At 40.2% G+C, this 72,089-nt stretch overlaps 1 protein-coding gene and 1 pseudogene across 1 annotated transcript; both read right to left on the bottom strand.

The window, feature by feature from the left end:
* Positions 1–18,542: 18,542 nt before the first annotated feature.
* On the bottom strand, positions 18,543–19,586 carry LOC102807966 (protein LEG1 homolog pseudogene; annotated as a pseudogene).
* Positions 19,587–27,861: 8,275 nt separating this feature from the next.
* On the bottom strand, positions 27,862–71,703 carry LOC100366752 (uncharacterized). Its single transcript, XM_002734017.4, has 6 exons — positions 71,598–71,703; positions 34,632–34,934; positions 33,913–34,242; positions 32,064–32,366; positions 30,912–31,010; positions 27,862–28,400 (listed from the first exon to the last, which is right to left on the bottom strand). Exons 1-6 carry the CDS (start codon positions 71,692–71,694, stop codon positions 28,312–28,314), a joined length of 1,221 nt encoding a protein of 406 aa, XP_002734063.2. The 5' UTR covers positions 71,695–71,703; the 3' UTR covers positions 27,862–28,311.
* Positions 71,704–72,089: the final 386 nt, after the last annotated feature.

Here is a 72,089-nt window from a genome sequence, read left to right as displayed (position 1 = left end):
AAACGGGAACATTGCAATTCCGCGACTGATGAATATCGAAGTACAACTTTCATAAAAAAGGTAAAATAATTCTCCATCTAAAACTTCGATAGTTAAGCAATCGGAGGATTTAAGGTTGGAACCACATCCAACTGACACGGATATTGTCAAATAATTGTCGAACTATTAGAATGATACAATGGGCAACATTGTTTGATAATTCTCTGATAATTATCCGATAACATTATGCAAGATCCCGCCTTCACGGACTTTCGAGCATCATGGCCGGACTACATTACAGTTGGATTTCCAGTATTAACCCACAGGACATCCTGGTTATATCAAGGTAGTAAAAGGTCACGCACGGCTAGTCAGATTAAGTTTGACACAAGTATACTGTGTGTCGGAACATAGGGGTGTCGGAACATTGAGATGTCGGAACATAGGACAGTCCCCCCTTCTCAGACACGCGCGGACATTGGCCGCTTACGCGGACACAAAAGTGTCCCCCTCACTTTTCAGAATGAATCGACGCCCCTGCAGGCATACACTAACAGTACTACAAAAATGATCCATAAAACTGCATAGATAATACCTGGTTAGTTTAGGGTTGAATTTCATGCATATTAATTACATTTGAAGGTTTGTATTAGATGTCTTGCAACCTGGTACAGATAGGTGTCTGAGATAATCTACATAACTGCTTATTTTAGGGTTAAAATCGATGCTTAATAATTAACATAATTATCAGAAAGTATAGTGACACTACAATGTACATATCTATTCAATGAAAACGCACGTGGAGATGACCTTCTCTATAAGTCTCAGCAGCATGATGGGGATCCGCATCTTGTCATTAAAAATAGTAGTCAACAGTAACAGTAACAAATAAACGCAACCAAAGGTGCCGACCACGCGCGTTGGAAATACATAGAACACGTTGTGACACACTCTCACCAGCTTCTTTCGCTCACGCAAACGCACACACACGTGCTATTTCCGTATATTGAATAATACGTGGGCAAGGAAAAAGAAACACCGGAAGGGACAAGTTTAAATGTTTGTATTGACATGAAAGGAAGGCAACAGTCTACTAGTGAATGTATGTTTATCAATCATCAAACTAAACATGATTCATTTATGTGGCTAAGACGAAGGACATGCGACAGTACCATTATGTTCGTCTACTACACGTTCAAGTATCTTTCAGATAAAGAAAACGTGATTAGTATCAGCAATAATTTCTAGTACTGCATGGAGAATTGTATATTATTATGTGTCATGAGATATATCCCTGTGCAGGATTTTGTGCAACAATGTCTCAAATTTCCGAAAAAATATTCGGATAAGTTGGGGTGAATATATGAATTGAATATCCATATGATCTTTTAAAAAATCAGCTAAACAGTTCACCAACACGATTATGGTGAATTGGCGAGTTATCAACGACGACGACGACGACAATGACGTATCTGGCCATGAGCAGAGTTTGTTGCGTTTATATTAAAAAAAATCCGTGTCGGGTAGCTGAATCCCGATTAATCCATAAATATGATTCAGTAAGGGTCAATTTCCTGCAGTTCATCAAGGTAGCATTGTGTGGAGATTAAATTAGCCTCCGAAAATCTTTCTAACGCTGGTCTCATCGTCCGTTTCCATGTGCATTTTTCAGGAGTCGATATTTTACATTATTACACCTCATGACCATGATACAGCCAATCAGATTCGCGCATTACAGGTAGACATATTCGTGTGTCGACCTGCTGCCATATTCGTATGTCTACCTCTATCTGGGTACCTTCCTCCTGAATTTACCTGATATACGCAAATAACTTGTCAGGGGAACACAATACGCGGCAATATTTGTGAACTGATTAGTCTGCCAGGTTTGCGTTCACTATTTGACTATCGTGTTGGAAAGAAAACTGGGATTTTGTAGCGATTTCGCGTGCTTTTTAGTCGCGCTTGCCGTGCGTTTCGCTAGCGCGACCACGCAGTTCGTCTACTCACAGTCCGGTGTTGAGGGACTGTGGTCTACCTAAATAAAATAGAGAGTCGTGGCCTTTGCCTTGTGACGGCACCGTTTTGTTTGATTTTGATACGTATTTTGTGTGTTTTGAAAGTATATCGACATATTATGTTCAGTATATTTATTGAAAGAGAATGGTGTTGACATAAACCTATACTCAAGCAGTGTAAAGCTGGAAAATCAATTTACATCATGAACAAAGTACTTTTAGGAAATCTAGACATAAAACTAAAAATGAAACTATTTAACATTTACATAAAACCAATTTTGCTTTATGGCTCAGAATTATGGGCCCTAGACTTGCAGGACATTCAGGACAATGCTAAATGGGACAAAACATTAATTGAAAAAATCATTATTAAATTCTGCAAACAAATCTTACAAGTAAATAAAAAATCCTGTAACTTAGCACCAAGGGCAAAGGTGGGTCATTATCCACTACTGCTCAGTGCAAAAGTTCAAGCTATTAATTACTGGTTGCATATAAAAGATCTCCCAGATGATAATCTTAACAAAACAGACAAACCTAGAACAAACACAACACAATACTATACAATACAAATGGCTAAATGCAATACATACAATATTGAAAGACAATTCACTAAACTTCATAAAAGAAAAAACATTCACTATCAAAGAAAAAAATCAAATTAATCAAATTTTAAAAACTTCCCTTGAAAATAAATATACCAGTTTCTGGAAAGAAATGATTTCCAAAGAAAATAGAAAACTGAGAACATATGCTAAATTTAAAACAGAATACATCTTTGAGCCATATTTGAATGAACTTGACGCTTATAAAAGGAAAATGTTGACAACATTTAGAATTAGTAACCATAACTTGGCAATAGAGGAAGGCAGATATTCATTTCCTAATAAACCTATAAATAAAAGAATATGCAATAACTGTGACACAAATTCAATTGAAGGTGAAGAACATTTTCTATTGAATTGCCCAAAATATAACACACACAGGGAAAATTTCATCCAAAAAATTATGACACTACTTTCATCCAACAATAAAAATATACAGTTCACATATATACTCTCAAGCAAAGATCCTGACATAATTATAGAACTTGCCAATTATATTTACACAACAAAAAGATTTATTTAACATTTAAATACTAGTTAAGTCCTTTTGTATTGTTTTTTGTACAATTCTTACATATATCTTGTTATTATTTTAAAACTCTTTTTTGCTGTACTTATCCTATGTAAATCTTTTTACACGAAGGCAATAAAGTTATTATTATTATTATTATCTCGTTTCAGTGTTCTAATGCGAACTGGAACGCGGTGTAGCCTATATCTGCACCCCGGGGGTGGAGGGTCACTCTATATGCCGTTACTTCCGGGGGCTACTTCATTAAGTGGGTGAGGGTGTGAAGCCCACCTCTCGTAAACCATACTCACTTCTAAACCATTTTTTTTCTATTTATATACCCACTTCTAAACACAAGGGTTTTCAGCAAAAAAAACCCCACCCAGCTCACAACTTTCGCAACCAGTGAACGCATCCGGGCGATGCATTTTATTCAGCCTTTTCCAGTATCTGGCTTTGAATATAAGGAACTGTGAAAAAGTAAATAAATGCTACACACTTCTAAACCAAAACATTGATAAATGACCACCCACTTCTAAACAAAATAACATGAAATTACACCCCAGTCAGGCGGCACATACCCGGTATTGCACTTCTATGCAAGAGCCCCCCCCCCCCGGCCGTTACTACCCCATGTGCGTTCCAAATTTAGCGGGAAAAGGAGGTGTTTTTCACCTGCAAGAGGGGGCCCGCGCGGGAGGCAAATAGGTCCCCTTTAAAAAGCTAATATCTGCAATAGGCCTTCAGGAATAAACTCACAGGGCTGCTGTGCCCGCTGTAGACCCCCCTGCAACAACTACTCCCATACACCGCCCTAGACCCCAAATTTGCGGACCCATAGCCCCGACCAGGTCCCAAACGCCCACCCGCCCCAAACTTACCCACCGGGACATGACTGCAATAGGGGGTGTTTTTTTTTCTTCAATATGCTTTATGGGGTACTAAATTTACATTCATTTGCGTCCGCAATAGAGGGTATAGCTTGCCAATGTGCTACCAGCCCTAGTGGCCTATTATTTTTTTTTAGCAAGAATGCACATTTCAATGTAGGTTTTAATATAGAGTGACCCCCCCCCCCCAGTAGCTGCACACATGATGGCGCTGAATGTGTTTGAAAAACAAAATTCTTCGCCAGGCTGAAGCTGTTGAAATTAGGTTTATCAAAACAACCATGAAAGTAAAAAGGCGTTCATGATAAAATTCAATCAAATTCAATCACTACTCTTTCAACTTGTATATTTGTGTTCATACATGCATTCAGCTCTACGAGCGTGACCTGGAAAATTGCCATGATTGAGTTCAATTTCTGTTTTAAGATTTATTCGGTATAATAATACAAATCTACACCCCAACAGCGGTGGACATACAGTCCACCTTTGTCGGGGTGAACATTTGTATAATGTTGAACACTACGTTTTCGAATTTGTGAAATTCTTTCGTTTTTTTGGAGAAAAAAAAAACTGAAAAAAAAACTGATTTTGACAAGATAATTCATATTTTGTTCTTGCTCTGAAAGTATGTCTATAAATAGACGCGTTACTGATATGAATTCTAGCTAGACAAATTATAGTGCACACGTAGAAAAAAACACAACTTTATTACGTTGCGTATCTACACTTTCAAATTTCAACCAGTCAGAGTCTTTCCCTCCCAGAATGCAGAATGTAGGTAATAAATAAGACTTGAAACTGTTTTTGAGAGCCAGTGTTGTACATTGCGTTGCTACAATATCGACTGTAAATTACACAGTCATTCGCCGTGGAGTAACGCCGTGCACTTACGTCGAAGTCACCGCACGCGACGAGGAGCTCCCATTTGAACCAACTTGAACATTCTGGCCGGGATTGGTTTCAACCGGCAGCCGCGATCGTGACACTGTTTCAGCATCGGTCGCTGAAACAGCTTGCTGTAACAAACTTGCATCGCACAAAGCTTGACATGCTTCCCCAAATTGGCCACTTTTGCCGACGGAGACAACACAATACCTGGTGCAGACGACACCCCCCGTCAGGTGTGTGTATAATACCACCTAACCTATCTATTATAATTAGCTTCGACTTGTTTTAGTAAATTAGCTATAAATAATTGTCAGCAGATAAAATAAAGCTTATTTTTATGCTAACATAATGAAACAATAATGACAAAATAATATATGAATGTGAACAAAATGATGAAATTATGTAAAAATGCTAACAAAATTAAAAAATAATGTGAACATAATGATAACATAATATAAAAATGTGAACATGATGACATAATGTAAAAATGCTAACAAAATTAAAAAATAATGTGAACATCATGATAAAATAATATAAAAATGTGAACACAATGATGAAATAATGTAAAAATGCTAACAAATTTAAAAAAAAAAGTGAACATAATGATAAAATAATATAAAAATGTGAACCCAATGATAGAATAGTGTAAAAATGCTAACAAAATGAAAAAATAATGATAAAATAAAATTAAAAATATGAACATAATTATAAGTGTTAGCCAGTGTTTCAGTGTCATTAAGGGACATTTATGTTTTATATTGATGTCAAAAATGCGTATAAAGAAGCCATTTGTTTCGGCCTCACCGATCACCAAAATCATACAATTGAGGCAATACTTGCTGAAAAGACGAGTTTGTTGCAACGAGGACAGGGAGTGTCAAATCACGAAAATTGTGCAACAGTTCAATTCTTGAATGATCAGTCGAGTTTCTGAGATTTTCTTTCAGATTTGACAGTTTCAACATGGTTGAAATAAATATTTGTCAATTTGCTGACGAAGTATGCCACACACAGCCTGCGACGTTGACATAAACAATTGTTCAAACCTGGGTGGTTTTTGGCTTTGGAAAACAACCTAAACACACTCTACACGCACGGTTACTAGAAGAATTTCGTAGTAACCGTGCTACACGTCGCCATTTCCGACATTGTGTTCTTTAGCTTACCGCGCAATGTTACACATCGTCTGATTGGGTGCCTTTCCAACAGGCGCATCCAATCAAATTTGGCCATTTGTTTTAAAAAAAATACGCGTTTAACCAGTCTGATACCGCACGGGTTGGAGGAGTCGGCAATGAGTCGGCACTCACAAACCGTGCGATTCGGACGATGAATACAATGTATCCGTGCTGTGTTTTCTCTACCGAATACGACCAGAGATCGCACCGCAACCCCACACCACATCACTTGTGAAAATAAATTACTTACTCCAGATACGTCAGTGCGAGGCCATGGCGTTTTGTTATAGTACTCACAGTTCATGTAACCTTTACGGTATATCAGCAGATTATTGTAATAATGTATGCGTTTATTACGTGTACATTTCCCAGTGTTTGATTTGTTCTCTTAGCCTAATATTTCTTACTCATTTTAGATATACCCTTGTCACGAATCAAATTCCCAGAAAAATGAACCTTTTTCCGCGTCGTGGTGACCCCACAATTACCTGTATACGAATCGACAAACAATAATACATTGATTATTGCCAGGGATTGGTTCTCGTAAACTGTAAGATCCCGAATGAAAGGCGGGTGGTCTCCATCTCTGAGGAGTCGTTTCGGAAGAGACAGCTCTTCGAAAAAGTATGTGTATGTACAGTTAGTGATCAATCGGAGAAAAGCGATATACTCGACAAAATGTGCCCATCCACGTCCAACCTTCTGTTCTGCAAGTGGATATCCCGAAAGGAGATCTTCAAATATCTCATAAGCAGATTCCAAGGAAGCTTTATGAGCGTCCCACATATAGTACAGTAAATAGTCTAGTTGCGCTGCGTCTATGGGAGTACAATGGCCCTTGTAAAATTCAATCCATTTTTGAAACGTTTCCGGAATTAATTCACGGCAAGAAGCAATACTATTGCAGTATTGATCAGCGCGCCCACTTGGTTTTAACAATTTAAGTTGCAGTCCCTCGAGGTCAATGACACCTGCTTCAACAGCGCAAATGAATGGAATAACTGACAGGTAGTAGTTCATACTGGCCCAATAGCTGTTTTGTGATACGTAGAACTTGTCTTCTTGATCACTTTGTAGATTAAATGGATCGTTCAGACGATGTGTTGAGAACTACCATCCAAATTGGAGTGGAAGACCCCAAAGAATGTTGCCTAAATTACGAGGCCCGAAGTCGCGCATGTATTTTTCGGTGGATTTCAACAATATTTTATACAGACCCATACGTTGTAAGTAGTTCCAGGGATCGACAGTTACAGTCCCGTTAAATACGTCGTAGTCTGTAATACGTGCAGGTACTTGGTCCCAGAATGGAGACGAACTTTCACAAGCGTGGGTAGTTTCACTAACCTTTAAATCGCAACTTTCCCGCCCAGAATCACATGCTTGAATTCTGGCGTAACTTTCAACGCTTTTTACAATGTACAACACACAGAAGAAGCTTACAAATTTCAACGTTGAGTGATCCATGATTTAGACGTTTATCATATATTTTGTATGATATCAGTGTCCCGTCTGTTCACCTTGGGTCCGGTCACATGTCAGCACGTAAGCACATGCAATTGGTAAGATAAAACCCGGGTTACAAAGGAATGAAGATTTTTTATCACATGCTGTTATTTTGACTAAACACGTGGTTCCCGATATCCGATTAACAATCAAAGCCACAAGCGTTGGTAGTGGAACCCAGTTTCATGCATCCAATCACGAGACCAGTTACAGTTACACATAAAAATGAGCCACTGTGTAGGCGCTAAGTCATGTAATATTTGAAAGAAAGAATGCATCTACTGAGTGGATGCAAATGCAAAATATCAGACCAATTAGTCTAATACAACAAACATAATACTACATTTACCATTTCCACTTAATCAAAGATGGCAGACAAACCATGTGACTGATCAACATTATTTTATTTTTCTCATAAGAACATTCGGCCATACATGTTATGTAGCAAATATTAAGTCGTTCGTTTGGTTAAATCATTGATGGAAAACAAATACCTACAATTGTGATTATTTTCGACAAAAATCCAAAATAACGGCCAAATCACATGACTGATCAATATTATTTGGGACCGTTGATTATAAAAACTTGTATTCAGGACACGTAACTAGTGATCACCCCTCATACCGCTGCCAATAAGGTCAAAGTTGTATACAGGTATATTTTTTCTCTTTGAGGATTATGCTTCCGTAGATCACCAATTAGAACAATCATTAAATTGACATTTTGTCATGATGACATTCATTAAAAACCAGTCCAAAAGCCAATCAGCGACGGCCTTACAGTCAGATGAAAATTTCGGTTTCAAATACCCCAGGAAAGTGTTCTATGTTCTTCGTGTAATTAGGTGTTCGTATTTAAGGGATTTTTCCACACAAAAACGCCGAATTCGGCCAAATTAATGTTATCCCAAACTGATCGTATTTCTGTGAAAGATTGGTATTCTTGTCCAGATTTGTAGAATCTGAAAAACGCGTTTCACAACTTGTCTCTTATTTAGTTTTCTGCTGCATTCAAGATGGCGGCCCCCATATAGTAAATATCGTATTTATTTTATTATCACGTGTGCGCGCCACTGCTGATGTTGACAACGTTGAAGTAGAATAGCTTCCGATCTTGATCAAAGTTTGGCACCCGATTCATAGGAGTGCTTATATTGATTTCTGACATCTTGTTTTCTGTGCCTTGTCTTTTTACATTGCATATACCATCAAAGATGCATGGAAAGGAAAGATATATTATTAAAGGGAAAAAATTGTGTCTGGCGTAGTCGTCGACGTCGTTGTCGTTAATAATTGTTATTGTGTGCACAATAACTAAATTATTCCAAACTTTATCAAACTTGGTCACCTTATTCATCAGTATAAAGTCTTCTCTGAGTATGAACAACAAATGTTCTGTATGACAATATCATGCAAAAATTGAGAAATTCTGATAAAATATTTTGACTATTTGTACTTGACTGATCACTGGTGATACACATTCAGTCTCAGTGTAAATATGCATTGTTGTATGTGTTTAATGAAGCAAATGATTTATTTTGCAATAATGTCGTTGGTAATGTATCTCCCAATCCTCATGGGAATACTAGACTGGGTTTCAAAACCAACTCATGGAGAGAGTTATTGCACAGTATGATACACTTTTGCGATCCTACCAATAAAATCTTTACAGAAAACAAGATGTCAGAAAATCAATATAAACACTCCTATGAATTGGGTGCCAAACTTTGATCAAGATCTGAAGCTAATAGAAAATCTGTTTAGTCAAAAGTTAGCAATACATAAAAAGCAAAACGTTGCATCCACATTTTGAAAAGAAAATTGTACTAAAAAATATGTATACTGTATTTGACAAACAGTTCATTCGACAAATTAAAATTTGTTTCAGCTATTAGAACAGAATGATAGAGCTTTTATAATACTAATTTATAAATGCACTTCAAAAACAAATATTGCAGTGTTTGAAGATGTAGATTCTCAAGAGGCAACAGTACTGTTGACTTATCTCTCCACTGGACACCAACTAACTATTTAAGTTGATTTGCATACAAAGCAAAACTTGCAACATGATAGCTATTCATATAGGGCGTTTTTTTCCTTTTCAAATAATACAGCAGTCACACAATGAATATAATCAGGCAGTTCATATTTGTCTAAGTGAATCATTAATTTTTGACAGACACCTGTACAAAATACAAAAGCCAGCTAAGATTTTCTCTTAAATTTCTCTTATGTTTTATGAATCTATTCACGTCTATCTGAATTACTTTGAATAAAGTTGGAAATTATGTCTCTTAAAATAATTAAACAAATTAGCCACCAATGATTGGTAAGATATTTACATCCGTCAAGAATATTCGGTAGACTGCTTTCCCACTGTAATTTCAACCCCAAAACTTGTTTGTTTTCAAAATTAATTATGACATTGCATATTAATGTTGAAACAAACTATGATAAAGGGAATAATATTTTATAACAAAGAGCAAGGTCACCAGAGTTCAACTATTATCAGGCCTGATCCTTCTATTTCTTCATGCATATTTCTCACAATGTAGTCTACAAATTGCCTTATTTGCCTTTCCTTCCTCTTGCCTGGACAACTATGCATCACATGCCCATAGCCATCACAATGGTAGCACTGGATGTCTCTCTTTTTGTGCGACAGTTCTTTGATATGTGGCCAAGCTCCCACAGACCTTGCTATTGGCTTTTGCTGATCTCTCATTCTCCTTCACCTTCATGTCAGCCAATAATGATTAAATTGTTGCTTGAATGGTAATATTACCTTTTGCTTTAGTTGTTTTTGTCATGGTTGGCTACGAATTACTGCTGCAAATGGACTGGATATATCTTATATTGGGTATATAAGTTGATACCTTGACATACTTATATATAGGTATAAGAATATAGGTATCTTGGTGGTAAAAGATCCTATAGACCCATTGAATTTGGGGTATAAGAAGAGAGTTCCTGGTATTATTGGTAGCAATATTTTGAGACACATCAAAACCAAATTGGGTCTAAATTTGTCTAATGGTGATGACCGTCCTGAGGTGAGAAATTTGGCACATGTTGTCAACCTGTGTGAAATTGCTTGTCAACACAAACGTGAAAAAATTGGTCATGTGGGATTTGTGAAGTTGGCTAGGAGACGACGAGTTCTGTTAATTTTGGTCATGTTCCTGTCTTACTAGCCAATTTGGGAAATGAAGATGTTATCTTGCAACCACGTACTCGTTTGGCATCAATGTTTTGTATTGTTGAGCTCGATAAGGATGTGCACAGTTCAACAAGTAAGTGCTTTTGAATTAATAATGGGAACTAAGATAACAACTGGTTGTGACAATCTGATAGAAATGGTTATGGAGATGACTTTTATTGGATAAAAGATAAATATTCTCCATGATGAACTAAACATAAACATGTGTTCAGTAAAACTGATGATGATCGTGGATACTCAGAAACAGTTAAACGCCAAATACATACAATAGATGATATTCCAACACTAGGTTATTTGCAATGCGCAATGGATGAAAATGACATTCACAAAAAAGCAGTTAGAGTTGGTGGTGGTGGCCATTATGAATTTACCTGCCTCCCGTTTAGGTTGTGCAATGCCGTTATCAGTTTTCAGAGGCTTATGGAGGCCTATCAAGGTGACCAGAGTTATAAAATAGTTTCAATTAAAGGTAAAGGAAATGCCAATGAGCAACAGAAAGAAAATCAAAGAGCAGCAAATTGTCCTTTTGTAGAACGGTAGAATGAATCATGTGATATAGCATTTCAAGAGGTGAAGAATAGATTAGTGTCGGCTCCGATTTTGGGATATTTTGACTTTACTAAACCTTTTATTTTGGAGACAAGATCTAGAAGCAGGTAGAGTAGCTATTGATTATGGTAGTCAAAGCCTGAAACCATCTGAACGTATTGTGCAAAATTATAGTGCCATGAAGCTTTAATTGTTGGCTCTTAAATGGACCATTATTGATAAATTTAGGAACTATCTCCTTGGAGCCAATTTTACAGTGTTTACAGACAACAATCCACTTTGTTATTTGGAAACTTCCAAATTGGGTGCTACTGAAATGCGATGGTTTTCACATACAGTTATCATAATTTTATTTCAGTATCAAATATAGTTCAGGTCGACACAACAAAAATGCAGATGCTCTCAATCGTAAAGGTGTACAGAACCAGTCTACTGTGCAATCTATATAAGTTCAAACCATGTTGAGTGATAATACAGCAAGTTCCTTTATACCACTTGAATTGCACATCAAAATAAAATTGGAGGGAATACAGGCAACAGATCAAACCTCACTATCATCAATTACATTCCCATCTATTCCTTGGCGTTTGTGAGAGTGAGGTGTAATTGGCCTGATTATGTGGAAGATGTTAAAGCGTGGTGTAAGAAATGCGATTGCTGCATGTTGGCGAAGGCATCTATGCCAAGAGTGAGACCACTGATGGGTAGTATGTTGGGATTTAAACCCTTAGATATTTTAGCCATTGCTTTCACTGTACTAGAACCTGCATCTGATGGTAAGGAGAATGTTCTACTCATGACAGATGTTTTCACTAAATACACCCAAGCAATTGCCACCCGTGACCAACGAGCTCGGACGGTTGCCAAGGTGTTGATCAATGATTGGTTTGTTCACTTTGGTGTTCCGAGGCGGTTCCTTAATGAGCAGGATCGAAATTTTGAAGGACATGTCATAAGAGAGGTGTGCAAGATGTATGGTATACAGAAGTTACGAACACGGTAATTCACAACGTCAGAATTTCAATAGAACTATGCAAGACCGTTTACGCACCTTAACCTCAGAAAAGAGGCGGAGGTAAACTGAATATTTATTATAGTTAGTTTATGCTTATAACGAGACTCCCCACTCTTCTACTGGGTATTCACCATTCTTTTTAATGTTTGGAAGGGATGTTCACCTGCCAGTTGATCACTTGAAAATGAACCAGCAACCATTGACGATTGGATTTCTAGTCACCATGTAATGTTGCTAAGTTCATTTGACAAAACCGGAACAAACATGAATAAAGAAGCTTTAAGTAGACAGAAGCGCTGTAATAAGTATTATTCTGCAGAGTTTGCTGTACCTGTAGATAGAAAAGTGTTTCTCTGAAATCTTGTTCTTGGTAGGAATAAGATACAAGATCGGTTTCCTATACACTATTCAACCAGTGGATAGATCTGGAAAATTTCGTAATATAAATCGTAGCGAGTTATTAGATAGAAAAACAGTTACCTGGTAATGTTGATTTTCCCAATGTTAGTAATCTATTTAGTAGCAGTGATGGCGAGAGGGACAGTATTAGTGATGACGACTCGTATGTTATTTATTTTCCTGAAGAACAACTCCTCCTGCACAACCTATAGTAAGGGATAGTGTCCCATATCTGTTTCACCTACTGTATCAGAATCCCCAAACCAGAGGCTACTAGGTCACCTTGTGATGAACTGCCAAGACGTCAGAGTCCATGTAGTACGGCTGGTAAACACTGTAATCGTTTTCCTTCACCTCGTTCTGCGCTAAGCCACCCTGACACTTGCACGACTTTTGTCACAAACTGGGAGGCTCCCGCACTGTTCACGCATAGTTTGTGCATAGTTTACGCACTTCCCGCATTGCCACGACGAGTTTGCGCAATTTGGACGTGAGCTGTGACCACAATTTTGAACATTTCAGAATTCTCGTCCCGTCATGGCATGCAGTCACTACAGGTTTACGTACACTTCACGCCAGTTTACGACTAGTTTGCGCACTGGCACGACTCGAGTCGTGCGAATGCGTGCCACAGAATCGTGCAAGTGTCAGGGTGGCTTTACAGTCACCACAGGTCGACCAGCAACAGGTCACAGCTTCTCAAACAGTTCATAGTCCGATTGCAGATTGCAGTTATGCTATTTCTAGTCTTGGCTCTGCATTAGAACAGGTGAATATTGATGGTTGGCTCAAAACTAATTCTAGCAAATAGTTTATAACTGTTCTTAAATATTGAAATGGGTATGTCTGTTGGGGCAGCATACATAAAACTAGGGGGAGAATGTGAGCTGAGTATAGTTGGCCATTGAGGGCGCTATTTAATCTGTTATATTTTTGATGATTTCTACTGATAATGTAGATATTTCTACTGATAATGATTGATAATGTAGATTTGTATTTAAACTATTTATTCAGGATATGTGATTTGTGTATTTTCAGTATTTTAATTTATTAGTTATTATGGAATTGACCAAAAAGGGTGCACAATGAGTAACAATAGAAGTTATTTTCATATTGAATGAAACCATGAAACTTAGCACTGAGAAGTCAGTTTGGGTCAGTAACATCATTGGACTCGTCTGAGAAGCATCTCCTTCTTTCACCTCTCTGACCACTGAACCATTCAGTCCGGAGTTGGGTTTGTGGATGTTTTTAGTCCAGCTCATTGCAACTGTGTTTAACACTAGTGCAGTTTGTGACTCCTACAAGTCAGACTGAGTTGTATTTGTTAGATTTGACCAACTGACGGGGTTTTCAGTTCCTGTAATTTGTGGTGAACTTTACAGCGTCACTCTCCCTTGTAAGCACGGTTCCATGCGAAATCCTCCGAAATGAACAAACCAGTTACCTCTGTCGTCCATACTTTATTATCCCTTGGTCACATTATTTTACTAAACTGGTCATTAGCAATTACCATCCTCAGAGTGTGATCCATATCTTTATAAGCTAGCTTGCATACCATTTCTAGATCTAACTCCAGTCTACTGCCAAAGTCTGCTATTGAATTGCCTTTCCTTTGGTTGCTGTTTCTGTAGAAACATTACCACGTGTTTCCACACTTTAAATTCAATGTCACCTGTTGGGTCACCTAAAAAGGTAAAAAAACCTAGACCTCTGTGTCAAGTAGATTCGTGCATTTGTTGCACATGCACACAGACAGAAAACAAAAAAATAAATGTTACCCACACAATAAGCACTACAATACCTCATCAATACATGTACCATATACGCCCCGCAGTTTGGGCGCCACTGTTAGCCTTTCCTCATCTGCACCACACACACGATCTGGTTAGCCACCTGAAAGGGACTTGCAAGAGGAGGAGGTTAACAGAAATTTGTTAAACCCGTTTTAATCGCAGGGGTGTCCGTATATGTAGCTTTGTTGGTTCCTAGGCATATCCAGACAGACCAGCCGCTTTACCCGGGTGATATCTGCAGGCATACAGTACTACAAAAATAGTCCATAATAGATAATACCTAGTTAGTTTAGGGCTGAATTTCATGCATATTATTTAAATTTGAAGGTTTTTATTAGATGTCTTGCAACCTGGTACAGATTATGTCTGAGATAATCTACATAACTGCTTAGTTTGGGGTTGAAATCGAGGCTTAATAATTACCATAATTATCAGAAAGTTTAGTGACACTATAATGTACATATCTATTCAATGAAAACGCACGTGGAGATGATCCTCTCTATAAGTCGCAGCAGCATGACGGGGATCCGCATCTTGTCATTTAAAATAGTAGTCAACAGTAACATCGCCTGTTTCCGTACTTCGTAAGAGCACATGGTCCTCTCCCACAGCGACAGAAATGCGTCACCTGTAAAGAACATGATTAAACATAAAGTTATTTAATTAAATCAACTCTTGGGCAGATTGGATTAGTTCACATCAGACTGAATACAAATGTATATTGTATGTTTAATGTTGGGTTATTACAACCAAAACAAAGTCAGCTCGGACTTTCAGTTGTGAGACATGACAAAACAAACGTTTTTTGGAAGAAAAAAAAATATTTTGACAAGATAATTCAGAAATCTATATTAATAATAATTTATTTCCATAATTACTGCTTACACAACAATATTGCAGACAAAAATATAAATTGCTATATTCTCTATATTTGTGCCTTGTATTTGTCTTGAATTATAACTGAGACAAGCTGAATGAAATTACAAATTATGTAGTGTGTTCAACAACTCATGTATGAACAATAACTTTAATGGACCAAGAGATATGTTCCTTGTTTGCACGTCATCATTTTCACAAAATTGCAGACAATTATTTGTAAGAATGCCCTTTAAAATGGCAATTTTTCACGATCTTTAGCCAGTACTCCGCGGGGTATATTATATATTACTTTCCGAATATGGGCGTTTGTGTCCGAGCGCAGGTGATCATTTGCCCGACGTTAGTAGGTCAAATGATGATCTCCTTGCGCGAGGGCACTCGCGAGGATTACCGCCACACAACATAATTTCGTTAACAATCATATTTTCAACCTCTTCTGATGTTTTGACTCTCTCTTCAATATTTTACCGGCGACAGTAACGGTATTAGCCATATTTCTGGCATTTGACGGTCAGATAACGCAGATAAACTTATTTATTCTGTGGGCGTGGTTTAGAGTGGAGTCGGTTGGCGGGTTGACTTTTATTTTTCGCGCGTCAACCTTTTCACTTAGGCGCGTAGATGTTTTGAATTGTTTGACAGCTAGCAAAAAGATTGTGCGACGCGCACCGTCGGCGGCGCCTTTTTATGGCGTTTTGAACACTTAGTCAATTTTAGCAGTAACGCCTAAATTTTGCACGGAAAGTATGTCTATAAATAGACGTGTTACTGATATGAATTCGATTCTAACGTGATAAATTATAGTGCACACGTGGCACAAAACACAACTTTAGTACGTTGTATCTACACTTTCAAATTTCAACCACTCAGATACTTTCCCGCCTAGAATGTAGAATGCATTATCCGACCGAGGTAATAAATAGGACTTGAAACTGTTTTTGAGAGCCAGTGTTGTACATTGCGTTACATTATGTATTGCAAATTACACAGTCATTCGCCGTGGAGTAACATTGGTATTGTCTGAACTGGTATGCAAATGAATAAAATAGACTCTTCCAAAGTTTGGTTTTCTCCGCATTTGTTTCATAACTTGAACTGCCAAGTTGGATTTGGCACCTAAGAGTTCTCGACCATACAATACAAAATAAAACAAAGTCAATCTCGGTGTGATGTGCCACTAACTAACTCCTTTTGTTTTGTTTTTTTCAGAAGTTGAACAACAAATCGAAGTGTAGTGTTTATATAGATCGACGCATGCAGATTTGAAAGCACCGAAACCCCGACTGAAAAGCGAATGAAAATGTCCCAGTTGCGGCAATGACACTCACCAGATGCCGAGTGTCAGCCAGCGTTTCAGTGTCATTAAGAGTCATTTATTTTTTATATTGATGTCAAAAATGCGTATAAAGAAGCCATTTGTCACAATTAATATCCATTGGATATGTTGAATTGTTTATCAGAAAAACGCTTGAATTTTGTCGTGTTAGTTGTACTTTCATCGCTGACGCAACAGCAAACACTGCAACGAGGAACGCCGGATCAACCAATCAATGGTCAGAATTTGAAATAGGTAAATGCTCTTGTGCGGTTTGCATCTTCGCCACTCAAGAAACATTTATTTCGGTCACCCCTCCAAACTAACCTTTGGCAGATTGAATCACGACAGTGTGTATTTAATAGGCGCCCTTAACGACAAGGAAGGAAAACGGGGCAAAAATAAACAGCCAATCAGCTATCTTGTATCAAAATATAGGAGAGCGTTTTTTTTAAATGGTGACCCAAATTTTTCAAAATAAAAGCCTCACCTATCACCAAAACCATGCAATTGAGGCATTACTAGCTGAAAAGGACGAGTTTGTTGCAACGATGACAGGGAGTGTCAAATCACGAAAAGTGTGCAACAGTTCAATTCTTGAATGATCGACAGACTCGGAGTTTATGAGATTTTCTTTCAGGTTGCAATTGACAGTTTCATTACTTTGTTAAAACATAGTTGACATAAATATTTGTCACTTTGCTGACGAAGTATGCCACACACAGTCTGCAACGTTGGCATAAACAATTGTTGAAAACTGTGTGAAAAAATGCAGCGCCGGTTTTGGGGGTTTGGCAAACAACCTAAACACACTCTGCACGCACGATTACTAGACGAATTTCGCAGTAACCGTCGTGCTACACGTTGCCATTTCGTTTGCCACATTTTGTTCTTTAGCTTACCGCGCAATGTTACACATCGCCTGATTGGGCGCTTTTTCAACAGGCGCGTCCAATCAAACTTGGCCATTTGTTTAATATAAAATACGCGTTTACCCAGGCTGATCCCGCACGGGTTGGTAAAGTCGGCAATGAGTCGGCACTCACCAACCGTGCGATTTGGACGATGGATACGATGTATCCGTGCTGTGTTTTCTCGACCAAATACGACAACAGATCGCACCGCAACCCCACACCACATCATTTAGAGAAGCAGTCATGTAACGTTACGTCTCGGATTCTGGGATAAATCTCTCAGCCAATCAGATTGTTTTAATTTTAGCCTATCACAGGCGAGATGTTATTGACCTATCGTACACATTGCCGCCAATTTATATTTATGTTACGATTGCTACTTTATAGAGTTGTGTTTTCTATCACGTTCGTTCAGAGAGTATATATACTCAGAATTTGTGTATTTCACCAGTGTTCATCTGTTGTTACTACTTACTATATCAGTCTATCTGGCAATAAACCACCACTGTGTTTTTTGCATACAACTGATCTGTTTGGTTCTGTTCCGGTATAGTCTTCCCGAATCCTACCCCGGGGAGTTAACACACTACATTTACTCCCCAACACATCACTCGTGAAAATAAATTACTTACTCCACATACGTCAGTGCGAGGCTATGGCGTTTTGTTATAGTACTCACAGTTCATGTAACGTTTACTACAGTCATCGGTATGTCAGCAGATGTACTGCATTATAGTAATAATAATGTATGTGTATATTACGTATACATTATCTAGTGATTGATTTGTTTTCTTAACCTGACATATCTTACTCACTTTAGATATACCCTTGTCACGAATCACATTCCCTCAAAGATGAACCTTTTTCCGCCTCGTGTTCACTTAAAGTGACGTCACAATGTGTGAAATAGTGCGATTACCTGTATACGAATCGACAAACAATAATACATTGATTATTGCCAGGGATTGGTTCTCGTAAACTGTAAGATCCCGAATGAAAGGCGGGTGGTCTCCATCTCTGAGGAGTCGTTTCGGAAGAGACAGCTCTTCGAAAAAGTATGTGTATGTACAGTTAGTGACAAATCGGAGAGAAGCGGTATACTCGACAAAATGTGTCCATCCACGTCCAAACTTCTGTTCTGCAAGTGGATATCCCGAAAGGAGATCTTCAAATATCTCATAAGCAGATTCCAAGGAAGCTTTATGAGCGTCCCACATATAGTACAGTAAATAGTCTTGTTGCGCTGCGCCTATGGGAGTACAATGGCCCTTGCGGCAAGTAATGTGTTTCATATGTTGGTAAAATTCAATCCATTTTTGAAACGCTTGTGGAATTAATTCACGGCAAGAAGCAATACTATTGCAGTATTGATCAGCGCGCCCACTTGGTTTTAACAATTTAAGTTGCAGTCCCTCGAGGTCAATGACACCTGCTTCAACGGCGCAAAGGAATGGAATAACTGACAGGTAGTAGTTCATACTGGCCCAAAAGCTGTTATGCGATACGTAGAACTTGTCTTCTTGATCACTTTGTAAATTGAATGGATCGTTCAGACGATGTGTTGAGAACTGCCATCCAAATTGGAGTGGAAGGCCCCAAAGAATGTTGCCTAAATTACGAGGCCCGAAGTCGCGCATGTATTTTTCGGTGGATTTCAACAATATTTTATACAGACCCATACGTTGCACATAGTTCCAGGGATCGACAGTTACAGTCCCGTTAAATACGTCGTAGTCTGTAATACGTGCCGGTACTTGGTCCCAGAATGGAGACGAACATTCACAGGCGTGGGTAGTTTCACTAACCTTTAAATCGCAACTTTCCCGCCCAGAATCACATGCTTGAATTCTGGCGTAACTTTCAACGCTTTTTACCATGTACAACACACAGAAGAAGCTTACAAATTTCAACGTTGAGTGATCCATGATTTAGACGTTTATCATATATTTTGTATGATATCAGTGTCCCGTCTGTTCACCTTGGGTCCGGTCACATGTCAGCACGTAAGCACATGCAATTGGTAAGATAAAACCCGGGTTACAAAGGAATGAAGATTTTTTATCACATGCTGTTATTTTGACTAAACACGTGGTTCCCGATATCCGATTAACAATCAAAGCCACAAGCGTTGGTAGTAGAACCCAGTTTCATGCATCCAATCACGAGACCAGTTACAGTTACACATAAAAATGAGCCACTGTGTAGGCGCTAAGTCATGTAATATTTGAAAGAAAGAATGCATCTACTGAGTGGATGCAAATGCAAAATATCAGACCAATTAGTCTAATACAACAAACATAATACTACATTTACTATTTCCACTTAATCAAAGATGGCAGACAAACCATGTGACTGATCAACATTATTTTATTTTTCTCATAAGAACATTCGGCCATACATGTTATATAGCAAATATTAAGTCGTTCGTTTGGTTAAACCCGTCAATTACGTCGTAGTCTGTAATACGTGCCGGTACTTGGTCCCAGAATGGAGACGAACTTTCACAGGCGTGGGTAGTTTTCACTAACCTTTAAATCGCAACTTTCCCGCCCAGAATCACATGCTTGAATTCTGGCGTAACTTTCAACACTTTTTACAATGTACAACACACAGAAGAAGCTTACAAATTTCAACGCCGAGTGATTCATGATTTAGACGTGTATCATATCTATCGTATCAGTATAATATCAGTGACCCGTTTGGTCACATTGGGTCCGGTCACATGTCAGTACGTAAGCACATACAATTGGTAAGACAAGTAACCTGTAGAATGCTGTGTGGGTAATATTTTTATATTAATGTTTGTTGCACTTGCAGCAAATAGTTACCAAACAATGAGAAATCTATAGGATTGGATATATCTCTCAGTTGGTTCCACATGCATAGTTCAAGCCTGCCTAACTTATACCAGGATTTAGCTACAGCCCCTAGACGATCTGTGGTTACAGCTTCCGAGTAATCGCAGGACATTGACATAACAATAGAAAATAAAAGACTGGCACTCCCATGCAATTAATAACAAGTGAAATTTTGAAGTCACTGATGTTGCATAAAGACGAGGTAGTTTATTTCATCAGTGCTGACCTAAAGGCTGAAATTATAATTCCCTGACGTTCATTCATTCAATTTCTCCTGAAGTCAAATAGAATACACTGGTGAACGGATGTTTGGGTGCAGTGTATATGGAGGGGTGGGTGTCATACAATTTTTTCATTTCCAACTCTCATGAAGTCCCATATAATTTCACTTAATTTATTTTCGCTGAAAGATTTTCGTGTGGATCTAATTCTCACTGTGCTGTGTCAAGTCTCAATAGAGTATGAGAGAAATGGCATTTTCACTTGAATTTATTTTAGCGAAAAAATGTTCTCAGTAAAAATGAAGTATTCCACATTATTACATATGTACTGCAGTTTATTTTGATTCGTCCCGGAAATCAAAATAGGTATTTACAGTTGCCATAGCTACAGCCAAAAACTGTTTTTTGGATAGCTTCGCGCCAAATGTATCTCATCCTACAAATTTAGGATAAAACACCTCAGACATATGTAAGCCCTCTCTCAGTGACCCTCCAATGACCTTTGTAACCAGTGACAACGGGTCTCCCTAACGTCACAGTAGAGGCACTCGAAGCAGACAAATTTATCTCACAGGTTCGGGTTATGGCATGGACAGCTTTACCGATATTTACCAGTGCAAGGAAGGTGTATGGCCAAACACACATGGAATAGTTTCCCACAAAAAATGATTTAATAAATAACAACAACAAAATTGCACACTGGCTAACTATACACAACATCAATATAAGTTAGCCTAAAACAGCAAAAGGTGTACAACAGACTACTTAGTAAATTCAAAATAGAAAATACTAAATGCCCAATTCAATTTCTCCTATCAGTAACAGGAATCCACTCAAAATTTACAACTTACCACAATGTCAGTAAGTATAAAAAATTAGTACTCGCCCTTTAACAAATAGGCCAAACATAAGAATAGTTAAAGGGGTCTACGTAAGATATACCACAGAACAATCTATGTTTAGTTCTCAATACAGGAATATGTAACAAACGCAATAGTAATACGGTTTATGCTCTCTAACGCTTAAACGCACAAATCCGTATAACAACAATTTTAGCCGGAATGACCGAAAATGTAAAACAGAAAACTGAGCGCGCGGTACGCTGAATAGTGCGACGGAAAGGCCAAATATACTTCAGTCGCACAGACAATGAAAACGTCAAAACACACGATAAACGCTAAGTAGCCAGATTCATTGAACAATCAAGGGAAAATGACTATAAATGCAACAAGTTATTCATTTAATCCGGTACTCCCGAAACTCTTCACTGATAGTGTACTCTATAGGGCGGTAAATTCAAAGGACGATAAAATACACTATGTCGTAACAAAAATTAAAATTATACGCTTCAATAAAAACAACTCATACGGGGAAATTACTAAGGAACCTTAGATTATAATACATATGGCATGCACTATCGAAATGGGTCCAACTGAAGTTTTTATGGACACAGTATACGGGACTCACGTATCTTCAACGGCGGTTCTGTCGGTCCACAAACTTGATTTCTTCGTGCACAACAAACGATGCTTGAAAAACTTCAAATGATCCGGAATTTCTGTCACATCCACGCTGAGTTTCTCTGCAGCTTGATTATTAACTTTCCGAGCAAAAATGTAGAAATATTCAAAATGTTCCGGAGACTTCTTGTCGCACGTCAACTCACAACATCCGCCATAACAACCGCTTGCCTCCGTCTCGCTCCTAGGTAGGCTCGTACCAATTGCAAGAAGGCCGGGGGACCAATCTAAACTCCCTGCAACTCTAAATATTTAAACCCTAACTACGAAATTTATATCATCTAAAATTATAATAACTCTATAAAATAATACAACCTATGGGTCAAAAAAAAAAAAAAAAAAAAAAAAAAAAACGCGCTGACACAATACAAAGTCATTAGCGGTGCGCAGCGAAACCCTCTAAAAAAGAAAATCTGGTCATGCCCTACGTGTGTTGAAATCATGACGTCACTCACATAGCAACTTTCCAAGACCAACTTGTCAACAAAAGTTCAGCCCATACTGCGTCAAAGTAGAACGCACTCATAAATTTTAAAACACAAGAAAATTCCCTATCAAAATAGCATGATAACGAACAAAAGAAATACTGTTTACTCCTAGGAATATACATACAAGACAAATATAATAACTCAAAAACTAGGTCACCAACATAAATTATGCAAATTATCCTTGACACCAGAAAAACTTTCACAACAAAAACGCGCTGGTTAATACAACTCAATGCTGACTAAATAATAAAAATAAGGGGCTCGGGCTCGTTCACAATACAAAATGAACTACTCTGGGTGATTTTAACCCAATCATGTGTGGCCTACCTACACTAATATCCTCCTTTGATGACAACAAATTAACCCCATGGGTCTAATACCCATTGGCGCAACTCAACAGAAATCGTGGTTACACATAGCTCATTCTACTCAGCTTGAGTGTGGGCACAAAGTTTCTATTTAAATTTTTGATATCTTTTTTCATTACCGAGAAATGTGACTCCAAAGTTGGGGTGACTGTTCACCAGGAATGGCTTCTTAGCTCTTCTGTGATTTTTTTGGCTGGGCCTTTCGGTTCAAACTTGGCAGGCAAGTCACACCTTCACTCTAGTTAGGTTGTAAAATCTGAAAACAAATTCTGACCCACCGTTTCCATGGCAACAGGAAAAATGATTTTTGAATACCTTCGCGCCAAATGTATTACACCCTACATTTCTACGGTTAAAAAGCATGGACGAAGCTCATTCTACTCAGCTTGAGTGTGGACAAATATTTACTGTTTGTTTGTGTCTATTTTCATTATTGAAAAAATTTACCCTAAAGTTGGGTTAACTTTTCACCAGTAACGGTTTTTAACTCCTTTGCTTTGGCTGATTTTGTTCGTATTTGACAGGCAGACCAGTCCTTACCATCACTAATTGGAAAAACAGTCCTGGCCTACCACTACCATGGCAACAGCCAAAAACTTCTTTTTTTTTAATTCTTTCGCCCCAAATTTATTACCTCCTGCCAGTCTTTTAATAGCAGTGTTTAAATGATCATGCTTTTTATTTTGGCTACGTTGCGTACTGGTAATAGATCACCGGCGCCGACATTGTTACACTGTATCAATGTAATCAGAACACAACTTTGAACTTTGAATGAACTGTAAATGCTGCCTTCAATCTAGGAAATACTATCGCAAAACGGTTGGTTAGTTTTGCGAACTTCGTATACAGTGTCCGGTGTTAGTTATAAACCGACGTTGGCTTCAAGTTCACGTTCATGTCCTACCATAGCAACAGCCGAAAACATGTTGCTTGTATTTTTAGCAGAGCGGATCGCCAACCAGCCTACCGGCTTGTTTCCATTGGCAACCGAACTATTTTTATTTTGTAAACAAATTTTCGCGTGTTTATATCCGGTTCAAATCGTTCAGCAACATTTTTGGTATATTAGGTGTACATCACATCGATTCATCGTATCACTACGATTGAGAGAACTTGATGTATGTTGAGTTTTATAACCTTGAAGGGCTCTCGGAAGATCCACCGGTAATAAAATTGCCGTGGAGCAGCAATCATCAACAATGAAGTACCAAGAGGTTTCTGCTGGTGACGTTGCGGCGTTACCCAGTTCCAAATAAAGATTACCACTGCCAAATGAGTAACATTTCAACCAGCAATCAAGATTTATTCAATCCACACCCACAAGCGAAGTTGTAGCATGCAGCTCAGCGACGACTGCAGTCGATGAAAGTCATCCCGTCAGTGGAGTACCGCAGTTGCACGGCATTGCACAATTCTAAATTTAAACTACGTATGACGGACTTCGAAAATTTCGCCCTATCGCGACAATCCTTCACCATTGTACTAGTATTCAAACGTGGTGCACTGTTACAGTCTCCTTCAAACCCGGGACTCAACCATTAGGGGCGTTTCAGTAAAATAAAACAAAAAAAACATTGCAAATTATGCAACATTTTCAAACCAGCATACTAAAATAGAAATGCTCAGCGATGCAAAAGAATGATAGATATTACTTTTCAGTATACACATCTTTGTTGATACAGTCCCTCACATGTTGTACTCCCAATTATTCCTGCGTAAAATGAAATAACCTATTTCCATGTTGACATTCAGAGTAAAGTCACGTGATAGGCTGTTAAAATTGGCTGTTACAGACTTTTTCGCCGGTCTGGAAAATGTGTTTAATTAGCTTTCATTCAAGCAGCAATGCAGATTTACCAGTGCGAGTGAAACTAGTTCGACACTGCCATTAAAAAATAGGGATGGTTTCAGCAAAAAAACAATTAACCCTGAAGTGCACACAATAAACTGAATTTCGGAACAAATCTCGCATTAGTTACAGCAGCAGAATACCACAGAAATATCAGACGAAACATGAAAATACTCAATCTGATTACAATCTGATTCATTTAAATTTATTTTATTGCTTTTGTTATTAATGCCTTTTTATTTTATTATTTTACCTTGATTTTGATGTTGTGCCCTACATACATCTGACCCGATGTTATTATATATGTATATGTAACGAGATTTCAACGAGACCCACTATCGACAATTTTAGTCAACGAATCACAGACCTCCTTCTATAGCGCACATGATGACGTCACCGGGCAGAGTCAGGTGGCAAACACACTCAAATAAAATGGCGGATTATACCGATCACCGGTATCTTTTTCCAGTCGCTTGCCCTGGAGACGGGTGATGTTTTGTTGACGATCGGGCTAAAATCGTCTACGGTATTGAAGCAGTTTTTGTGCCGTAGCTGTAAATATTCATCAAAATGTATCAATATTTTGTACATTATACAATAACTCTTTATTAAAGTAATTGAGCTGATTTGGACTGGAATAACATATTTTTTATTTGGAACACATCGCAATTGATCGGGAAAAATTTTTTTTTGCTCCAATTTTCTGCGTCGATGCCGTGGGCCGGTGACCGTTATGCAATTTAAAATTCGTTTGCATTGTTTACTATAGCTGTTTACAGTGTTCTAATCATTACAATTTACTTATTTGTTTGCTTCCATTCTAGATAATTATGCTCAGTGTTTGATGTAAAATTGAAGCGATGACTGAATAAAAGAACCTTGGCTGGCGAAGATGTATCAGGAAGTGTACACATTTGTTGGAAGTGAAAAAAATATTCAATGTAATGACAAAAATTGTAAAATGCTGTGGAATTTCTTTTGTAAATAAAAATATACTAGCAATTTTCTATTAATGGTTTATTCAAGTGGGCAAAATATAATGTACAGAAAGATTTCCCGTAGAGTATCGCTACACTGAAAAGTAAGCAACCGACAGCCTGTATAAAAGGAGGGCTCGGATTGGCTGTTACTTACGCGAGATTTGAACATAGGCGTCGGATCAGATGTATGTAGGGCGGAATTAAAAAAAAAATCACAAAATCAATGTAAAATAATAAAATAAAAAGGCATCAATAATAAAAGTAATAAAACAATATTTTAAAATAGGATTATAGCAAAAATAATAAAAGCCCGTACATTACATCAGATTTTAATCAGATTGGAAAATACTATATATTGTATTTCGGCCTAAACCCTCTCTATTGCAATTTGAGGAATTACCCCCATATATGCAACCATTTTCCTTCTTGGTATCACCTACCCCTGAAAACAAACTCTTAATACCACGCTGAAGCGTTTGGTAATAAAGCCCGGGTTACAAATTGACGAAGTTTTTATATCATATGCTGTTTAAGAGTATATGTTCTTATTATACATCTGTCACCGTAACGTCATAAGTTACAGCGTACCGTAATTGTGCGGTATTTTACGGGGTATTTTCATCCTGCCATATTAGGAAATGCGAATGCCAAATATGGAATGATTACGCGCGTAAGCGTCCTCTAATAATAAAAAACAAACATGGCTGCCACCAGAGTTTGACCGGACTCTACATCCCGGAGGTCATTAATATATATTAAAACTTTACACCATGTGCATTCTTGCTAAAACATAATAGGCAATGTAAATTTAGTACCCCCTAGAGCAGACATATTGAAGAAATAAAACACCTCTTATTGCAGACTCATATTGAGAACATCCTACTTCCTATTGCGAGAATTCTCTACCCGGCGTTTTTTGCACTCAAGTGGAGTGTGATAAACTCAAACAAGCTACGTATGGTTGCTGTGTATGTAACTTTTAACGCTTTTTACTCCAGTTGGTGTCATTCGTTATTTTATGAGTCCGCCAATTCGGGGCCTAGGATGGTGTATGGGAGTGGTTGTTGCAAGAGGGGGCCTACAGCAGGCGAATCAACACTGTGAGTGTATTTCTGGGGGCCTATTACAGACATTGGCATTTTGAAGGGGGCCCTTTCCCGCTGAATTTGGAACGCACATGGGGTAGTAACTACATATAGAGTGACCCCGGGCTCCACACAAAGAAGTTTGCTGATTCTGTTCTAAACATTTTGGATTTCGATTTTGGTGTATCATTGGAAGGAAAATATAATAATGAGGTTATTACGAGAATACCTCAAAGTAGCTGTTCTGTCGTGCATACTTTGAGGTATTCTCGTAATAACCTCATTGTTATTAGATATGGTGCAGATATTAATCTAGATATTAATCTACACTAACTAAATAACTAACTAACTACACGCATGCCAACAAATCAACAATTATTTGTCAAACTACCAATGTATATTTACGTTCTGAACAAAACAAAAAGTTACAATATCATCATAGCTGTTTTCTTTCGTTAGTCAAGACCTATTCATTGTAGTGCTTATACACATAAAGGGTTGGCCATTGGAATGTTTTAGGGAGATGTCGGAAGTTGAAAAAAAAATAAGCTGCACAGTAAAAAAATATGAGAACGAAAATTTATAAAAAAAAAAACGACATATATTTGCAGAGATGAACAAAAACATTGCAACAATGTAATTCAAAACTAGGCGAAGGAAAACATAACGTGAGCAGTAGTCCCACATTCTTTCCCCAGAGTTTTTAATAGTAAATCCTAAATCTAAATTCCATGTTTACATTGTGACAACATTGCACCATTTATTTGACGCAAACAATCATACAGGAATTCGTTTAAACTATTCACATAAAACACAATCTAGATGATAAACTTGATTTTAACTAATTTTATAGAAAAAACAACAACGTTTCTCTTTATTCCATACAAGGCGAGAGTAGCATTTGCGCCACTTAAGTATTCGAACTTGGAACTTCTATACGGTATTAATGTGTTACGGTATAGATATCTGCTTCATAGTTCGGGATTATACAAAATAAAACGTTGCAAGGACATCAATATTAAATAAACAATGCATAGATGGATTTAAAATTCATAATTAATAAATAAATGAACAAGCTTAAAATATAACTTCCTTGAGAAAAAAGTTCATTGGGCCATAGTATTAATATCTCCATTGACAGTATATGATATATAATTCGGGATCATTTCATTGCAGCTTTTGCGGTGGAGGAGCCAGTCCTTCCGAAGTAATACAAACGCGTTTTACCATATTTTACTCAATTTATGGCACTGTGTTCCCGAGCGAAATCGTCAACATCGGTCAGAGAGAGGTAACAAACACATTCGTTGGCGAGAAATACCATATCACACCAATCTGGATGCTCGATATCCATACATCCCACGTCGACACTGAAGGGAAAAACAGACACATTCGTTATTTGTCATGATTTATATTTCAGCTTAATAGTGGTTGCCATGACATCTACTGATAAAGGTTAAAAAACTGATAAAGGTTAATGATGAGGCCAGATGGCGAACTAGTCGAAATCAGCCGAGACATCTCATGAGTTTGCAACTTTTTAAAGATTACAGTACGGTGGTCGTAATTCTAAACTAATGTTGTTTGCGATTCTAAACTCATGCGGTATCTTTGTGGAATGTTATTGCAAGACTATTAAACCCATAAATATAAATTAGCGTTGACAATATGATAGTGGTTTTCTTAATAGATTGACGATTAATCAATTGATTATGATGTGTAAAACTTTCATGTGATTGGTTGTTTGTTTGAAGGCAAGGCCTTGGAGTCTCTTATACTGATTGTAATTGGTTAAGGAGTGAAAAGCTGGAGACAAGCAGAGAATCGTTTTGGACATGAATGGAGCTTGTGTTTTTTTTGTGAGTCCAGCGTGGAGAACAATCGAATCCCGGTTACCTAAGTGAAAGGTTTTCAAACATCAAAAAAATACCTATCACATATTTGTGAACAATGTGATGTCAGTGAATGAACATGTATTTGAATAAATGAACACGTGACTAATTTGCTTAGTTATTACATGGCTCGTGATAATCGTGTTCGGACAAGACAATTGTCCTGGATGTTTTGTTATTAAAAATACATAACCATAACATTATACAATACATGCAAAGTGTCGAAATGCACTGTGTCAATATGAGCTGCGCAGTAACTGCCAAGACAACTTTAGAAAGAACTCTGTTATTTATTTGCATATTTTTGCAGTCAATGCCAATACCATTGAACAAGATTATAATTATGAATACCGTAGTACATATGTAACACCTTTCTACATTTGATTAGTCTATGCAAGCAAATTGACCTCTGACCTGGCTGACTGTCACAAAATACGCCAAATAAGATGTTGGTGGTTTTACCTATTATTTATTAAATTATTACAAAGGATTATAGTAACGTGATATGTTCGATATTTTAAGATACTGGCTAAAACGTACATATAGTTTAGTTTATTATTACGCAACTGTAATCTGTTGTGAATACAGTAAGGTAAAGATAGTGTAAAATAAAATATAAGTAATGCAACTAAACATAACTACAAATTTAATAACCACAAAAAAAATCAGCCTGAGAAAGTAATAAAAATACAGTAAATAAATCAAAGTAAATCAAAGTAAAGGCTCTCCCTACCCAGGGGTTTACACAGGCGGTGTTTTGTATATGGTATTTTTTAGATATAGTGAAATAACAATGTTAACTTTTAATATTTTTAAGAACATTACGTCTTTGAAGTGATGTCAGTTATGCAAATGAGCGTGAATGAATAGTCGTAGAAGCCGCGAAATGGATACATAGGATATCGAATTCGTTAACCTACAATATCTTGTAGGCTGAGGGTTACCCAAGAGATATCCTCTCTATATACCATTAAAAGTTACAGACACAAATAACAAAGAATATACAGTAATATTTCAACTGTTTCTTGTTGTAATTACCGTCTGTTCAGATCATATTAAAGGGCGGCGGTCGACGATGTGGGACTCATAGCGACGTACACAACACGTGTAATTACGTTGTTTGTTTACATGAAATTCAAACACGCGCTGCGCGACGACCACCGCGCTTTAACGTCTAATTAACTGCCACACAACAAGTAATCAAAAATGGGAGTGACGTAATTGTAAAATGGTGGTGTATTTGCGAACACGACGGCGTTTTCGTTCTCATCACCGACTATATCAAAATAGATCTCGCGGGATTACTGACGAATCTTGTATGAATATTATTGACACAATCATTTCCATGAAATATACGCTGTTCCAATTATTGCCTAGAACACTAAGCCGGGGTATTTGAAACCGAAATTGTCATCTAAACGTTAGGCCGTCGCTGATTGGCTGCTGAGCTGGAATGCCAATTTTTAGTTTTAAATACCCCGGCTTAGTGTTCTAGGTTCTTCGCGTAATTAGGTGTTCGTATGCAAGGGATTTTTCCACACAAAAACGACGAATTAGGCCGAATTTTGTTATCGGTTGGCTTAATATAACCCCAACGGACGGTATTTTTGTGAAACATTGGTATTTTTGTCTTGATTTGTAGGAATCTGAAAAACGCGTTTTACAACTTGTCTTTAATTTAGTTTTATGCGTCATTCAAGATGGCGGCACCCATATAGTAAATATCGGATTTATTTTATTATCACGTGTGCGCCAGCTGACTGTGGATTATCTGCTTGTCATGTTTGAAGTGTCACCATACATATTTATAGGTTGGTTTGTCATGCAGTGTGAATTTATAGTACAGCATATGTATGTCCAGTCCCAACTGCAGTTGTGGGTGACGTGTTGTAATTCAGTCGTCCATCCTTCATACATTTGACCTTTCACTCTAGTACACTGCCTGAACGATTGAAGTCTACACATGCATTGCCCTATATAAGTACTTACTTGTGGCAGCTGAAGTATCTGGTGGAGCAGAAATACTATTAGCAGATAAGTCTGTGAGAGCCGGATGAGCGCTGACTGGTCCGGCTGGTCCCCCGTGAACTGAGAAGATACAAATCGAAATATGGGTATTTTGCAAGAAATAAGGCTGTTACATGACATCGTATTGTATAAACGAAATGGCTACCAAGTTTGGTATGGTTAGACTTCTTAGAACACTAAGTGTGTCTTTGTTATATACATCGATCACGTAGATTAGCTGTTTTTAATCATTGTTTTTCCAGCCAGCTCATCGATCTGTACACAATGACAAAAATGTCTCATTCGTATGCAGTGTTCAACATTTAACGTACTGTTTGGCTGGCTTATGTCCCATGTTCCGCCTCGTTGTGATATATTCGTTTTTAGACTCGGCTTGTGACCAGTAAAACGTTATAGCTTTATACTACCGTGTTTGTAGAAAAAATAATTTCCGAGCATTGCCATATTTTTATTTTATTCGACGAATTTGGAAGTAAATATGACAATTCTTGCTTTCTTAACAAACTACACAAACATGGGTGTCGATTACTGCCTTTTTTGTTTTCTTTCAATTAGAAATTAGTAACCGCATCCACTTAAGTTGCTGATAGATGTAAATTTCACATAAAACATAATTACAACAAGTGGAATTCATATTTCCCGTAGACTCAATTGGTTTCACAAATAAAGTGAAATACATCAACCCACATCTACAATCATACATTAGAAAGGGTAGCCATTGCTTTGAGCTGGCATAGACGTTGTCAGTGTTTTGTAGTTTTGAAATAATTAAATACACTTCAATTCAGTCAACACAACTAAAACGGCAATAAATAAATAAATAAATAAATAAATAAATAAATAAATAAATAAATAAATAAATAAATAAATAAATAAATGGAAAGTTGACAAACTAACAAATTTTTGCTTTGCTTATCAGTATTTTTCTGTAGTTATTGTTTTACCGTCTTGCGGACTTTCTGAACACTCGCACCGCACTTTTACTTTTGACGACATAAGCGCGGTCATCATAGTGTAGTGCAGTGCAGTGCAGTGCAGTCTAGTCTAGTCTAGTCTAGTCTAGTCTAGTCTAGTCTAGTCTAGTCTAGTCTATAGAATCGAGACAATACTTACCATCAACAAAGAGATACTTCGGCGACGCCCAGTAGTCTTGATCTTCTATTGTTATGGCAACTTTGCATGTATATGTTCCGGAGCGTGACTTTGTGACATTTAATATGCTAAGTGTCTGTCCAAATATCATTATATCAAATACGTCATCTTGGTCGAGATCATAGTAGTAGCCTTTCTCTTTGTTTAGCCAGGTATCGCTGAAGTACCAGTTAACTCGCTGCTGACTCTGTCTGACTTCTTTCACCCAGCAATTGAGAATGACGGTATCCCCAACTTCAGGATACACGTCTCCAGACGACTGTGCTATGGAACAGAAGTAGACACACTATTTGTAGATGTGGGGATACATTAAATGCGAAGGTGAACCTGACATTGTATCATGTCTTGTGAGGAACCTTAGTAGATATTGTTATATATTTTGATTTAGAACAGTCTCTAAATAAACATGTAGATACATGTAAATTGTTTGTAGAAAGGGTCTGAATGACAGATGTACGTATGTAACTCATTTCTTGCAGATTTCTTGCAAATTAGTTAAACTTGATATCATCAGAAATAGTTGGCTACACGGCTAACTAATTACATTCTTCATTTTTTGAGCGTTATTCTTGTACCAAACCACAAATTGTCCATTGTCAATATTGGTTGAAACACACATACCTCCGAGGCGCAAAATATTAAATCACTTTCTGAAAATAATGTGTGCTTATAAATAGCTAATTTGCATATGTATAAACCATTTATTTCATTGTTTCGATAACCCCAATTATAGACTCAGGAGACCGTGCCTTAGGTGTTAATAATCAACACGTTGAGGATCTAGTGAACTCTTTGGTACGTCACCAATTGGATTGGCTGTACTTTTAGTGTTAGAAACACTACGATAAAGTGTGGGTTTATAGATATGGTAAAATTGCACGAGGGAACCATCAATTTTCAAGACTCTGATCAAAAATGAAATACCACGAGAAAGTGTAGGTTACCGCATATAACACCACAATGTAAATCACACAAGCTTAAATTACAATTTACCCGCCCAATATACTCTGAATATTTACACACACCTACATCTCATGATGGACACACAAAATAGTGGAAACAATAATTGCATCAAATTGAATTAAATATTATGTTCTTAATGCGAAACGAACACTGTGTAAATGCATTTTGAGTACAATATGAGTATAAAAATGTTCTACATGGAGATATTGTATACATCGACACTTTGTAACATACTAGTAGTTGATTTGTATCAATTTTACACCCAGAATGAACTTCCATTGTACACACTTCAAAATAAAAATTACTGTTTATACAAATCATTTTAACTAATGCACTCTGTACTCGACCAATGGCATGATTAGCTGTGAGTTTACGTGCATGTCAAACTGTTTGTAGAAGGGTTCTGAATGACATCTGTACGTAACTCATTTCTTGCTAAATCCCCCGAATTAGTTAAACTGGATATATGCTAATCTGTGAATATATTTTTCAATATCATGTGTTTACAATTATGATCATCATTGTAAACATTCATGAGACTCACTGCCTTGAGTTGAACGAAATATCTTTTATCAGCCAAAGCTTGCAGTGTTGGTCATTAGTAACACATTAACTGATAGGGCGATTGCATTTTGAACTCTACAGACATTGGAGGATAATTAGTTTGTTAGTATGTGAGTATGTGAGGACGGATGGTGTTTAGAGTTACGGTTAAAATCAAGAGTGAACACCAGAACTAAATTTGTGAATACAATCTTATTATTTGTGATCGCATGCCGAATGTCAATTGTAAATTGCAAATGCAACAAATATAACTATCCCCAGATTGTTATACCCTGATATTTACCTTCCAGTACAATCAAGTCCACTGTGTCTTTGGCGTTCATATCTTCTGTGTTTGTACTTTGGCATACGTATCTACCCATATCAGCTTGACCCACATTGTCCATGACCTTTGTAATACTGGTGTACAGATTCAGTTCATCAGTATTCACGTTCCTTGTCGTGCGTACTGAACGTCGGCGGCGTCTGTAAGACGAAGTCACGGGCCAGAAATTGGAGAAGCTTGCGTCACGCGCAAAGCTAGCTTCAAGTGACGTGTAGTTGCTGGCGAGGCAGGTTAAAGTGACGGTGTCGCCAGGCTGTGCTACGAAAATTCCATTCGGATTCGCGAGGGCTGGTAGTTGGATTGAGAAAAGAAAGAAAAATAAAGTTAATACACGTGATTTCATTTAACTCTTTGATAAGAAAATCGTGCGTTAGAAAGTTATGAATATTATGAGACCCCATGGTACATTCACTGGAAAAGTAGGAGTGTGCCGAACAATGCTGATCGACTTTTGAGTCAAAATGTTTTGAAATGGGTTACCATCATTATTCCGTCTGGATTATGTTTCAGCACCTGTATGTGAAAATAATTCTTGAAAATGAAAAAAATTCCGCATACAAAACCGTCATAAATCTAATTTAACATTTTTACTATTTTTCTCGAGAGCTTGGGTACCGGCAGTACTGGTGGAACATCCCAGCATCTTGAGTATTCGGGATGAGAACGTATGAACATACCCATCGGAGACACCAATACAGCGGATACGGTTTCCCCCGTTGAGGGCACTTCGCAAATATATCGTCCTGATTTTTGCGCCTCCATGCTTGTAATCCGGAATCGTACAATAGACATGCCATTATCCCTGATATCAGTCATGACCAAAAGCTCACTATTTTCGACTTCGCCAACGGGGAATGGCGGATGGAAGACAGTATAATCGACTTGAACGTCCGCACTTCCGCCACTCAGCGATGCTTGACACTCGAAGGTGACCTCTTCACCTATTCCTGCAATTATTACACCTGGTGGCACCATCTGCACTACAAGAGTAAATGAAATAAACAACAAAACACCGTTAATATTGCATGTTCGCTTATTCGGTTGCTGCGCAAATAATTATTATTTACAAGGGAACTGTGGGTAACATTATTAAATACATCTCAAAAAAATATGGTATGATTCATCATGAAATAGAAACGTAGTTGACATTATGCATAGCAGTATTCCTTTGTTGCGATATTGTAAAATGAAATAATAGCCATCCATCCTTTCCCACTAACTCTTAAGAAATAGTAGCCACCCCTTCTTCCCACGAATTCTAAGAAATATTAACCAGCATCATCAGCCAGCAACTTTTCTGATAACATTTCCACAAGAACAGAATTTGGTATATTAGTATATTACAATTTTTTCTATAGTTTCGGTTGAAACAAAGCATCATCATAAAACTTCTCATAAGTACTCGACTTGTTGCTACGGTAACAACTCAACTGGCTCTAAATATCCATGTTGCTAGTTTAATGGATAACTATTGTCAAAATATTAAGTAATGTCAAAAATGAATAGAATGTCACCTGATTTACCTCTATACTGTTTATAAAGGGCTACTTATTTTGAGAATGTATGTAGTGACTGTATTTCGACTAATTAAAAAATGATCTGATAACTATATGTAGGTCGGCAAGGGGTATTTTCGTAAGCTGTAATCAATTGTTTTTATTTTCGTAATAATGAAATTTAAATGAATAAAATACGTAAATTCGTAGAGATGGACAAGGTGTAAAATGTAATCAGCTATTTTATTCGTCCGTAATTTGTACAAAGATATTAATTTTTGTAAGCGTATAAAGCATTTTCTAAATTAAATGTCATAATTTCCAATTTTGGTTCGTAAACTCAAATTATCAAAAATATTATAAAAACGTAAAATGTAATCAGGAATTTGCTTTATCTGTAAAGTGTAAAAATCTATTTTTTTATTATAAATGGAACTTTCATTTTATTTCCTGTAAAAACGTAAAATACCGTAATTATTTCTCGTAACCTGTACTAGCTATCCCCCTCGCCACATAACATTTCAGGAAAGTTCAAAACATAACCACAGAGGGAGCTGTTTCTAATTGAAACGATGCATTTTCTTTGGATATTTGACTATCGCTAGCATCATTTATTGACAAGCTAAATTTGGCACTTATTTTAAATCGAATAAATCTTTCTCCATTCCAACTATCACATATTAGAGTATCGCATGTAACGGATAAGCAAACACGTGACAGAAAATTGTGCATTGTAAGCCAATCTGATTAAAATAAGATCCTAGTTTTGTTTTGTTTTTTGTATATATATTGTATAATTATTTTATTTTATTTTGATCTAGTATTAATTTTTTGAAGTTCGCGAAAGCCAACAAAAAAAAATAAAAAAAAATATCAAAGTAAAATAAATATATAAAATGAAATACATAAGATTTTAATCAGATTGATTGTAGGTATAATGGTAATATACTACATGTTTTATACCACGATTACATGTTTTATACCACGATTACATGTTTTATACCACGATTACAATATGCCATGCAAACAAGTTTGAACAACGACCTCAAGCTCGAATTTTAGCTCGAGCCGAAATCGATCTCAGCACTACTGAGCAAGTTACTGTGCACACATACAGTCAGTGCATTATGGGAGTGCAATTACCCTGGCATATTATATATAACTGGATTTGTATTATCACACTGGAAATTCACTAAATTATTTTTTTGTTTCAAAAACTGCAGCAGCATGAGGCGTCGTTTTTTTAAAGAGGTTTGGCGGTCCGGATTCACTTTTTTAAATCATAAAAAAATAGTTCATTTTGTCTGTAACGGCCATGTTGTGTATAAAGAAGTCATTACCATATTTCGTGTCAAATGAAAGAGAATATAATATTCTACAATCATGTTCTAGTACAAAATAACCAGTTCATAATGGCTCAATTGTGTGTAATTAATGCCTACTATTTTTTTCTTCTACAGAATTGGTCGACATAAATTTAGAGTGGTTGACGCGTTGTTGGGGCATAGTTACCAGTACGTCGCATGGGACCCATGTCGTTGTGATGACTGTATTCTGACTGCAGAATAACCAAACCTGGCATTAATTCGTAGAATTAGTGGGGAGGAGGGTGGCTACAATTTCCGAGAAAGTAGTAGGGAACTTGAAGGAGGAGCGACTATTTCTTAGGAGTTAGTTGGGAGCAAATAAGGGTGGTTAATATTTTTAGGAGTTAGCGGGAAAGGGGAGGATCGTGGCCGATTATTTAGACACTAGTAAGAAAGGAGGGTGGCTAGTATTTTTAGGGGTTATTGGGAAAGGGGAAGGTGGTGTCTACTATTACTTCAAGCTGGCTTCCAGTGAAAACTAGACCTGATATTCAAGTTATTCGCCTCTTATTTCGTTATTTTTGCCTTTCAGAATAAAAATATTTGTTTCTTCATCTGTTTTGAGAAATGATTTTAAAACATTTCAACAAAAAATGTGCCTCGTCTCAGATGTGTCGATATTTTTTTTCTGGAATATCAACATTGTTATATTTTTCACTTAGGCTTCTAAATGTGTCCAAGTATTTGTTAAAGACCACCAGGAAACCGCGATTTGTGATTTATTAATATTTACTCTAAGTTTGTGTAGCTTGGGGTAAAAGAAAGAATAAAGTATGGTAGCCATCATTATCCATTTGTCTAATCATAAGCTACGCAAAACATTATAAATCAATGTACAATGTGTGTGATACTATTTCTACTACCTTGAATTTAATTTAATTAAACCCAATGAAAACGCAACCATATATAGAATGACAATTTAATATACAAGTAGTTTAATTAAATTTCATTTTTATATAAGATTGCAATTTAATTGGGTTTAATTAAATTCCATTTTTATACAGGGTTGCAATTTAATTTAAAATCACAAATCTTGGTTTAATAGTGGTCTTTTTCAAATGAGAAGTCTTATTCCTCAGCTCCCGAGAGTGAGCTGTATTTGTATTTATGTTTGTGACCGTTGCTGTGTCTGCGGAAGTACTATGGGGGATTGCATGATGGGAGTGATAAGTCTTTTAATCAGTAAATTAATTTCAGAAAAGTGAAAACTAGAGTAACTGTGGAATGAAGGTTGGTTTTCAATATTAAATATCATGAAATATGGATGAAATAATGAAAAGAAACTGAACTGGTACGAAAGGGCAGTAAATGCAGCCAGAATGCAAGGTCAGAATCATAGGTGGTCAAAATACGTCACAATACATCCATCATGGCGGCTGCGAAGTTTCAACAATTATGGATGCGGTAATATTTGTACAATAGAAATTAATACAAGAACCCTGTGACGTTTATCTTGAGAAATTGAGAAGACGAAAATCCTTTGGGACAGTCGTTCTCGTGAAACAATGGACATACTTCTCCAGGGTATTTATACCCCGCACATTAAAGCGCGGTAGTCGTCGCGCTGCGCATGTGCGAGATATATGGGTCTCATATAAGCAAATATGGCGACTTTGACTGTAGCGCAGATCAACGAGTACGAACTGACACGTTTCCATGCTGTAATTAGGTAATTTTCATGTGATTGGAAGGTATCGAAGGTATCAGTGCAAGTCGCGCCCAGGTCAAACCTCATACTTGTGATTTCCATTTGAAGAGCGCATTGGATTGTGAGAAAATCAATGTTTATCAACACAACTGTCGAACATGCGCAGCGCGACGACTACCGCGCTTTAATGATTGCCCAAGGCTGGTTGATGACGTTTTTAGATGGGTGACTCAGTAGAAGTATTCGCCGTGACTCAGGACTTTTCGTTCGGGTCTATAAAACACTTGTAGAGACATTGTTTTTGAAAGTGTCCAACAGTAAAGATACGCCTTTGAGCGCAACCCGTTAAATAGAATGGACAGCATTTTTAAACCTCTTGTAGCAGACCATGTTACAATATTAGGTTCAGTTGTATACCAGAATACAAGCTTGTCGTGGTCCAACATTATTGCTGGAATTTGTGGATCCACTATCGTCATATTACCTAGTTACATGTTACATGTTACTGTCAGGAAGGTTTAATATCGTGTTTGTATTTGCACAATGTGAAAGCGAGGTTTATTGTCAAAATATATACGGGTGCTAGTATGCGTATTAAAAATTTGACCTATGCACTTTCGTTTCATGTGTTAAAAGAAAATCGCGATGTTCTCATGGAATTATTAAATTATTAAAAGTGTCACTAAACTGTACATTTTGACGACTCGTATGCGATTATAAGATTATATTTCAGGTATACTCGAAGATAATCTAAGCACGGTGCTCTTTATAAATGTCATGGTTCACATATTTTCATTATTTATTGTCACAGTTTCTAAATTTCAGTTTTTATTGTTCATAAATATTTACAGTAATAAAACAGTTTCCCGTTCCGAAACCATTTCCAGTTATTATGATTGTGGCAGCCCCCCTCCACACACAATAAAACAGGACTGCGTGACTGGTAATTCTAATTACTAGTAACTACTATTGTGCAATATTTGCCAAGCCTTGCTTCTACCAGTCATTTAAGTCAACTCCCACATTGTCCTTCACAGGGAAGGTTAATTCAGATATATTGTAAATTACATAGAGGTAACACTACAATACATTTCCCTTTACATTCCTTTCTATTACACAGCAGTCTTTGTGCTGGGGCAGATATGGCTCACAGCCATCACCAGTTCTCTTGTTCCTCAGCTCCTGAGAGCGAGGTTATTTGTAGATATGTTGGCGATCGCCTCTGTGTCTGCGGAAGTACTATGGGAGATTGCATGATGCGAGTGAAAAATCTTTTGATCAGTGAGATAATTTTAGAAAAGTGAAAACTAGAGTGACTGTGAAATAAAGGTTGGTTTTAAATATAAAATATCATGGAATCTGGATGAAATAAGGAAAGGAAATTGAACGGGTATGAAAGTAAATGTGGCAAGAATGCAAGGTCAGAATCCGGGGGTCAACATACGTCACAATGTCAATACATCCATCATCATCCATCGGCTGTCAACAACTATGGATGCGGTAAAAGTCTTGATTTGCAGTTTGCGTGAATGGCCGGGAAAAATCATGCCAATTCTGTGCTTCAGTAAGAGTATTTGCTGCTTTTTGTGCAATGGAAATTAATTCAAGTAATGCTGTCAAGGGACATTTTCTTCTAGTAAACAAAACAACCCTGGGACGTTTATCTTGAGAAATTGAGAAGACGAAAATCTCTTGGGACAGTCGTTGTTGTGAAACAATGGACATAATTCACCAGGGTATCAAGGGTAGTTTTGATTATTAAAAAAGGGAAACTGCTGCTTTATGGAAAAGCAAAAAATGTCAATGTCATTGACCACAGTAATTCTAAATCGATGTTGGTTTTAATTGGTGTTGCCTGATGTAGAAGTAATAACATTACGATGTTTTTGAGTTTAATAGTAAATTATTAATATTAAGAAATTAATAGTAAATGGTAGACTCCCTTTTGATTAACATCAGTATAACCTGGTTGACAACAATGAATTTCTAACAACAAGGCAATTAGGACAAATTAATAAAAATATACAAACATCATTTATACCAACTTGGAAAAGTGAATTACAAAACGACAATTAATCAAACCAAAATGAAATATAAATAAATTAAGAACATACAGAGAATTAAAAAAAAACAATTTTGCTTTAGAAACCTACCTTGTTACCCTGCAAAATATTGTGACTGACAAACACAACGGAATACCCCTTGCTAATAGATTATGTAACCTTTGTGATCAGAATCAAGTAGAAGATGAATATCACCTAATGATGTCATGCAAAAGTTGTACCCCCGATAGAAATGTCTTATTTGAAATGGCAAAAACCAAAATTTGTCACCAAAGACACAATTCATAGCCTTGCTAAACAACAGTGGTCTAACACTCCCTGTAGCAAGGTGCCTAAAGAAGTGTTTTGAAATAAGACAGCAACCCCAGTGACAATTTTCGTTCACAGTTAAGTTTTGCATTTTTTCTATCTTTTTATTGTATAATAATTTAGTCTTAATATTTTCTTTCTCTGTTACAGTAATGTATTAGCTTAGTATTTTGTATGTTTTTATTTTATATTATTTATTTAATTTTTTTAACCTTTTATTCTTTCTTAAACATTTATAGCCATTGCCAATCTCTCCGGGGAATGTGCAAGTGTTAATAAAATTAATATTATTTAATTAATGACCCCGCACATTATTGATTGGCCTTGGCTAGTTGAAGCGATTTTTAAATGGGCGACTCGATAGAAGTATTCGCCGTGACTCAAGACTTTTCATTCGGGTTAATACAACGCTTACATGTTACTGTCAGAAAGGTTTAATGTCTTGTTTGTATTTGCACAATATGAAAGAGGGGTTTATTGTCAAAATGTACTAGTACATGGGTGGTTGTATGCATATTGAACTATACAAAATTTGAATTATGTCACCAAACTGTACGTTTTGACGACTCGTATGCAATTGTACTTCTGATATACTCGAAGTGAATCTCAGCACTGTACTTTTTATAAATGTTATGGTTCGGTTAATAATGTCCTGGAAACTGTGCAGAAAATCACAGACTTTCATTATTTTTTGTTCATAGTTTTTTTCTAAATTTCAGTTTTTATTGTTCATAATTATTTACAGCAATAACACTTGTTTTCTGTTGTGAAACCATTTCCAGTTATTATGAATGTGTACATGACAGCTTTCCCCCACACAATAAGACATGTATGGATATGTGCGAGTATGTTTGTTGGGTTAATATGCCACTTCTTTATATCCCACAATGTCTTGTAATTCTAACTAACTACTATTTCGCAAATTTGCGTAGCCTTGCTTCTACTCCCATATTGTCCTTAATAGTGAAGGTTAATGCGGATATATTGTAAATTACACAGAGGTAACACTACAATACATTTCCCTTTACATTCCCTTGTATTACATAACAGTCTTTGAGCTGAGGCAGTTATGGTTCTACAACCATCACCAGTTCTCTTGTTTAAACTGTCTATATGTGCGCAGTCTATCTAAGACAAACTTAACATTAACTATTTTGCGCATGCGCTTTGGTACAATTCGTTGACAGTTTTTCCGTGTGAGTAGTAAAAGCAACTGAATCATTGAGATATCACGTGCTATGAGATTCAAGTCTACAAAATATTTGACATCGTGCAGACAATAATCACACCAGACGGGCGGGATGACGTCCTATCACGCGGGCTTTTTACATCGGTCTTTTGTTTAAAAAATCACTATAAATAAAAGCTAGGAACGAATTTGTTTCCGTGAGTACAATTCAATGCCACGCGAGGGATGCAAATCATAAAGACGCTCTTTGACAGCCTGTATTCTGTGTAGATTGTAATCGCTACTGATGACTAAACTACTAATGTATTGGGAAATCAAATTAATTATATTGGTGATAATCACTTTGTCTCTGTAATCACTCTGTATTCGGAAATGGCGAGAGATTGGAACAAACACAAACAATTATTATATGCAGATGGATTTTTCATTCCTCAAATGCCCACATGATCACAATTGTACCATTGTTGAAAAATACATTCTTTGTTGTCACAAAATTCGAACGTATGCTGCATGTTACCTCGTATACGGCGATCATCGCTATTGGAGTGAAGGACTACTAGTATACGGCGATCATCGCTATTGGAGTGAGGGACTACTAGTATACGGTGACCATCGCTATTGGAGTGAGGGACTACTAGTATACGGCGATCATCGCTATTGGAGTGAAGGACTACTAGTATATGGCGACCATCGCTATTGGAGTGAGGGACTACTAGTATACGGCGATCATCGCTATTGGAGTGAGGGACTACTAGTATACGGCGACCATCGCTATTGGAGTGAGGGACTACTAGTATACGGCGACCATCGCTATTGGAGTGAGGGACTACTAGTATACGGCGATCATCGCTATTGGAGTGAAGGACTACTAGTATATGGCGACCATCGCTATTGGAGTGAGGGACTACTAGTATATGGCGACCATCGCTATTGGAGTGAGGGACTACTAGTATACGGCGACCATCGCTATTGGAGTGAGGGACTACTAGTAAACGGCGACCATCACTATTGGAGTGAGGGACGACTAGTATACGGCGACCATCGCTATTGGAGTGAGGGACTACTAATAAACGGCGATCATCACTATTGGAGTGAGGGACTACTAGTATACGGCGACCATCACTATTGGAGTGAGGGACTACTAGTATACGGCGACCATCGCTATTGGAGTGAGGGACTACTAGTATACGGCGACCACCAATATTGGAGTGAGGAACTACAAGTATACGGCGACCATCGCTATTGGAGTGAGGGACTATTAGTATACGGCGACCACCAATATTGGAGTGAGGAACTACAAGTATACGGCGACCATCGCTATTGGAGTGAGGGACTACTAGTATACGGCGATCATCGCTATTGGAGTGAAGGACTACTAGTATATGGCGACCATCGCTATTGGAGTGAGGGACTACTAGTATATGGCGACCATCGTTATTGGAGTGAGGGACTACTAGTATACGGCGACCATCGCTATTGGAGTGAGGGACTACTAGTAAACGGCGACCATCACTATTGGAGTGAGGGACTACTAGTATACGGCGATCATCGCTATTGGAGTGAGGGACTACTAGTATACGGCGATCATCGCTATTGGAGTGAGGGACTACTAGTATACGATGACCATCGCTATTGGAGTGAGGGACTACTAGTATACGGCGACCATCGCTATTGGAGTGAGGGACTACTAGTATACGGCGACCATCGCTATTGGAGTGAGGGACTACTAGTATACGGCGACCATCGCTATTGGAGTGAGGGACTACTAGTATACGGCGACCATCGCTATTGGAGTGAGGGACTACTAGTATACGGCGACCATCGCTATTGGAGTGAGGGACTACTAGTATACGGCGATCATCGCTATTGGAGTGAGGGACTACTAGTATACGGCGACCATCACTATTGGAGTGAGGGACTACTAGTATACGGCGATCATCGCTATTGGAGTGAGGGACTACTAGTATACGGCGATCATTGCTATTAGAGTGAGGGACTACTAGTATACGGCGACCATCGCTATTGGAGTGAGGGACTACTAGTATACGGCGACCATTGCTATTGGAGTGAGGGACTACTAGTATACGGAGATCATCGCTATTGGAGTGAGGGACTACTAGTATACGGCAACCATCGCTATTGGAGTGTGGGACTACTAGTATACGACAACCATCGCTATTGGAGTGAGGGACTACTAGTATACGGCGATCATCGCTATTGGAGTGAGGGACTACTAGTATACGGCAACCATTGCTATTGGAGTGAGGGACTTCTAGTATACGGCAACCATCGCTATTGGAGTGAGGGACTTCTAGTATACGGTAACCATCGCTATTGGAGTGAGGGACTACAAGAATACGGCGATCATCTCTATTGGAGTGAGGGACTACTAGTATACGGCGATCATCGCTATTGGAGTGAGGGACAACTAGTATACAGCGACCATCGCTATTGGAGTGAGGGACTACTAGTATACGGCAACCATCGCTATAGGAGTGAGTTACTACTAGTATACGGCGACCATCGCTATTGGAGTGAGGGACTACTAGTATATGGCAACCATCACTATTGGAATGAGGGACTACTAGTATACGGCGACCATCGCTATCACGCGGGCTTTTTACATCGGTCTTTTGTTTAAAAAATCACTATAAATAAAAGCTAGGAACGAATTTGTTTCCGTGAGTACAATTCAATGCCACGCGAGGGATGCAAATCATAAAGACGCTCTTTGACAGCCTGTATTCTGTGTAGATTGTAATCGCTACTGATGACTAAACTACTAATGTATTGGGAAATCAAATTAATTATATTGGTGATAATCACTTTGTCTCTGTAATCACTCTGTATTCGGAAATGGCGAGAGATTGGAACAAGCACAAACAATTATTATATGCAGATGGATTTTTCATTCCTCAAATGCCCACATGATCACAATTGTACCATTGTTGAAAAATACATTCTTTGTTGTCACAAAATTCGAACGTATGCTGCATGTTACCTCGTATACGGCGATCATCGCTATTGGAGTGAAGGACTACTAGTATACGGCGATCATCGCTATTGGAGTGAGGGACTACTAGTATACGGTGACCATCGCTATTGGAGTGAGGGACTACTAGTATACGGCGATCATCGCTATTGGAGTGAAGGACTACTAGTATATGGCGACCATCGCTATTGGAGTGAGGGACTACTAGTATACGGCGACCATCGCTATTGGAGTGAGGGACTACTAGTATACGGCGACCATCGCTATTGGAGTGAGGGACTACTAGTATACGGCGATCATCGCTATTGGAGTGAAGGACTACTAGTATATGGCGACCAACGCTATTGGAGTGAGGGACTACTAGTATATGGCGACCATCGCTATTGGAGTGAGGGACTACTAGTATACGGCGACCATCGCTATTGGAGTGAGGGACTACTAGTAAACGGCGACCATCACTATTGGAGTGAGGGACTACTAGTATACGGCGACCATCGCTATTGGAGTGAGGGACTACTAATAAATGGCGATCATCACTATTGGAGTGAGGGACTACTAGTATACGGCGACCATCACTATTGGAGTGAGGGACTACTAGTATACGGCGACCATCGCTATTGGAGTGAGGGACTACTAGTATACGGCGACCACCAATATTGGAGTGAGGAACTACAAGTATACGGCGACCATCGCTATTGGAGTGAGGGACTATTAGTATACGGCGACCACCAATATTGGAGTGAGGAACTACAAGTATACGGCGACCATCGCTATTGGAGTGAGGGACTACTAGTATACGGCGATCATCGCTATTGGAGTGAGGGACTACTAGTATACGGCGATCATTGCTATTGGAGTGAGGGACTACTAGTATACGATGACCATCGCTATTGGAGTGAGGGACTACTAGTATACGGCGACCATCGCTATTGGAGTGAGGGACTACTAGTATACGGCGACCATCGCTATTGGAGTGAGGGACTACTAGTATACGGCGACCATCGCTATTGGAGTGAGGGACTACTAGTATACGGCGACCATCGCTATTGGAGTGAGGGACTACTAGTATACGGCGATCATCGCTATTGGAGTGAGGGACTACTAGTATACGGCGACCATCACTATTGGAGTGAGGGACTACTAGTATACGGCGATCATCGCTATTGGAGTGAGGGACTACTAGTATACGGCGATCATTGCTATTGGAGTGAGGGACTACTAGTATACGGCGACCATCGCTATTGGAGTGAGGGACTACTAGTATACGGCGACCATTGCTATTGGAGTGAGGGACTACTAGTATACGGAGATCATCGCTATTGGAGTGAGGGACTACTAGTATACGGCAACCATCGCTATTGGAGTGTGGGACTACTAGTATACGACAACCATCGCTATTGGAGTGAGGGACTACTAGTATACGGCGATCATCGCTATTGGAGTGAGGGACTACTAGTATACGGCAACCATTGCTATTGGAGTGAGGGACTACTAGTATACGACAACCATCGCTATTGGAGTGAGGGACTACTAGTATACGGCGATCATCGCTATTGGAGTGAGGGACTACTAGTATACGGCAACCATTGCTATTGGAGTGAGGGACTTCTAGTATACGGCAACCATCGCTATTGGAGTGAGGGACTTCTAGTATACGGTAACCATCGCTATTGGAGTGAGGGACTACAAGAATACGGCGATCATCGCTATTGGAGTGAGGGACTACTAGTATACGGCGATCATCGCTATTGGAGTGAGGGACAACTAGTATACAGCGACCATCGCTATTGGAGTGAGGGACTAATAGTATACGGCAACCATCGCTATAGGAGTGAGTTACTACTAGTATACGGCGACCATCGCTATTGGAGTGAGGGACTACTAGTATATGGCAACCATCACTATTGGAATGAGGGACTACTAGTATACGGCGACCATCGCTATCACGCGGGCTTTTTACATCGGTCTTTTGTTTAAAAAATCACTATAAATAAAAGCTAGGAACGAATTTGTTTCCGTGAGTACAATTCAATGCCACGCGAGGGATGCAAATCATAAAGACGCTCTTTGACAGCCTGTATTCTGTGTAGATTGTAATCGCTACTGATGACTAAACTACTAATGTATTGGGAAATCAAATTAATTATATTGGTGATAATCACTTTGTCTCTGTAATCACTCTGTATTCGGAAATGGCGAGAGATTGGAACAAACACAAACAATTATTATATGCAGATGGATTTTTCATTCCTCAAATGCCCACATGATCACAATTGTACCATTGTTGAAAAATACATTCTTTGTTGTCACAAAATTCGAACGTATGCTGCATGTTACCTCGTATACGGCGATCATCGCTATTGGAGTGAAGGACTACTAGTATACGGCGATCATCGCTATTGGAGTGAGGGACTACTAGTATACGGTGACCATCGCTATTGGAGTGAGGGACTACTAGTATACGGCGATCATCGCTATTGGAGTGAAGGACTACTAGTATATGGCGACCATCGCTATTGGAGTGAGGGACTACTAGTATACGGCGACCATCGCTATTGGAGTGAGGGACTACTAGTATACGGCGACCATCGCTATTGGAGTGAGGGACTACTAGTATACGGCGATCATCGCTATTGGAGTGAAGGACTACTAGTATATGGCGACCAACGCTATTGGAGTGAGGGACTACTAGTATATGGCGACCATCGCTATTGGAGTGAGGGACTACTAGTATACGGCGACCATCGCTATTGGAGTGAGGGACTACTAGTAAACGGCGACCATCACTATTGGAGTGAGGGACTACTAGTATACGGCGACCATCGCTATTGGAGTGAGGGACTACTAATAAACGGCGATCATCACTATTGGAGTGAGGGACTACTAGTATACGGCGACCATCACTATTGGAGTGAGGGACTACTAGTATACGGCGACCATCGCTATTGGAGTGAGGGACTACTAGTATACGGCGACCACCAATATTGGAGTGAGGAACTACAAGTATACGGCGACCATCGCTATTGGAGTGAGGGACTATTAGTATACGGCGACCACCAATATTGGAGTGAGGAACTACAAGTATACGGCGACCATCGCTATTGGAGTGAGGGACTACTAGTATACGGCGATCATCGCTATTGGAGTGAGGGACTACTAGTATACGGCGATCATCGCTATTGGAGTGAGGGACTACTAGTATACGATGACCATCGCTATTGGAGTGAGGGACTACTAGTATACGGCGACCATCGCTATTGGAGTGAGGGACTACTAGTATACGGCGACCATCGCTATTGGAGTGAGGGACTACTAGTATACGGCGACCATCGCTATTGGAGTGAGGGACTACTAGTATACGGCGACCATCGCTATTGGAGTGAGGGACTACTAGTATACGGCGACCATCGCTATTGGAGTGAGGGACTACTAGTATACGGCGATCATCGCTATTGGAGTGAGGGACTACTAGTATACGGCGACCATCACTATTGGAGTGAGGGACTACTAGTATACGGCGATCATCGCTATTGGAGTGAGGGACTACTAGTATACGGCGATCATTGCTATTGGAGTGAGGGACTACTAGTATACGGCGACCATCGCTATTGGAGTGAGGGACTACTAGTATACGGCGACCATTGCTATTGGAGTGAGGGACTACTAGTATACGGAGATCATCGCTATTGGAGTGAGGGACTACTAGTATACGGCAACCATCGCTATTGGAGTGTGGGACTACTAGTATACGACAACCATCGCTATTGGAGTGAGGGACTACTAGTATACGGCGATCATCGCTATTGGAGTGAGGGACTACTAGTATACGGCAACCATTGCTATTGGAGTGAGGGACTACTAGTATACGACAACCATCGCTATTGGAGTGAGGGACTACTAGTATACGGCGATCATCGCTATTGGAGTGAGGGACTACTAGTATACGGCAACCATTGCTATTGGAGTGAGGGACTTCTAGTATACGGCAACCATCGCTATTGGAGTGAGGGACTTCTAGTATACGGTAACCATCGCTATTGGAGTGAGGGACTACAAGAATACGGCGATCATCGCTATTGGAGTGAGGGACTACTAGTATACGGCGATCATCGCTATTGGAGTGAGGGACAACTAGTATACAGCGACCATCGCTATTGGAGTGAGGGACTAATAGTATACGGCAACCATCGCTATAGGAGTGAGTTACTACTAGTATACGGCGACCATCGCTATTGGAGTGAGGGACTACTAGTATATGGCAACCATCACTATTGGAATGAGGGACTACTAGTATACGGCGACCATCGCTATCACGCGGGCTTTTTACATCGGTCTTTTGTTTAAAAAATCACTATAAATAAAAGCTAGGAACGAATTTGTTTCCGTGAGTACAATTCAATGCCACGCGAGGGATGCAAATCATAAAGACGCTCTTTGACAGCCTGTATTCTGTGTAGATTGTAATCGCTACTGATGACTAAACTACTAATGTATTGGGAAATCAAATTAATTATATTGGTGATAATCACTTTGTCTCTGTAATCACTCTGTATTCGGAAATGGCGAGAGATTGGAACAAACACAAACAATTATTATATGCAGATGGATTTTTCATTCCTCAAATGCCCACATGATCACAATTGTACCATTGTTGAAAAATACATTCTTTGTTGTCACAAAATTCGAACGTATGCTGCATGTTACCTCGTATACGGCGATCATCGCTATTGGAGTGAAGGACTACTAGTATACGGCGATCATCGCTATTGGAGTGAGGGACTACTAGTATATGGTGACCATCGCTATTGGAGTGAGGGACTACTAGTATACGGCGATCATCGCTATTGGAGTGAAGGACTACTAGTATATGGCGACCATCGCTATTGGAGTGAGGGACTACTAGTATACGGCGACCATCGCTATTGGAGTGAGGGACTACTAGTATACGGCGACCATCGCTATTGGAGTGAGGGACTACTAGTATACGGCGATCATCGCTATTGGAGTGAAGGACTACTAGTATATGGCGACCAACGCTATTGGAGTGAGGGACTACTAGTATATGGCGACCATCGCTATTGGAGTGAGGGACTACTAGTATACGGCGACCATCGCTATTGGAGTGAGGGACTACTAGTAAACGGCGACCATCACTATTGGAGTGAGGGACTACTAGTATACGGCGACCATCGCTATTGGAGTGAGGGACTACTAATAAACGGCGATCATCACTATTGGAGTGAGGGACTACTAGTATACGGCGACCATCACTATTGGAGTGAGGGACTACTAGTATACGGCGACCATCGCTATTGGAGTGAGGGACTACTAGTATACGACGACCACCAATATTGGAGTGAGGAACTACAAGTATACGGCGACCATCGCTATTGGAGTGAGGGACTATTAGTATATGGCGACCACCAATATTGGAGTGAGGAACTACAAGTATACGGCGACCATCGCTATTGGAGTGAGGGACTACTAGTATACGGCGATCATCGCTATTGGAGTGAGGGACTACTAGTATACGGCGATCATCGCTATTGGAGTGAGGGACTACTAGTATACGATGACCATCGCTATTGGAGTGAGGGACTACTAGTATACGGCGACCATCGCTATTGGAGTGAGGGACTACTAGTATACGGCGACCATCGCTATTGGAGTGAGGGACTACTAGTATACGGCGACCATCGCTATTGGAGTGAGGGACTACTAGTATACGGCGACCATCGCTATTGGAGTGAGGGACTACTAGTATACGGCGACCATCGCTATTGGAGTGAGGGACTACTAGTATACGGCGATCATCGCTATTGGAGTGAGGGACTACTAGTATACGGCGACCATCACTATTGGAGTGAGGGACTACTAGTATACGGCGATCATCGCTATTGGAGTGAGGGACTACTAGTATACGGCGATCATTGCTATTGGAGTGAGGGACTACTAGTATATGGCGACCATCGCTATTGGAGTGAGGGACTACTAGTATATGGCGACCATTGCTATTGGAGTGAGGGACTACTAGTATACGGAGATCATCGCTATTGGAGTGAGGGACTACTAGTATACGGCAACCATCGCTATTGGAGTGTGGGACTACTAGTATACGACAACCATCGCTATTGGAGTGAGGGACTACTAGTATACGGCGATCATCGCTATTGGAGTGAGGGACTACTAGTATACGGCAACCATTGCTATTGGAGTGAGGGACTTCTAGTATACGGCAACCATCGCTATTGGAGTGAGGGACTTCTAGTATACGGCGATCATCGCTATTGGAGTGAGGGACTACTAGTATACGGCGATCATTGCTATTGGAGTGAGGGACTACTACTAGTATACGGCGACCATCGCTATTGGAGTGAGGGACTACTAGTATACGGCGACCATTGTTATTGGAGTGAGGGACTACTAGTATACGGCGATCATCGCTATTGGAGTGAGGGACAACTAGTATACAGCGACCATCGCTATTGGAGTGAGGGACTACTAGTATACGGCAACCATCGCTATAGGAGTGAGTTACTACTAGTATACGGCGACCATCGCTATTGGAGTGAGGGACTACTAGTATATGGCAACCATCACTATTGGAATGAGGGACTACTAGTATACGGCGACCATCGCTATCACGCGGGCTTTTTACATCGGTCTTTTGTTTAAAAAATCACTATAAATAAAAGCTAGGAACGAATTTGTTTCCGTGAGTACAATTCAATGCCACGCGAGGGATGCAAATCATAAAGACGCTCTTTGACAGCCTGTATTCTGTGTAGATTGTAATCGCTACTGATGACTAAACTACTAATGTATTGGGAAATCAAATTAATTATATTGGTGATAATCACTTTGTCTCTGTAATCACTCTGTATTCGGAAATGGCGAGAGATTGGAACAAACACAAACAATTATTATATGCAGATGGATTTTTCATTCCTCAAATGCCCACATGATCACAATTGTACCATTGTTGAAAAATACATTCTTTGTTGTCACAAAATTCGAACGTATGCTGCATGTTACCTCGTATACGGCGATCATCGCTATTGGAGTGAAGGACTACTAGTATACGGCGATCATCGCTATTGGAGTGAGGGACTACTAGTATACGGTGACCATCGCTATTGGAGTGAGGGACTACGAGTATACGGCGATCATCGCTATTGGAGTGAAGGACTACTAGTATATGGCGACCATCGCTATTGGAGTGAGGGACTACTAGTATACGGCGACCATCGCTATTGGAGTGAGGGACTACTAGTAAACGGCGACCATCACTATTGGAGTGAGGGACTACTAGTATACGGCGACCATCGCTATTGGAGTGAGGGACTACTAATAAACGGCGATCATCACTATTGGAGTGAGGGACTACTAGTATACGGCGACCAACACTATTGGAGTGAGGGACTACTAGTATACGGCGACCATCGCTATTGGAGTGAGGGACTACTAGTATACGGCGACCACCAATATTGGAGTGAGGAACTACAAGTATACGGCGACCATCGCTATTGGAGTGAGGGACTATTAGTATACGGCGACCACCAATATTGGAGTGAGGAACTACAAGTATACGGCGACCATCGCTGTTGGAGTGAGGGACTACTAGTATACGGCGATCATCGCTATTGGAGTGAGGGACTACTAGTATACGGCGATCATCGCTATTGGAGTGAGGGACTACTAGTATACGATGACCATCGCTATTGGAGTGAGGGACAACTAGTATACGGCGACCATCGCTATTGGAGTGAGGGACTACTAGTATACGGCGACCATCGCTATTGGAGTGAGGAACTACTAGTATACGGCGACCATCGCTATTGGAGTGAGGGACTACTAGTATACGGCGACCATCGCTATTGGAGTGAGGGACTACTAGTATACGGCGACCATCGCTATTGGAGTGAGGGACTACTAGTATACGGCGATCATCGCTATTGGAGTGAGGGACTACTAGTATACGGCGACCATCACTATTGGAGTGAGGGACTACTAGTATACGGCGATCATCGCTATTGGAGTGAGGGACTACTAGTATACGGCAACCATTGCTATTGGAGTGAGGGACTTCTAGTATACGGCAACCATCGCTATTGGAGTGAGGGACTTCTAGTATACGGTAACCATCGCTATTGGAGTGAGGGACTACAAGAATACGGCGATCATCGCTATTGGAGTGAGGGACTACTAGTATACGGCGATCATCGCTATTGGAGTGAGGGACAACTAGTATACAGCGACCATCGCTATTGGAGTGAGGGACTAATAGTATACGGCAACCATCGCTATAGGAGTGAGTTACTACTAGTATACGGCGACCATCGCTATTGGAGTGAGGGACTACTAGTATATGGCAACCATCACTATTGGAATGAGGGACTACTAGTATACGGCGACCATCGCTATCACGCGGGCTTTTTACATCGGTCTTTTGTTTAAAAAATCACTATAAATAAAAGCTAGGAACGAATTTGTTTCCGTGAGTACAATTCAATGCCACGCGAGGGATGCAAATCATAAAGACGCTCTTTGACAGCCTGTATTCTGTGTAGATTGTAATCGCTACTGATGACTAAACTACTAATGTATTGGGAAATCAAATTAATTATATTGGTGATAATCACTTTGTCTCTGTAATCACTCTGTATTCGGAAATGGCGAGAGATTGGAACAAACACAAACAATTATTATATGCAGATGGATTTTTCATTCCTCAAATGCCCACATGATCACAATTGTACCATTGTTGAAAAATACATTCTTTGTTGTCACAAAATTCGAACGTATGCTGCATGTTACCTCGTATACGGCGACCATCGCTATTGGAGTGAGGGACTACTAGTATACGGCGACCATCGCTATTGGAGTGAGGGACTACTAGTATACGGCGACCATCGCTATTGGAGTGAGGGACTACTAGTATACGGCGATCATCGCTATTGGAGTGAGGGACTACTAGTATACGGCGACCATCACTATTGGAGTGAGGGACTACTAGTATACGGCGATCATCGCTATTGGAGTGAGGGACTACTAGTATACGGCAACCATTGCTATTGGAGTGAGGGACTTCTAGTATACGGCAACCATCGCTATTGGAGTGAGGGACTTCTAGTATACGGTAACCATCGCTATTGGAGTGAGGGACTACAAGAATACGGCGATCATCGCTATTGGAGTGAGGGACTACTAGTATACGGCGATCATCGCTATTGGAGTGAGGGACAACTAGTATACAGCGACCATCGCTATTGGAGTGAGGGACTAATAGTATACGGCAACCATCGCTATAGGAGTGAGTTACTACTAGTATACGGCGACCATCGCTATTGGAGTGAGGGACTACTAGTATATGGCAACCATCACTATTGGAATGAGGGACTACTAGTATACGGCGACCATCGCTATCACGCGGGCTTTTTACATCGGTCTTTTGTTTAAAAAATCACTATAAATAAAAGCTAGGAACGAATTTGTTTCCGTGAGTACAATTCAATGCCACGCGAGGGATGCAAATCATAAAGACGCTCTTTGACAGCCTGTATTCTGTGTAGATTGTAATCGCTACTGATGACTAAACTACTAATGTATTGGGAAATCAAATTAATTATATTGGTGATAATCACTTTGTCTCTGTAATCACTCTGTATTCGGAAATGGCGAGAGATTGGAACAAACACAAACAATTATTATATGCAGATGGATTTTTCATTCCTCAAATGCCCACATGATCACAATTGTACCATTGTTGAAAAATACATTCTTTGTTGTCACAAAATTCGAACGTATGCTGCATGTTACCTCGTATACGGCGATCATCGCTATTGGAGTGAAGGACTACTAGTATACGGCGATCATCGCTATTGGAGTGAGGGACTACTAGTATATGGTGACCATCGCTATTGGAGTGAGGGACTACTAGTATACGGCGATCATCGCTATTGGAGTGAAGGACTACTAGTATATGGCGACCATCGCTATTGGAGTGAGGGACTACTAGTATACGGCGACCATCGCTATTGGAGTGAGGGACTACTAGTATACGGCGACCATCGCTATTGGAGTGAGGGACTACTAGTATACGGCGATCATCGCTATTGGAGTGAAGGACTACTAGTATATGGCGACCAACGCTATTGGAGTGAGGGACTACTAGTATATGGCGACCATCGCTATTGGAGTGAGGGACTACTAGTATACGGCGACCATCGCTATTGGAGTGAGGGACTACTAGTAAACGGCAACATCACTATTGGAGTGAGGGACTACTAGTATACGGCGACCATCGCTATTGGAGTGAGGGACTACTAATAAACGGCGATCATCACTATTGGAGTGAGGGACTACTAGTATACGGCGACCATCACTATTGGAGTGAGGGACTACTAGTATACGGCGACCATCGCTATTGGAGTGAGGGACTACTAGTATACGGCGACCACCAATATTGGAGTGAGGAACTACAAGTATACGGCGACCATCGCTATTGGAGTGAGGGACTATTAGTATATGGCGACCACCAATATTGGAGTGAGGAACTACAAGTATACGGCGACCATCGCTATTGGAGTGAGGGACTACTAGTATACGGCGATCATCGCTATTGGAGTGAGGGACTACTAGTATACGGCGATCATCGCTATTGGAGTGAGGGACTACTAGTATACGATGACCATCGCTATTGGAGTGAGGGACTACTAGTATACGGCGACCATCGCTATTGGAGTGAGGGACTACTAGTATACGGCGACCATCGCTATTGGAGTGAGGGACTACTAGTATACGGCGACCATCGCTATTGGAGTGAGGGACTACTAGCATACGGCGACCATTGCTATTGGAGTGAGGGACTACTAGTATACGGCGACCATCGCTATTGGAGTGAGGGACTACTAGTATACGGCGATCATCGCTATTGGAGTGAGGGACTACTAGTATACGGCGACCATCACTATTGGAGTGAGGGACTACTAGTATACGGCGATCATCGCTATTGGAGTGAGGGACTACTAGTATACGGCGATCATTGCTATTGGAGTGAGGGACTACTAGTATACGGCGACCATCGCTATTGGAGTGAGGGACTACTAGTATATGGCGACCATTGCTATTGGAGTGAGGGACTACTAGTATACGGAGATCATCGCTATTGGAGTGAGGGACTACTAGTATACGGCAACCATCGCTATTGGAGTGTGGGACTACTAGTATACGACAACCATCGCTATTGGAGTGAGGGACTACTAGTATACGGCGATCATCGCTATTGGAGTGAGGGACTACTAGTATACGGCAACCATTGCTATTGGAGTGAGGGACTTCTAGTATACGGCAACCATCGCTATTGGAGTGAGGGACTTCTAGTATACGGCGATCATCGCTATTGGAGTGAGGGACTACTAGTATACGGCGATCATCGCTATTGGAGTGAAGGACTACTAGTATATGGCGACCATCGCTATTGGAGTGAGGGACTACTAGTATACGGTGACCATCGCTATTGGAGTGAGGGACTACTAGTATACGGCGACCATCGCTATTGGAGTGAGGGACTACTAGTATACGGCGATCATCGCTATTGGAGTGAAGGACTACTAGTATATGGCGACCAACGCTATTGGAGTGAGGGACTACTAGTATATGGCGACCATCGCTATTGGAGTGAGGGACTACTAGTATACGGCGACCATCGCTATTGGAGTGAGGGACTACTAGTAAACGGCGACCATCACTATTGGAGTGAGGGACTACTAGTATACGGCGACCATCGCTATTGGAGTGAGGGACTACTAATAAACGGCGATCATCACTATTGGAGTGAGGGACTACTAGTATACGGCGACCATCACTATTGGAGTGAGGGACTACTAGTATACGGCGACCATCGCTATTGGAGTGAGGGACTACTAGTATACGGCGACCACCAATATTGGAGTGAGGAACTACAAGTATACAGCGACCATCGCTATTGGAGTGAGGGACTATTAGTATACGACGACCACCAATATTGGAGTGAGGAACTACAAGTATACGGCGACCATCGCTATTGGAGTGAGGGACTACTAGTATACGGCGATCATCGCTATTGGAGTGAGGGACTACTAGTATACGGCGATCATCGCTATTGGAGTGAGGGACTACTAGTATACGATGACCATCGCTATTGGAGTGAGGGACTACTAGTATACGGCGACCATCGCTATTGGAGTGAGGGACTACTAGTATACGGCGACCATCGCTATTGGAGTGAGGAACTACTAGTATACGGCGACCATCGCTATTGGAGTGAGGGACTACTAGTATACGGCGACCATCGCTATTGGAGTGAGGGACTACTAGTATACGGCGACCATCGCTATTGGAGTGAGGGACTACTAGTATACGGCGATCATCGCTATTGGAGTGAGGGACTACTAGTATACGGCGACCATCACTATTGGAGTGAGGGACTACTAGTATACGGCGATCATCGCTATTGGAGTGAGGGACTACTAGTATACGACGATCATTGCTATTGGAGTGAGGGACTACTAGTATACGGCGATCATCGCTATTGGAGTGAGGGACTACTAGTATACGGCGACCATTGCTATTGCAGTGAGGGACTACTAGTATACGGAGATCATCGCTATTGGAGTGAGGGACTACTAGTATACGGCAACCATCGCTATTGGAGTGTGGGACTACTAGTATACGACAACCATCGCTATTGGAGTGAGGGACTACTAGTATACGGCGATCATCGCTATTGGAGTGAGGGACTACTAGTATACGGCAACCATTGCTATTGGAGTGAGGGACTTCTAGTATACGGCAACCATCGCTATTGGAGTGAGGGACTTCTAGTATACGGCGATCATCGCTATTGGAGTGAGGGACTACTAGTATACGGCGATCATTGCTATTGGAGTGAGGGACTACTAGTATACGGCGACCATCGCTATTGGAGTGAGGGACTACTAGTATACGGCGACCATTGCTATTGGAGTGAGGGACTACTAGTATACGGAGATCATCGCTATTGGAGTGAGGGACTACTAGTATACGGCAACCATCGCTATTGGAGTGTGGGACTACTAGTATACGACAACCATCGCTATTGGAGTGAGGGACTACTAGTATACGGCAACCATTGCTATTGGAGTGAGGGACTTCTAGTATACGGCAACCATCGCTATTGGAGTGAGGGACTTCTAGTATACGGTAACCATCGCTATTGGAGTGAGGGACTACAAGAATACGGCGATCATCGCTATTGGAGTGAGGGACTACTAGTATACGGCGATCATCGCTATTGGAGTGAGGGACAACTAGTATACGGCGACCATCGCTATTGGAGTGAGGGACTACTAGTATACGGCAACCATCACTATAGGAGTGAGGGACTACTAGTATACGGCGACCATCGCTATTGGAGTGAGGGACTACTAGTATATGGCAACCATCACTATTGGAATGAGGGACTACTAGTATACGGCGACCATCGCTATTGGAGTGAGGGACTACTAGTATACGGTGATCATCGCTATTGGAGTGAGGGACTACTAGTATACGGCAACCATTGCTATTGGAGTGAGGGACTACTAGTATACGGCAACCATCGCTATTGGAGTGAGGGACTACTAGTATACGGCGATCATTGCTATTGGAGTGAGGGACTACTAGTATACGGCGACCATCGCTATTGGAGTGGGGGACTACTAGTATACGGAGATCATCGCTATTGGAGTGAGGGACTACTAGTATACAGCAACCATTGCTATTGAAGTGAGGGACTTCTAGTATACGGCAACCATCGCTATTGGAGTGAGGGACTACTAGTATACGGCAATCATCGCTATTGAAGTGAGGGACTACTAGTATACAGAGATCATTGCTATTGGAGTGAGGAACTACTAGTATACGGCGATCATCGCTATTGGAGTGAGGGACTATTAGTATACGGCGACCATCGTTATTGGAGTGAGGGACTACTAGTAAACGGCGACCATCGCTATTGGAGTGAGGGACTACTAGTGTACGTCGACCATCGCTATTGGAGTGAGGGACTACTAGTATACGGCGACCATCGCTATTGGAGTGAGGGACTACTAGTTTACGGCGACCATCACTATTGGAGTGAGGGACTACTAGTATATGGCGACCATCACTATTGGAGTGAGGGACTACTAGTATATGGCGACCATCGCTATTGGAGTGGGGACTACTAGTATACGGCGATCATTGCTATTGGAGTGAGGGACTATTAGTATACGGCGACCATCGCTATTGGAGTGAGGGACTACTAGTATACGGCGACCATCGCTATTGGAGTGAGGGACTACTAGTATATGGCGACCATCGCTATTGGAGTGGGGACTACTAGTATACGGCGATCATCGCTATTGGAGTGAGGGACTATTAGTATACGGCGACCATCGCTATTGGAGTCAGGGACTACTAGTATACGGCAACCATCGCTATTGGAGTGAGGGACTACTAGTTTACGGCGACCATCACTATTGGTGTGAGGGACTTCTAGTATACGACGATCATCGCTATTCTAGTGAGGGACTACTAGTATACGGCGACCATAGCTATTGGAGTGAGGGACTATTAGTATATGGCGGCCATCGCCATTGGAATGAGGAATTACTAGTATACGGCGACCATCGCTATTGGAGTGAGGGACTACTAATATATGGCGATCACCGCTATTGGAGTGAGGGACTACTAGTATACAGTGACCATCGCTATTTGGAGTGAGGGACTACTAGTATACGGCGATCACTGTTATTGGAGTGAGGGACTACTAGTATATGGCGACCATCGCTATTGGAGTGAGGGACTACTAATATATGGCGACCATCGCTATTCGAGTGAGAGACTATTAGTATACGGCGATCACTGGTATTGGAGTGAGGGACTACTAGTAAACGGCGACCATCGCTATTGAAGTGAGGGAATACTAGTATACGGCGACCACCGCTATTGGAGTGAGGAACTACAAGTATACGGCGACCATCGCTATTGGAGTGAGGGACTACTAGTATACGGCGATCACCGGTATTGGAGTGAGGGACTACTAGTAAACGGCGACCATCGCTATTGGAGTGAGGAACTACTAGTAAACGGCGACCAACGCTATTGGAGTGAGGAACTACAAGTATACGGAGACCATCGCTATTGGAGTGAGGGACTACTAGTATACGGCGACCATCGCTATTGGAGTGAGGGACTACTAGTTTACGGCGACCATCGCTATTGGAGTGAGGGACTACTAGTATATGGCGATCACCGCTATTGGAGTGAGGAACTACAAGTATACGGTGACCATCGCTATTGGAGTGAAGGACTACTAGTATACGGCGATCACCGCTATTGGAGTGAGGGACTACTAGTATATGGCGACCATCGCTATTGGAGTGAGGGACTATTAGTATATGGCGACCATCGCTATTTGGAGTGAGGGACTACTAGTATACAGCGATCACTGCTATTGGAGTGAGGGACTACTAGTATACGGCGACCATCGCTATTGGAGTGAGGGACTACTAATATACGGCTACCATCGCTATTGGAGTGAGGGACTACTAGTATATGGCGATCACCGGTATTGGAGTGAGGGACTACTAGTAAATGGCGACCATCGCTATTGGAGTGAGGGAATACTAGTAAACGGCGACCACTGCTATTGGAGTGAGGAACTACAAGTATACGGCGACCATCGCTATTGGAGTGAGGGACTACAAGTATACGGCGATCATCACTATTGGAGTGAGGGACTACTAGTATACGGCGACCATCGCTATTGGAGTGAGGGACTACTAGTATACGACGACTATCGCTATTGGAGTGAGGGAATACTAGTATACGGCGATCATTGCTATTGGAGTGAGGGACTACTAGTATACGGCGACCATCACTATTGGAGTGAGGGACTACTAGTATACGGCGACCATCGCTATTGGAGTGAGGGGCTACTAGTATACGGCGATCACCGCTATTGGAGTGAGGGACTACTAGTATACGGCGACCATCGCTATTGGAGTGAGGGACTACTAGTATATGGCGATCATTGCTATTGGAGTGAGGGACTACTAGTATACGGCAACCATCGCTATTGGAGTGAGGGACTACTAGTATACGGCAACCATCGCTATTGGAGTGAGGGACTACTACTATACGGAGATCATCGCTATTGGAGTGAGGGACTACTAGTATACGGCAACTATTGCTATTGGAGTGAGGGACTACTAGTATACGGCAACCATTGCTATTGGAGTGAGGGACTTCTAGTATACGGCAACCATTGCTATTGGAGTGAGGGACTACTAGTATACGGAGATCATTGCTATTGGAGTGAGGGACTACTAGTATACGGCGATCACCGGTATTGGAGTGACGGACTACTAGTATACGGCGATCACCGGTATTGGAGTGAGGGACTACTAGTAAACAGCGATCATCGCTATTGGAGTGAGACACTACTAGTATATGGCGACCATCGCTATTGGAGTGGGGACTACTAGTATATGGCGATCATCGCTATTGGAGTGAGGGAATATTAGTATACGGCGACCATTGGTATTGGAGTGAGGGACTACTAGTTTACGGCGACCATCGCTATTGGAGTGAGGGACTACTAGTATATGGCGATCACCGCTATTGGAGTGAGGAACTACAAGTATACGGTGACCATCGCTATTGGAGTGAAGGACTACTAGTATACGGCGATCACCGCTATTGGAGTGAGGGCTACTAGTATATGGCGACCATCGCTATTGGAGTGAGGGACTATTAGTATATGGCGACCATCGCTATTTGGAGTGAGGGACTACTAGTATACAGCGATCACTGCTATTGGAGTGAGGGACTACTAGTATACGGCGACCATCGCTATTGGAGTGAGGGACTACTAATATACGGCTACCATCGCTATTGGAGTGAGGGACTACTAGTATATGGCGATCACCGGTATTGGAGTGAGGGACTACTAGTAAATGGCGACCATCGCTATTGGAGTGAGGGAATACTAGTAAACGGCGACCACTGCTATTGGAGTGAGGAACTACAAGTATACGGCGACCATCGCTATTGGAGTGAGGGACTACAAGTATACGGCGATCATCACTATTGGAGTGAGGGACTACTAGTATACGGCGACCATCGCTATTGGATTGAGGGACTACTAGTATACGACGACTATCGCTATTGGAGTGAGGGAATACTAGTATACGGCGATCATTGCTATTGGAGTGAGGGACTACTAGTATACGGCGACCATCACTATTGGAGTGAGGGACTACTAGTATACGGCGACCATCGCTATTGGAGTGAGGGGCTACTAGTATACGGCGATCACCGCTATTGGAGTGAGGGACTACTAGTATACGGCGACCATTGCTATTGGAGTGAGGGACTACTAGTATACGGCGACCATCGCTATTGGAGTGAGGGACTACTAGTATATGGCGATCATTGCTATTGGAGTGAGGGACTACTAGTATACGGCAACCATCGCTATTGGAGTGAGGGACTACTAGTATACGGCAACCATCGCTATTGGAGTGAGGGACTACTACTATACGGAGATCATCGCTATTGGAGTGAGGGACTACTAGTATACGGCAACTATTGCTATTGGAGTGAGGGACTACTAGTATACGGCAACCATTGCTATTGGAGTGAGGGACTTCTAGTATACGGCAACCATTGCTATTGGAGTGAGGGACTACTAGTATACGGAGATCATTGCTATTGGAGTGAGGGACTACTAGTATACGGCGATCACCGGTATTGGAGTGACGGACTACTAGTATACGGCGATCACCGGTATTGGAGTGAGGAACTACTAGTAAACAGCGATCATCGCTATTGGAGTGAGACACTACTAGTATATGGCGACCATCGCTATTGGAGTGGGGACTACTAGTATATGGCGATCATCGCTATTGGAGTGAGGGAATATTAGTATACGGCGACCATTGGTATTGGAGTGAGGGACTACTAGTATACGGCAACCATCACTATTGGAGTGGGGACTACTAGTATACGGCGACCATCGCTATTGGAGTGAGGGACTATTAGTATACGGCAATCATCGCTATTGGAGTGAGGGACTACTAGTATACGGCGATCATCACTATTGGAGTGAGGAACTATTAGTATACGGCGACCATCACTATTGGAGTGAGGGACTACTAGTATACGGCGACCATCACTATTGGAGTGAGGGACTACTAGTTTATGGCAACCATCGCTATTGGAATGAGGTACTACTAGTATACGGCGACCATCACTATTGGAGTGAGGGACTACTAGTATACGGTGACCATCACTATTGGAGTGAGGGACTACTAGTATACGGTGACCATCGCTATTGGAGTGAGGGACTACTAGTATACAGCGACCATCGCTATTGGAGTGAGGGACTATTAGTATACGGCGACCATCGCTATTGGAGTGAGGGTCTACTAGTATACGGCAACCATCGCTGTTGGAGTGAGGGACTACTAGTATACGGCGACCAACGCTATTGGAGTGAGGGACTACTAGTATATGGCGACCATCGCTATTGGGACTATTAGTATACAGCGACCATCACTATTGGAGTGAGGGACTACTAGTATACGGCAACCATCGCTATTGGCGTGGGGGACTTCTAGTATACGGCAACCATCGCTATTGGAGTGAGGGACTACTAGTATACAGAGATCATCGCTATTGGAGTGAGGGACTACTAGTTTACGGCAACCATCACTATTGGAGTGAGGGACTTCTAGTATACGGCGACCATCGCTATTGGAGTGAGAGACTACTAGTATACGGCGACCATCTCTATTGGAGTGAGGGACTACTAGTATACGGCGACCATCGCTATTGGAGTGAGGGACTTCTAGTATACGGGGACCATTGCTATTGGAGTGAGGGACTACTAGTATACGACGACCATCGCTATTGGAGTGAGGGACTACTAGTATACGGCGATCATCGCTATTGGAGTGAGGGACTACTAGTATACGGCGACCATCGCTATTGGAGTGAGGGACTACTAGTGTACGGCGATCATCGCTATTGGAGTGAGGGACTTCTAGTTTACGGCGACCATCGCTATTGGAGTGAGGGACTACTATTATACGGCGACCATCACTATTGGAGTGAGGGACTACTAGTATACGGCGACCATCGCTATTGGAGTGAGGGACTTCTAGTATATGGCGACCATCGCTATTGGAGTGAGGGACTTCTAGTATACGGGACCATCGCTATTGGAGTGAGGGACTTCTAGTATACGGCGACCATCGCTATTGGAGTGAGGGACTACTATAGCTAGTTTACGGCGACCATCGCTATTGGAGTGAGGGACTTCTAGTTTACGGCGACCTTCGCTATTGGAGTGAGGGACTACTAGTATACGGCGACCATCACTATTGGATTGAGGGACTTCTAGTATACGGCGACCATCGCTATTAGAGTGAGGGACTACTAGTTGTTTACATAAATATTCTCTAACACGTTCACCTAGAATCATGTAGTTATGTTGCTTTGAATTCAAATGTAACCTCGCGACGGATACATTTGCAGTGCGATGTGCATACAACAGAAAATCAAATGCAAATCTTATAGTAAATATACAGTGGAATTAAGCATAATTTGTTGACTGGGTTTTACCCTAGAAATAAGAACCATTGTTTTACGGAATATGTCAAGTGCTAGAACTAAGAGGTCGGACATTTTGAATCATGGACAGTGGTTGGGATATTTGTTGGGAAAAATGCAAGCTAGACACTAAAAAAAATATCATGCAAGGTATCGGAATAACAAAATTTTAGCACGTTCAAGACAAATATAAATGTATAGACGATGTACCGCGGAAGAAATTGCCCTGGACACACTCTTCCACCACCCCCCCAATGATTTCAAATGGCTGAATCCTAATCCAACGACTACATACAAGTACAGCGGAACTGTTGAATTACTGATAAATTACGAACCCATTATGTATGTTTTCTTACTCTCAGGATCCCAAGAATATTTATTTTAAAAGTCTAGTGATTATCGTGTAAATAAGGGCAACGTTTGCTGTCGTGTACGTGTGGGGGTTGGGCAGCACCACGTTATATAAACATACATACCAAGTGCATCGGCCGTTAATTGCATCACGTGACTAACTAAAGACATATACCACATGCTCCGGATTCAATTTGGAATCTGAGACGAGTATACATAAGCGCAGTAAAAGGATGTGATAAAGACCACCATGAACCAAACACTACTGTATTTAGACAGCAGTTCGAATATTTTGACGTTGGTCTGATTCCGTCTAAAACATGAATACAACGGATTCTTGAAATCGAATGTTTGATTTAATATTTGATATATGACAAATGCATTTTTTGTTGAATATAAATGGAACATGTGTTCAAGCATAATATAATAATAAATCTTCAGATCCGTCATAGAAGATACACCTAGTATTAGTAAATGGGTGTACACAGTGGGTATCACTACCATAGTGGGGATATCACAGTGGGCATTATTAACCCTAGCCGGTGGCGATATCAAAGTTGGTACTAGTAACCCAAACGGGTGGAGATATCACAGTGGGTATTAGTAACCCAAGTGGTTCGCGATATCGCAGTGGGTATTAGTAGTCCAAGAGGGTGGAGATATCACAGGGGTATTATTAACCCTAATGGATGAAGTTATTACAGTGGGTATTAGTAACCCTAACGGGTGGAGATATCACAGTGGGTATTAGTAATCCTAGCGGGTGGAAATATCACAGTGGTTATTAGTAACCCTAATGGATTGAGATATCACAGTGAGTATTAGTAACCCAAGCGGGTGGAGATATCACAGTGGTTATTAGTAACCCCAATGGATTGAGATATCACACTGGGTATTAGTAATCCTAATGGATTGAGATATCACACTGGGTATTAGTAACCTTAATTGATGTATATATCACAGTGGTTATTAGTAACCCCAATGGATTGAGATATCACACTGGGTATTAGTAATCCTAATGGATTGAGATATCACAGTGGGTATTAGTAACCTTAATGGATAGATATATCACAGTGGTTATTAGTAACCCTAACGGGTGGAGATATCACAGTGGGTATTAGTAATCCTAGCAGGTGGAAATATCACAGTGGGTATTAGTAACCCTAATGAATGGATATATCACAGTGGGTATTAGTAACCCTAACGGGTGGAGATATCACAGTGGTTATTAGTAATCCTAATGAATGGAAATATCACAGTGGGTATTAGTAATCATAGCGGGTGGAAATATCACATCGGGTATTAGTAATTCTAATGGATTGAGATATCACACTGGGTATTAGTAACCCCAATGGGTGGATATATCACAGTGGGTATTAGTAACCCAAGCGGGTGGAGATATCACAGTGGTTATTAGTAATCCAAGTGGGTGGAGATATCACAGTGGTTATTAGTAACCCCAATGGATTGAGATATCACACTGGGTATTAGTAATCCTAATGGATTGAGATATCACACTGGGTATTAGTAACCTTAATGGATAGATATATCACAGTGGTTATTAGTAACCCTAACGGGTGGAGATATCACAGTGGGTATTAGTAATCCTAGCGGGTGGAAATATCACATCGAGTATTAGTAATTCTAATGGATTGAGATATCACACTGGGTATAAGTAACTCAAACGGGTGGAGATATCACAGCGGTTATTAGTAACCCCAATGGATTGAGATATCACACTGGGTATTAGTAATCCTAATGGATTGAGATATCACACTGGGTATTAGTAACCTTAATGGATAGATATGTCACAGTGGTTATTAGTAACCCTAACGGGTGGAGATATCACAGTGGGTATTAGTATTCCTAGCGGGTGGAAATATCACATCGAGTATTAGTAATTCTAATGGATTGAGATATCACACTGGGTATTAGTAACCCCAAATGGGTGGATATATCACAGTGGGTATTAGTAACCCCAATGGGTGGATATATCACAGTGGGTATTAGTAACCCTAATGAATGGATATATCACAGTGGGTATTAGTAACCCTAATGAATAGATATATCACAGTGGGTATTAGTAACCCTAACGGGTGGAGATATCACAGTGGTTATTAGTAATCCTAATGAATGGAAATATCACAGTGGGTATTAGTAATCATAGCGGGTGGAAATATCACATCGGGTATTAGTAATTCTAATGGATTGAGATATCACACTGGGTATTAGTAACCCCAATGGGTGGATATATCACAATGGGTATTAGTAACCCAAGCGGGTGGAGATATCACAGTGGTTATTAGTAATCCAAGCGGGTGGAGATATCACAGTGGTTATTAGTAACCCCAATGGATTGAGATATCACACTGGGTATTAGTAATCATAATGGATTGAGATATCACACTGGGTATTAGTAACCTTAATAGATAGATATATCACAGTGGGTATTAGTAACCCAAACGGGTGGAGATATCACAGAGGGTATTAGTAACCCTAATGGATTGAGATATCACAGTGAGTATTAGTAACCCAAGCGGGTGGATATATCACAGTGGTTATTAGTAACCCCAATGGATTGAGATATCACACTGGGTATTAGTAATCCTAATGGATTGAGATATCACACTGGGTATTAGTAACCTTAATTGATGTATATATCACAGTGGTTATTAGTAACCCCAATGGATTGAGATATCACACTGGGTATTAGTAATCCTAATGGATTGAGATATCACAGTGGGTATTAGTAACCTTAATGGATAGATATATCACAGTGGTTATTAGTAACCCTAACGGGTGGAGATATCACAGTGGGTATTAGTAATCCTAGCAGGTGGAAATATCACAGTGGGTATTAGTAACCCTAATGAATGGATATATCACAGTGGGTATTAGTAACCCTAACGGGTGGAGATATCACAGTGGTTATTAGTAATCCTAATGAATGGAAATATCACACTGGGTATTAGTAATCATAGCGGGTGGAAATATCACATCGGGTATTAGTAATTCTAATGGATTGAGATATCACACTGGGTATTAGTAACCCCAATGGGTGGATATATCACAGTGGGTATTAGTAACCCAAGCGGGTGGAGATATCACAGTGGTTATTAGTAATCCAAGTGGGTGGAGATATCACAGTGGTTATTAGTAACCCCAATGGATTGAGATATCACACTGGGTATTAGTAATCCTAATGGATTGAGATATCACACTGGGTATTAGTAACCTTAATGGATAGATATATCACAGTGGTTATTAGTAACCCTAACGGGTGGAGATATCACAGTGGGTATTAGTAATCCTAGCGGGTGGAAATATCACATCGAGTATTAGTAATTCTAATGGATTGAGATATCACACTGGGTATAAGTAACTCAAACGGGTGGAGATATCACAGTGGTTATTAGTAACCCCAATGGATTGAGATATCACATTGGGTATTAGTAATCCTAATGGATTGAGATATCACACTGGGTATTAGTAACCTTAATGGATAGATATATCACAGTGGTTATTAGTAACCCTAACGGGTGGAGATATCACAGTGGGTATTAGTAATCCTAGCGGGTGGAAATATCACATCGAGTATTAGTAATTCTAATGGATTGAGATATCACACTGGGTATTAGTAACCCCAAATGGGTGGATATATCACAGTGGGTATTAGTAACCCCAATGGGTGGATATATCACAGTGGGTATTAGTAACCCTAATGAATGGATATATCACAGTGGGTATTAGTAACCCTAATGAATGGATATATCACAGTGGGTATTAGTAACCCTAACGGGTGGAGATATCACAGTGGTTATTAGTAATCCTAATGAATGGAAATATCACAGTGGGTATTAGTAATCATAGCGGGTGGAAATATCACATCGGGTATTAGTAATTCTAATGGATTGAGATATCACACTGGGTATTAGTAACCCCAATGGGTGTATATATCACAATGGGTATTAGTAACCCAAGCGGGTGGAGATATCACAGTGGTTATTAGTAATCCAAGCGGGTGGAGATATCACAGTGGTTATTAGTAACCCCAATGGATTGAGATATCACACTGGGTATTAGTAATCATAATGGATTGAGATATCACACTGGGTATTAGTAACCTTAATGGATAGATATATCACAGTGGGTATTAGTAACCCAAACGGGTGGAGATATCACAGTGGGTATTAGTAATCCTAGCGGGTGGAAATATCACATCGAGTATTAGTAATTCTAATGGATTGAGATATCACACTGCGTATTAGTAACCCCAAATGAGTGGATATATCACAGTGGGTATTAGTAACCCCAATGGGTGGATATATCACAGTGGGTATTAGTAACCCGAATGAATGGATATATCACAGTGGGTATTAGTAACCCTAATGAATGGATATATCACAGTGGGTATTAGTAACCCTAATGAATGGATATATCACAGTGGGTATTAGTAACCCTAATGAATGGATATATCACAGTGGGTATTAGTAACCCTAACGGGCGGAGATATCACAGTGGTTATTAGTAACTCCGATGGGTGGATATATCACAGTGGGTATTAGTAACCCGAATGAATGGATATATCACAGTGGGTATTAGTAACCCTAATGAATGGATATATCACAGTGGGTATTAGTAACCCTAATGAATGGATATATCACAGTGGGTATTAGTAACCCTAATGAATGGATATATCACAGTGGGTATTAGTAACCCTAACGGGCGGAGATATCACAGTGGTTATTAGTAACTCCGATGGGTGGATATATCACAGTGGGTATTAGTAACCCTAATGAATGGATATATCACAGTGGGTATTAGTAACCCCAATGGGTGGATATATCACAGTGGGTATTAGTAACCCTAATGAATGGATATATCACAGTGGGTATTAGTAACCCTAATTAATGGATATATCACAGTGGGTATTAGTAACCCTAACGGGCGGAGATATCACAGTGGTTATTAGTAACTCCGATGGGTGGATATATCACAGTGGGTATTAGTAACCCTAATGAATGGATATATCACAGTGGGTATTAGTAACCCCAATGGGTGGATATATCACAGTGGGTATTAGTAACCCTAATGAATGGATATATCACAGTGGGTATTAGTAACCCTAATTAATGGATATATCACAGTGGGTATTAGTAACCCTAACGGGTGGGGATATCACAGTGGTTATTAGTAATCCTAATGAATGGAAATATCACAGTGGGTATTAGTAATCATAGCGGGTGGAAATATCACATCGGGTATTAGTAATTCTAATGGATTGAGATATCACACTGGGTATTTGTAACCCCAATGGGTGGATATATCACAGTGGGTATTAGTAACCCAAGCGGGTGGAGATATCACTAGTGAGTATTAGTTATCCTAATAGGTTGAGACCCCCAGTGTGTATTAGTAACCCTTGTAGGTGAAGATCTGTATTGGTAACCCCAGTAGATGGAAATATCATGGATAAATATTAAAATTTCTTGTAGTCAGTCTAAACTAAATTTGCAGCCATCCAAATTAGATTAAATCAGTAATGCACCCGTGTGTTATAAGTTTATACTGATTGTATTGCTCATATTTGTAAGAGTCATTACACTACGCGAAGTACAAGATAGTCTGGCTTCATGTTTGTCAGAGTGATTTTTGTATATAATTAAAAATCTCTTGTCCGAAATGAAATCGCGACTTGATTTCAAAATGGGTGTGCACACGCGCGTACACATCAATTTTTAGAAACTCCCATTTTGACTTATGTATATCAAAACAACAACTACCTCTTATTACTAGAGCCAGTGCCCCTATAGCATGATAATCGTTCAAATTCTCTGTTGTAAACCTCGATTTAAGTCGACCGTCGTCAATGATTCATAATTTGTGAGTAAAGATTTTTAATTAAGAATCATAGTAATCAAATATTTATATTCAATAACGCATCAGCAAGGATATAAATAAAATCAATCACGTGATCGTATTCCCGGGGGGGGGGGTACAGTCAATTGTGTGTATATTCAATTGTGTTTATGACACATACATGACGTACAACCTACATGCACGCGGGGGTCGTCACAGAGTCTCCCTATCTCTTCATGATTCTAAAACATATATGTCCTGCATAATGTCGAGTGACTCTGGCTTTTCTCACAAATGCAGCTGATTCAGAAGCATTTAACGGCTGAGAGAGGAATTGCATGTGGTGACAAAAGAGTCTTTGAGATGGGGCCCATTATACCCGGCTTGGCGCCGCTGTAATGACTCTCCCGTCTGTATACGCCCCTGAATTAATTCAAATAATCCTGCTGCAACAAATTAAGGGAAATTGTCGAATTTGACCCTTTTCTATGTTTTTGAGTATATATTAAAATTTATCCGTGAAAAAGTATATACTGGTTTTCCCTAGGCACCGGTAGTTATCGGATACGTCAGCCTCGCTTTGGCGTTCCACGGCAAATCGGGTGACATGTATACAAATCTAGCGTGCACAAAAGAAATTGAACTCGCAGCATTATCATCGCCTCTTTTCCTGTATTGCGTTGTGTGAAAACTGGAAAACGATTACTTACAGTTACTTTCTGCATATTTAGCTCCTAGCACCAAAATAATAATCCAACAAACATGAACCCCCGGAGCAAGAGGAGAGCGATTCGTACAGGGCGCCATCTTTGAGAAAATAGTCGAGGTGGGGTATTGTGTGAAAGCTAGAAGGCTAGTCAGATGACTCACCGCATAATGGAGAGACGTCACTCACTTGAGTATCAAATATCGACAAACCATGCAGAAATACTGCTCCCCGAAAGCGAATGAAAATAACACATTATACTGCGTTTAATTCGCATAGACCCCGGGGAGGGCCATCCCTGTGTTATTACGAATGGCAAAAATCCGGCAAAGATAAAAGCGGTATTCAGAAAAACGTTACATGCTAAAACAACATGTAATTTGTTATGGTTGAGTGAATTATATGCGCGGTAATCGCTTCACTGCCCCGCTACAAGGCGCGTATTTTTTTACAACAAGAGTCTCCTGTTGTATCTGTGCATCGGCCCAGTATTGTT

Source organism: Saccoglossus kowalevskii, chromosome 10 (genome assembly GCF_978046115.1).
Source record: "Saccoglossus kowalevskii chromosome 10, keSacKowa6.1, whole genome shotgun sequence".
Lineage (NCBI taxonomy): Eukaryota > Metazoa > Hemichordata > Enteropneusta > Harrimaniidae > Saccoglossus > Saccoglossus kowalevskii.
This window is presented reverse-complemented; position numbering and strand designations above follow the sequence as displayed.

Bases quoted from the DNA above. Each gene is read 5' to 3' on its own strand.
- LOC100366752 (XM_002734017.4), bottom strand. From the start codon at position 71,694: ATGGCGCCCTGTACGAATCGCTCTCCTCTTGCTCCGGGGGTTCATGTT. The intron at 34,243-34,631 runs GTATGTTCATAC...TCCAACTACCAG, and splicing joins TGTATTGGTGTCTCCGATGG to CCCTCGCGAATCCGAATGGA. The intron at 28,401-30,911 runs GTAAGTACTTAT...TTTTCCCTTCAG, and splicing joins AGATACTTCAGCTGCCACAA to TGTCGACGTGGGATGTATGG.